At 35.4% G+C, this 71,023-nt stretch overlaps 1 protein-coding gene across 1 annotated transcript; it reads right to left on the bottom strand.

Moving 5' to 3' along the window:
* Positions 1–16,389: 16,389 nt before the first annotated feature.
* LOC113556650 lies at positions 16,390–67,759 on the bottom strand. The gene is made up of 15 exons (XM_026961734.1): positions 66,861–67,759; positions 55,606–56,106; positions 41,648–41,696; positions 38,697–38,954; positions 38,514–38,574; positions 35,054–35,187; positions 29,410–29,751; positions 26,600–26,722; positions 25,906–26,217; positions 24,162–24,373; positions 23,489–23,894; positions 21,093–21,352; positions 19,847–20,587; positions 18,660–18,996; positions 16,390–17,675 (listed from the first exon to the last, which is right to left on the bottom strand). Exons 1-15 carry the CDS (start codon positions 67,128–67,130, stop codon positions 16,564–16,566), a joined length of 5,118 nt encoding a protein of 1,705 aa, XP_026817535.1. The 5' UTR covers positions 67,131–67,759; the 3' UTR covers positions 16,390–16,563.
* Between the last annotated feature and the right edge of the window lie 3,264 nt (positions 67,760–71,023).

Here is a 71,023-nt window from a genome sequence, read left to right as displayed (position 1 = left end):
ACGGGTAACGGTCACAGGTCGAAATGCACGCGTATACCGTGTACAGCTGCCGCCGCCGCCGTCGTCGTCGTCGTCGTCGCTACACTGCTATGCACTGCGCCGCGCCAATACGACTACCGCCGTAGCGTTAACGCTAAATAACATTATCGTATATTGTTGTGCGGTCGGTCGCTAATCCGTGTGCGAGTTCGACGCGGTGTGGGATGGGGCGGGGGGGGGGGGGTCCTCCGCGCCGCGGCGACGGTTCAACGGGAGCGCGAGGAGGCTGGAACACGACGCGAAGCCGTGACCCCGCCCATCCCGGCGGCGGCCGGCGACGAAAACTCTGTTGCCACGGCCAATCGTCTTCGTCGTCGTCGTCGTCACCGCCGACACCTTCACCACCGCCGCCGCCGCCCGTGCGAGTGCACCGCTCTGCACGAAATCCACCCGACGCCGGCAGACCCCCGCCCCTTCCCACTACGTATGTGTCGTACGTAGGTATATATATATACGCAAAGTGGAGGGCGGGTTGTTTTTTTAGATTTTTATCATACGCCTACAGTGTATAAATATGTACGTAAAAATACATATTATTATTATTTTATAAACGTTCGCGTGGAAAGATGCGTATATGAGTATACAGTATAGTCATCGGTTTATATTTATTTCGACCGGTGTCAAAACTTCCATAAATCCGGTCCATTGCAAACATTGCGGTATTATATAGGTACTGCAAGAACTCGAGTTCACGATTTCAGCGGAAATTTTTATGTTAACGAACCATATATACCCATAACAATCTATGATTATATATTCTTGTATAAAAACTATGCGATCGCGCGATCAGCATCACATAACAGACACACGCGAAAATAATCTCGAGAACATTGCAGCAGTGACGGTGATGATGTGCAGCATTACAACTGCAGTTCTCAAAGTAACTAAATGAGGTTCTTATACATACCTGACGTATGCTAATACTTATACGCACACGAACCGAGTCGCACGTAAACTCAGTGTTATATTCAACGGTACGGCACAGTGATCAACTGTGCATGGATTTTCACTGAAAACGCTTATAGTGAATTAGTAACACTATATAGACAATGAATCTCAGCGTTCGCAGCTCATACAAAAAAATACCGAATAAGCGCCGAGCGACGGTTTCCGTTCATCTCATATGGTTTGATTTGTACACCGGTACGATGACTTATATAATTACGCGTCAACGCGTTCGAATTGTTCAGCTTTTTATACAACTTTTCTACACTCAAACGATTTCGCAACATTACAAAACTATAACTATATCCGTTTAGAAGACTTTCGAGTTTCAATTAGACTCTCTCAAAGTCTCAAATGTCAATTTATAGATATAACAACATGGATATCTGAACGTGTGTCCATGCGTTTCCAAACACGGGAACTCGCACTTATTGCATCGCGATTATCTACCAACAGTTAGTGATCTAGCTAGTACATCTATCTCATATTCTCATTTGAAAACACATATACGACGCAATATTCCGAGTGAACAGTCACACATCATATACGAAAATAACCTCGAGAACAATATAAAGCAGTAGCTTCAGCAGTGTGCAGCATTATAATGATTCCCGAAATACGCACGACAAGTCTGCACTGTGCGCGTGTCACTCACACAACACACACATACACACACATACACACACATATATATATATATATATATATATGTACAATATAAATAGCGGCGATAAATCACCGGTGGCGATGGACGGCCGAGTATAATATATTATATTATGGCGTATACGCGGAGTATCATAATAATATCACGTATGTAATAGGTAGGTATAGAGAGACGTACAGGCGATGCGGTCCATGTACGCGCGCGCCATATATCGGCCGCGGTTTTACACGGCCCGTTTACCGCACGCCCGCGCTCGATGGACGATTGCACTCGCGTGTAAATACCGTCTCTGACGGGTTTAACGCCCCCGCCGCGGTGTTGTCGTCGCGCGAAGCAGTAGTCCGGCCGTGTGTGTACGACTGTATGCCTGCGAAATAGATGTACGGACACAATAAAGTGCCATAATCCGATAATCTGCAATGTTTATGTGTGTGTGTATGTAAGTGATCCACGATCACACTCACGTGGTTTTAAAATTCGGTACACGGATAATAGTGGTAGTACTACGTACGCGAAGAATGAGGATGTGCACCCCGAAACCGATTTTTAAATTTTGAATTTTAAAAAGAGGCTAACTGGGTTGCTGCAGTGGCTCATGAAAAACGAATATTCTATTGTCCGTAAAGCGTTGCCATTTGCAGATTATACGAACAATATAAAATATTCATTACCTACATATGATTGGATATGATTTTAGACCTGCGTATTTTATACCTACTTGATCGAAACAACTCAAATAAGTACACGTGTACCTATTGAAAATGTGTGTGGTTACCCGAGTGTATTAAAGTATACAATAGAGCAGTGGTTTTCAACCTGTGCGTCGCGGCTCCCGGAGGCGTCGCCGGTTATTATCAAGGGAGCCGCGTTCGCAATAGTAACTAAAAAATTCTGCGCACCAATACATATTACATGTTGCGCGTGTGAGACAGATCGACCGTCGATAACCGTGTTTGCGATATCGAGTAATAGCATATTTCGATTATTATTTACATTTATTTGATGATATAATGCAACAAAAACAAGCACAGCCATCCCATTAAAAATAAAGTTAGATTAAAATTATTATAAATAATGTAAATTTGTTTATTTTAAATGTTCGTATGGGAGCCGTATATTTTATTTCAAAATCAAATGGAGCCGTGGACCCAAAAAGGTTGACAACCACTGCTATAGAGTATATAGTATACAGGTATGATCGTATGTGAGTCTAATGTATATTATATACTCAAGAAACGGATAACTACTGTTTTATTTTATTAGCCGTTTAGGGGAAAGTGTTTAAAAGCTGCATACATGAAAGTTATTTATATAAATCGCACACAAAGCTGTTCGTGAACGTCACGAACCCCAACAATGATATAACACGTTTTTTAATTTTACCATATCTACTTACATTTCAATAATACTTAGGTCACTTTCAAGAAACATTTCGATTACTTACATGTTTAAAAACATTTATAATAACGAAAAATTTAGTATCAGCTGCTATTTGTTAATAGTATAAATTTAGTAAATTTACATACAAGTATAAAAATGTATATATATATATATATTTATATATGCATTTTTTAATAAAATTTTTAAAATAACGTTATGCTTTTCCTTGGGGTTAATCAAAGTATAGGTATCTATCCACGTCTGGGTGTATTTTAAACTAAAAAAATTTTTAAATATGTAAAAGGTTGTAAATAATAAATAATAAATAATAAAAAATATTTAACACAGTCGACGTATATTAAAAATAAATAAAACTAAACAATATATCATTCATAATTGTATCAGTATCAAAATACTGCAACGTATTATAATAATTAATGTTTAAAAAATAAAATTATGCTAAGTATAATATTAAATTATTATTTTCAATAATTCAATTATTGTTATTTTTTTTCCTCTATTCGTGTTAATTAATTGTCTCTATTTAACCAAAAACCAACCTACAGTTATGTTATATATTAATATACCTTTATGAAATGGCCGAAATGGCACAAGATTAATGTTATATATTATTATAAATAAGTTCATCGCAGTTGGCCGTAATAATAAATAATAAAATAATAGCACACGTACCAAAATGTATGTTAATCACTTTATACTCGTTTCGCTCACCAAGAATGTTTTGTATTCTTTTATTTATAATATGACACATTGACCGCAGAATATAAATGATATAATATAGTAGTGGTATCTACATCATATTATTCAAACATACGAGTACATCGTAAATTATAATATTATGTATGGGTATCTGCATCGCCGTTTCTCTACCAATTGAGAACCATGTACGATATTTAAATTTGAGACTTGTGTTATATTCAATATATAACAGTACAATATTATATTAAGTGTATTCAGTTAATTGAGATTTGTACAACAGTGCCATGTATAAAGTACACATGCTACAAATTATAATACATTTTACTTATCATAATTTTAAAGAGCGGATGTTTTAGATTTTATATTTCTATAGTCATTCGTATAATTTATAAATAAATAAACAGTGAAAAAAAAAATATTTCAAATTATTTAATGGTAACTGGTGAGCAAATAACTTAAAAATTAGGTAATAGAGTATTTTTATTTTTTTTTTTGCTTTTAATTTTGAGTTAATACTGTAGTATGTAAAAGTGTGAGGTGGCATAAAAAAATATTTCGAGGGCACGTGAGAAATTAAAATATTTTTATAAGCCAAATATCAACTAATAATTGGCATCAACTATCAAGTATTAAACTATAGAAAATTACATTGAATCACATTAAGAAAATAAATAATTAACAAAGTAATGTTGTTATATTTCCCTAAACTAACCTATACTATAGTAATACATTAATTATACAATAAAATTACAATCATTTTTTTCTTACAATATTGAATATAATATTTTTCAAGCATTCTCGAAAATAAAGTTATTTTTGGCACGTAGCGTTCAAATGATTTGCCACCCCTATTATAATTATTATGGTTGATAGTTGATTCAATGAAGTTAGGACAATTTGTATTACTCATGTATAAAACTACTAATAAGCTAAGTTTTGAGGTTATTTCACAGGAATACACAGATTATAAAAATATCAGTGGTAAGCATAATACATTTTTGTCTTAAGATTTATTTATCTACATTTTGTATAGATATATATAGTTATGTTTTAAAAAAACACATTTTAAATGTGTCAATAAGAAACATCTTAAGGACAAAATGAAGTCTTCAAATTTTTATCATTGTATATTATGTTATTAATAGATTTTATATCTACAAATTTCTCTTTGAGGTTTAGTAATAACTAATGTTGTATCTATAGACTATTATAATATTATAAAACTATAAAATTGGTTACTTTATTATTATTTTTAGTATAGTAACTGTGAACCGACTAACACTAACAACAACATCAAAGAGCTTGAAAATCGTTTTAAAGAAACATAAATGGTACTTGCCACATTTTACATGCGTATATTAATATTAAATACCTAAATCACACATTTACCACAGATTTAAATTTATATAAATCAGCAATGTGAGCAAATTATGTGCTATGACCATGATTAAAAACTAACATTCTTGAAAATAAATATAAAATCTATAAAAACAAGTTATTTCCGAATAAATCGAGACATAATGGTTAAATTAAAAGTTTCCCAAAATAATAATTGTTTTTCTAGAAAAAAAATGAAAAATATTCAATTTAAATAATGCAGAAAAATAATTAAGAATTATGAATTATGAATTATGGTGCATACAGAATTAATATAAAATACATAGGTAGTTCTCACTGTAACCAAATATTTTAGTTTTTCTCTTCTGAGGAAAACATAAGATTATTAATATGTGTCTTATAGCAAGCTAAAACTTCTTAGCTACAAAAGTACAAACAAACAATTGTATTTATTTTTAACAAATATATTTTTCATTTGTGTTAAAACTTATTACTTAGCAATCTTGAGAAACAGCAGTTTACATCTACTGAAAGAAATAAAATAGAATAAATTTCACTTCCTAAATTATAATTTAGACTATTATGGGAAGCTACGATTCGAATTTCAAGTTCCTTGTACCACTAGAAAATAGAAATGAACCAAAAACTGCAAAGGAATAAAGTATTTTATGTTAGCATAAAATTTTTCAAATTTAATTTAAAAAAACTATAAGTAGAATAAAATCCGTTTTATTTCTCAATAATATATTTTATTATAAGGTAAGTTATAACAATAGTCAACACATGTAGGTAGTACTTGAAGCTTTCAAGTTCAATAAATAAAAATAACTTGCAGACATCTTGACTTTTGAAATTACAAATGTATTTATAAATCTTATACGAACACAATATAACAAACATCGCAACAAATAATCGATTAACTATAAGTTATCGTGTTGATGTGAATAAACCGACAACTGGAAACTGTATACTGTAAATCATTTATAGTTAGAGAGATAAAATATAGGTAATTATCTTTTTGAAGATGGTTCATAAAACTACTAACTAGTCTTTATAATTCTAAATTTAATTATTTTTAGAACAATAAAATTCATTTTGTATTAAAAATTAGAGTATCGTTAAACGAATAAATATTGAATTAATTCTAAGCCAATTAAAATATATTGTACTTTTTAAAAGAAATTATTTGTATTATACGTCTTATGGTGGTAGTAAGAGTGTAAGATTAAGCATGTATACGCAGTAACTGTTTACTTATAATATCCATTCTAATAAATACTTTTTATTATTACGTGTTATAGACGTGATAAAAGAATAATAAAAATATTTGAATTATCTTTAATTTATATTTTCTCCCTACAATGTTCAATTATATATATTATTTGAATACTAGTTATTATACTTTTATATTAAAAATGTTTAAGTTATAATATTTTAATTTCATATCAATAACAGAAATGTATGAACAGGGTAAGTGTAATACTGGAACGAACATTAGGCGAATATGACTACAAAACTTGTAGGTAATCATAGTAAATGGTATGGGAGTAAAATATTAATGTATATTACTTGATAAGTGGTTAACAGTTTAATCGTTTAATAATTTGTAATTTTTCACTGCAAAATGATATGCACAAAGTGTATAAATCTTTATATTTATATTATATATATATATATACGTTTATAATCTACGAATAATGGTTAATGGATACACCTATGTACATACATTAGGTATATAATTAATGAAACTTTTGTGATTTGTTAAGTAATAAATTATTTATTAACAATTAACTTTGGTATTATACTAATTGGACTTTATACCTAATACAAATGCTGAATTCAGTAATATTCAAATAATTATAAATAGGTTTAGCCATCGACATGTGATAATTATTGTTGTGATAGCAACATTATAATGTTTAAACAATTAATTAATCATTTTAGATTAACCTTCTGAATTTTCTTGAATAAATATTTATATTTATTATGGGTCAATATTTATTTTTAAAAGCATAGTTACAGTAGGTAACTTATATATCTTAAAGCACCAATAATATTACAATAAGGATCTCCATTGGAAAATTAATACTTTTAAGTTCCAGAGATAACTGTAGAATCATTTCATTTTAATGACAATAATTACAGAAATATTAATTTTGTAATATTTTAGATTTTAAACGGAGCGATTAATATATTGATTTTACTGTAATGTATGTTTTTATTTCTTTTCCTGGCTTTCTATTATAAGTCATTATCTTTTGGGGCTTGGATTGGAAGTAGTTTTTGGTAAAAAATTGAATATAGTTAATACTATATGGGGTTAAAATAAAAAACTTCTAGTACATTTCTTAATAATCAGAAAAGAAAAATGAGAATATTTATAATACACTAATCTTCAACATAATTGATTTCTTTAATTTATGATTGAAAAACGAATAACCGAAATTTGAAATTTTCACCAAATGTTTATATTATATTATTTTTAACACAAAGTATAATTTTCTAAATAGTTTGACTCCTTTTGAGGTATTGAAGATATTTAAGATTTAAAATTTCTGTTGAATTTTTTTTTCTAATGATAGGACATATTAAATATTTAACACAAGATTTCGCATAAGTTTCTTACATTTATATAAAAATTAAATAAATTCATAAGTACGCATTTTTTTATACGCATTTAAAAGTGTTTACAACATTTGTCAAATTCCCGAACAATTGCAATCAGCTAAAATTCTTTTAGTTAACAACTAATAAAATCTTCATTTTTATAACTTATGTTTGAAAATATAATTTAATATAATGTTAGTAATTCTGACTAGAAAATACAATTTTAAATAAATACGAGAACAATTATTTTTTTATAGACATTTGTAGTTTAAATTTTCACGAAATCACGTATTTTAACGATGAACAACAATGATGAATGTTTATTATTTTGTTATAATTCAAAAACATTATTCGTGAAACTTAGAACTTTTACGTATACTATGAATTTTACCGTACGCAATTTCATTTTAAAAATGGTAATTATATAAATTCATTTTATTGTTATTATTATATATTTTTATTACGAACCTAATCACACTATTTTACGGTATTTACAGTAAGTAAGGCATAGTATTAGTTCAAAAGTTAAGAATAACAATGAAACATGGTATAGTCCGACAGTGGAAGCTATTTATTTGGAACACAAATAATCGATACAATCGGAGTTTTAAAACAATATGATTCAAGGTATACTACAATAATATAATACAAAGTAAAATACTATATGTCTATACTACTATACTCGTATAATACTTCATTTCACTCGTCTAATTATTTTGTATTTATTTTTACTGTTATCAATCGCAAGTATACAGTACGAATGAAAAAGGCTTTGAGCAATATTATTTTTATGAAAGCATGGTTATTAATAAGTTACTCGACGCAAAAAAACAGACATAGATAGATACATATCTTACATAACATATAAAATAATTAATTTTCTTTTCATAATAAATAAAACCAATCGTTTATTTGAAAAATATCGTATAATTGACGAATTTCATCTTGATCTAAAAGTGTTCTTAATAAGCAGATTCTACTTTACTAATAAATAATTAAATAATAAATGCAATGCATTTGGAAAAAAATTAAATCAACCTACCGTAATACTAGAGTTAAAATAAATGGTTATATAACAATTGCTTAAATATAAATTACGACTGTCTGCACTCAAAACAAATTTTCTCTTACAATGCTTTATAATATATATCATTGAATTAAAACTGAATACACCCATTACACGTAACTACTCGACACTTACCGTACTGCAGTGTGCTACTCACTAATCTAACCTAAGATAAGCAATCTTTTAAAAAAAAGTAATAATCTTAAAAATTATTGAAATTATGAGTAATGAAATTGCAGTGTTGTTTTTAAAGTTTATAATTCTCTTAAAAATGTATGATATTATCAGCTATATATATATACGTAATTCGATTATAACGCAAACAATTTCATACAGACCATACAGTTTGCTAAAAATGTCTATCTATCTCTTAGTAGAGATTCAAGAAAAAATTACAAATTAATCAAAATTAAAATAGTTACTTCATAAAATTTAATTAACTCCTGTGATTAACAAAAACTATGACTTAGTAAAATAAAGATAGAGAAAATTTCAAAAATTAAGTTGAAAAAAGGTGATATTAAAATTATATATTTGTTATTTTTAATTGTAAAACATCGTAATAACCCAATCCATATTTGTTGTACAACTATTTCATGTACCCAAAATAGACATCTAATATACGCGTTATATTAACATTTTATAGGAGAATGATTGAAAACAGTGTATCGTGTAACTGACTGTGCTTTTTCTCTAATTTACGGTAAGTTTTAAAAAAGTTTAAAAAATACTATTGAGTTTTGAAATTACTAAAAAAATATTAAATAAATTTAAAAAGAAAATTAGCACTCCACATTATGAATCAACTGCAGATTTATCTATTGGGGAGGGAGGGGGGTAATTAATTTTAAATATACTTCAATAATGACATGTTTAAATTTTTTAATTTAAGTTTCTTAATTCTTACATATTTGAAAATCTATACAAAATATAAAAGATAATGAAATAGATAGATATTAAAGTTTAAATTATTTTATTCAATATTATATTTTATCATAGTTGAAAAAAAAAAATATTATTGTAAAACTATCCCAGCGAAAGACATTAATTATTAATACTATGCAATTAGATAAACCATATTACTTATAATCATAATTAATTAACATAATCCTTGGCATAGTAAAGGTCATATAAATGCACGTCATTATTTCAACTTGTAACTAATGATTACATTAAATCTTCATCAGTCGACACTATTCACCAGAGCTAACATTTACAGTAACTATTATAAGATGATTTTAATAAATCATAACTATATAAATTAGTGCTGCAACTGAAAGTCTTGTTTTAAAACTGATGATCTCAGATTCTCACAATGTTTGTAATTTTTTTATTTAAGAACAAAATAATATGAATAATCTAATCATAATAATACTTGTTACTCCAGACATTACTTAAATCCTCATTTATTTAGTATAATACTTTTATATTCTTTCATCGGATATTTTATAAAACTGGATAATTATTATGTTTACGTAGATTCCATACACTTATACTAAAGTCTAGCTGCCATTCTAGCTGGTTATGATTTTTACAAGTAAATCGTATTGTCGAGTCACCAGATTAGTCATAACTCATAATATATAATAATAAGAATTAAACTTAAATGAATATAAAAATAAAATAACTAACAGTATAATCTATTATTATAATAAAATGTCGAAATGAAACCGGCAAAATACGTATATAAAAAAAACTATCAAAAATAATTAAAAATAATTTCTAATTATTTTTAAATTTTTTTCATTGTTCATTTCGACTGTTTGCCTATCTAAGGGAAGGAAAAACTATATCGTTGCTCCCTCTAAAAATCTAACCTTACCTCCTACAGTAATATCACTGAAAATGATATAAATCAGATGATATATATTTTTTTATAATTTATGATTAAAAATTTTACTATACCTACGAGTATTATACAACATTTTGTGACTATGATTAATTTTAGATTTTTACTTGAAGATTCTCGCCAACAATTTAATTGAAATCGTTATTATTTTAGCAGGTCACAAGAGGTAGAAACAAATGTATTTTTATAATTAAACAACTATAATTGTATAGCCAAAAATATAAATTTAAAATTTATATAAATATAATGTTGAAAACTTGATTAAAAAATAAGAATAAGATGCCTGTAATGTAGATAGTTATAAGATATGACATATGCCATTGATGTTTAAAACATATATTACTTTATACAACTATGATTTATATAAAATATATTAAAACTAAAATAATTCAAACGAGTAAAAATAATATTATGGATATATATATTTATATTTGGTAATTTTATAATTTAATGGACAAATTATGATAATCCGGACAAAAGTTAAGCCAGTTTTTAAATTTTTAAATGTATACAATTCGCTTATTAATTTAATTGATCAATCTTAAATTGCATAAAACATATTTTAAAATAAAAAACTATTTGCTTATTACTTATTGGTAATTTTTAAATTATTCTCAAATTTATTATTTTTCATAAATTACTATGATTTACTCAATAATGTGTTACATTTGACAACTATACGTTTAGCAGAACAATTAAAAATTGCCCATCTTTTTTATATAATATGAATTATGCATTACACAATTTATAGTATAATAAATACTTTGATTTTCAATTTCAATATATTTTCTGGTAAGAATATGAATCTAATTAGTAGTTTTAAAAATCGGAATTAAAAGTTCCCAGTATTTTCAAAATAATGAGGAAAAGGAAAAATCGGATTTTTGGCAAAATTTCTTTGTAATTAAAAAATCAAATAACCGTATGTATTTTAAATGTTCATTAAAGGCTTATACTAATATTTTATATACATGGTGTAATTTTCAATATATTTCAACTATTTAAGTAATTTGATATTTTTTTTATCGAGATTAATTATCTCGATAAAAAAAATTCACTGAGTCATAAAATTTGAAAATTTAATAAAACTTCCTTATAAGTTTTTATAGTTGATTTTTTATTTATATATTAAAAATACCACTTATAATATTGTTTTATATTTCAAATATACATATTAAAAAATTCAGTATATAACATTTCAATTATTCAATCTCGACTAATTCATTTTAATTAGTTTTACAATTTCAAATAAAGAAGTTGGTTAAGTAAAATACTTACTGATAATTTTATATGACGTGTTAATATTATCAGTAAGTATTTTACTATTTATAACATCTATCGTATTAGTATGTTTAATAAATATGAATTGCTGTTTATGCCTTCCAGAACTGTATTTTAGTACACGTAAATATATTCATCTATGGTACCATACTACCGTGCCTAAATAGATAAATATTATTAAAAAAAAAATGTATTTATGACGGCGTAGTGTATAGGCAATCAAGGTACAATGGGTAAAATGTAAATATTTTATATGAAACGGATTACGATAAATTAATACGGTCGTTGTTTGTCGTTATCTGATCAAAATTAGTGTTGTTTAAGAAGCGATGGACACCAAATTCAAAGTTGAATGTACATTGTTTATTCTACTTTTCTTAGAACGAAATACTAATATGAATAATTATACTTCGTCACTAGGAATGTTTGATGGCTAATCTTGATTCTTGGCAGGCCGTCACGTGGTAGTCATCATCGTCACGGAAACAGTTATTGTCATAGAACGTCACCAATGTAAATCGGAGCCTTTGCTATCAGGCCGTATATCTAGCCTGCTGAGACGTTCGTCCCTAGTCCTTGGCTAATCGGGTAAGGCGAAAAATTAACGGAATCGTACAGTTTATACTGCTTGTAGCCTGAGGTTGCGGTTAATAGGAACAAACATCAGTGTTATGCTGCAATAATGCCTGTACTTTGTACTTGCGAATGTTGTGAACTACGTCAATATAAACAAAATTATAAAATAAGATAAGTATACAAGTATATGTTTTTACATATAACATAATTGTTATTTTAAACCGGAAACTAGCAACGAAGCCACTCGTTTAATATAAGAACATACTGGTTCGTCCACTTCGTTATGCCCCAAAAATCAAGTTAGAACTTAAAATATCTATTTATATGAAAAAAATAGTGTTTATGTAATTTCAATGTATTTAAAAATATTCCGAATATTTTAAAAATTGTGTTATATACAAAAAACGATAATATGTTAATATAGAATATTTCAAGTGTCTACAACCAATATATTTGTAATTATAACAAAATAAAAACAAAATTCTTTTGATAAAATTAAATTAAGGCCTCCTAAAGTTCTAAACAAATTTAAAATGGAGTACTTTCAGTTAACTCTTTATAATTTATAAATCTAAACAAAGCAATAAAATCCCGATCATTTATTAATGACAAACAATATTTTAACTAATTGTAAATAATATAAGATCTTATGCAAATATATTTCCAAACTAGCCTGTATGAATCTTAGAACAATCGTTATTATCACGTAAAGATAAAACTCTTAATTGCCGAATAAATAAATAAAACTTTTTAATTTTTTACAGATATTATGGCATGGATCTATTGTAAATGTGTCTTTCTTCGATCCCGCAACAGCCCTACAATCAATTGACAGTCGTCTTCGGCCGGTGATCTATGATTCGTAGGTAGATTACTAAGATTGCTTTGAATTGTGTTAAGTTGCAGTGCATAACCAACTCTGGCGCAGTTTCCACTACCGTAAACAAACAATTTCGTAATTATTATATCAATACTATATTAAGTCTAGGATATTATAGAAAAAGTTTTATTTTTGAACTTAAAGGAATACATATATATATATATAATCATGTACAATAATTCACAAATTAAGTTTTCTTTTGAAATACTAATTTTACTTATTCTGTATTTTATTATTATATGATGGTAAATATTTATTTTACAGGAATGTATCACTAATTAAATTTAAGAACACTCGTCTCATACAGTTTATTGTTTTTCTTTTTATGTACATCTAACTATCTTTATTTAGTTAAAATATTGTAAAATAAATATAACATTTAAAATTACTAAAAAAAAAAAAAACAAATATAGTGGAGTTATCAAAAAAATAACGTTTACAAAATATTTTAACTTTAAACTGTATTAATTCATAATGTAATTTATATTAGTGGTCAAAATCGATAACTTCTAATATTTTTCAAAATAATCGGAGAAAAAAAGCGAGAATTTTTACCCGAAACCTGTAATTATTAATAAAATTGATTTTATTATATTTTATAAACACAATTCAATTTTATTTTATCGTCTTTAGAATTTAGAATTCTTAGATTATACCATTTACATGTAAAGAAAAATAAATAACTAATAATTAATAACAATATATTTATATGATCATAGTCTGACAAAAAGTCTCCGTTCAGAATATTTTTGCGTATGCAGTTATTTATCATTGAATTCAAATTAAACGTATCCATTATGATGACTTACTAATGACTAAAAACTACTTAAATTCAAATCCTGCTAAATACACTAGAGCTATTTTTCTTAATTTCCCCCTTTTTGTTTTGAATCTTGCAACATTCCAGTTATGCTTCTATAAAAAAATAATAGGCACATTTTTCTTTTTTAAATCTAAATTCTGAAAATCTAAAATAAACAATAAAATATTCCAAATGCAATATTTTATTTTTTCATTCTAAAACTATCGCAGTTGAATGATAGATATTGACTATTGAGTAACTTTATTGTAGTAATTATAATAAAGTAACAATAGATTCTGGGTCATTGCAACTTTTATTAAATTAAAATTACTTATATGACTACCTACTTAATTACATACTTAAATATATTTTTATATACGGCGTTTTCGCATAACATTTCCATGTTCTACCTAAGTTATGGCGTTATTATCTAACATTTCGACTTTTTTTCTGATGTAACAAGAATATATTATATTAATAATTTCCAAATTGCTATCTTCAACATTATTTGGAAAGTTTATGATTTTATTATTATTATCTTATCAATATATTAAGATAAAATGATAGTAATGTGACTATTTTTCGGATTATTATTTGTCGTCAGTGTTATATGCACGGTTGTCGTGAATACGTACTTTATTTTATTACGACGTTAGTGTACTTTTATTTAAAAAAATTTTAAAATTAAATTAATTATGGATTCACAAGAAGAGTTTATTTAAGACCCGGAACTCAATGTGATACCTTCCACACCTGGTAAGAAAATTAATAGAAAATATTCAACTATATATTTATAAAATAGAAATAATAATATAATTAAATATATGTTATAAGGATTCAACGGGAATATTCGACGAAGAGAAAGAGAGTTTTCTACAACAAGGTAATACAACTTACAATATATAATAGTTTAAATAGTTTCGGAGTTTATAATAAATTATAAATTATTATTACAAAATTATATCATTTTCCAAACAGTTGAAATAAAAAGGGTATAGATTTTTATTTCATTAATTATTTGAATCTACAAAATTTTTGATTTCAAATTTTTAGACTATTTGGTGCATACAGATACATTAGATATTAATTATTATAATAATATAATATAAAATGTATTGTTAATTAAATAATATACAACAATTAATAATACTAAAATAAAATTAATTGACGCTGATAAGTTGTGTACTGTAGGTATTTTTTTATATATATATAGTATATAGACATACAATTTTGAACGACATCCATTTCGTTCAATTAACAATTAGACTTATATAGTTGTACGTACATAATTATAGTTTTTATCTAGTATATACTATTGGAACAATAATTACCTTAATCTTGTACTGATGAAGTCATCGGTTAAACCAAAAATACAAATAAAGTAATAGTATATACTATTGTATTGAATAATTCAATTTTCAATGTTAAATGAAATTATAATATTGCAGATTTGTTTTTAACATGGCGTAATGTATAGGCAAAATAGGTACACAATCACGCCGACAAGTAAATAAAAATATTGTTTGGTTTAACGTACAACATTCTTTGTGGCCTACAATATCATTGTATTTTCTTATATTTGTACACACCTTCATACGGTATGAGTTAATTATATGATGTGTGTCTATGTCACACTATAGTATTAAATAGAGCAGCGGAGGAATACACGGATCTGGTAAATACTTGACGACAATAATGTAATAACGCACTTGTCGTCCAACGAATAGAATATATTTGTTGCAAATCTTACAGTTTAATTGATACAAACACGCGACGCACGTGCACAGCGAGGCGTACAATATATATATATACAAATATGAACTGATGTTCGGAGAAAAAAATCGTTATTATCATCCCTGTAGATAATAATACAAATTAAAAAAAAAAAATGTATATTAATAATAATAATAATAATAAAAAATAATAATAATTAATAATAATAATAATCAGTAAAAAATATAATAAACGTGGTTTAATAGTCCACGTACAATATATAGTTAGGCTCGCGTCTTGGGTAGGATTGAGAGAGAGAGAGAGAGAGAGAGAGGTCCAAACACACACGCTTGCAGGCTAACATACATGACGCGACGTATACGTATATAGTAAATGGCAAGCGTACCGCCGGTAGTTATTAAAAAAAAAAAAAAAAAAAAATATATATGAAATTAAACATACTAATAATGATGATAATAATAATGATTATAATAGTAATAATAATAATAATAATAATAATAAAAAAATAAAAAAAATTAGTATACCTATACGAGTATTACACATCATATAATAATAAATATATATTATACGTAATGACTACAGGTAATTTTCGATGATTCGTAAACATAAAAAAACATTTCTTTTTAACATTTTTTACTTTTACAAAAGTCGGGTTTTTTTAATCAAGAGTCGATCTATAATCTTACACTAGAACGGTCAGCGACGGCGAAGCCGCTCCGTCGTTACCACCACCCTCCGAGCCGTGGTTGTTGTTGTTGCCGTTATTGTTGTTCGTAGTCGAGTGCAATAATGACGCCGTATAATGTTGTTGCTGCTGTTGGTTGTGGTACTGCTGTTGGTTAGGTAGTACGTGTTGACTGTGAACGTCTCCGCGATTGCGTCGGTTGTACTGTTGCGCCGCCACTTGCTGTTGCTGCAGATGTTGTTGTTGGTGTACCGGCAATTGGTGTTGTTGTTGCTGTTGTGGCGGTTGCTGGTGTATCGGTGGTTGTTGTTGCCGTTGTTGTTGCATCTGCAGTTGCAGTTGTCTTCGTTGTTCGTTGTCAACATTCAATGTCTTTTTACATAACAATAACGGCTGCGGGGCTGCTACAGCCAACGGCCGTAGTTGTTGCTGTTGCTGTTGTTGTTGTTGTTGTTGTTGTTGTTGTTGTTGTTGTTGTTGTTGTTGTTGCTGCTGCTGCTGCTGCTGTTGTTGTTGCTGTTGCTGCTGCTGCTGCTGCTGCTGTTGTTGTTGCTGTTGTCGGGGGGCGGCTACAGCGACAGACCTGACGGCAGCTACCGGCGGCAATGCTACGTTTGTTTTCTCTCCGCTCTTTTCGTCGTCAACGTTCATTCCGTCGGCGTCGCCGCCACCATTCATGTGCTGTTTGCCGTGCAAATCCAGCGAAGATCCGTCGTCGGCCGTGGTGACGTTGCATAACGGGTGAACGATGCTGACACGCGAACAACTCAGCGACGAACCCGCCGACAAGTTGTTGCGTCCGCAGCCACCGCCGCCGCCGTAGTCACCGCCGGCGGCCGTCACGGCGATCCGGTTGCCGCCGGTCACCAACCGCTTGAGGTTTTCCTCGTTTTGCCGCCGCACCAGCGACAACATCAGACTGTCGCCACCGGCCGCCGAAGGGTCCACCACAGCTGACGACGAATCCGACGGCGCTTGTCCGCCGTTCGATTTCCTCCTGGCGCTGCTCCGGAAACGTAGCAACAGGAACGCCGCGACCGCCAACACGGTGGCCAACGCTCCGCAGGCTACGCCGACCGTCCAATAGTAGTAGTAGTAATGCCGGTAATCTGCGAAAGCACAATAAATTCCGGTATTAGTGTTATTGTTGAGCTGCGCCTGCGAGTGGAAATAACCACCGGTCTGCAGTTGCGACGACATTTGACGACACGTTTTGACGGGCGTAAATTGTATACATATAATATCTGAGGAACCTCGTAATAATGACCGAAAACACTGCAATCGTAGACCGACAAACTGACGGTCAGCGCTTTCCACCTGACCCTACTATCAACACACGGTGACCGAGTAAACGAGAGAAAAAACACAAAGTACTCAATCATACTAATTCTGTAATACTTGGATTAACCGCGCGTCAGTCTCTGTTATGCCATATAGGAACACGAGAGAAGGCAAATGCAATGCATGTCTTGCTTCTCCGCGTAAAAGACGGAATATTGTCGATCAAAAAACGCGAGTCTCGAAGACACATAGAAATTTGTGGTTATGGATTAGCCTGTTTTTGTAATCATAACACATACGTAGGAAAAAGGTTGTAAAATGTCTGGTAACCCTATGGTGGTAGTCCTGGTGCGGATGACGATGACCGTTAATAGAACTTTTTCTGCAGTACTTAAGTTCCCTCATTACATTTCTGTTTTCAACAATAATCATATATCTACATGGGTTTATGTTATCAACATTACTCGCAAATACAATTGATTTTATAATAACATATTTTTTCATTCACCCATCATACACACACTATATTTTACAACTTTGTCACTATTCTCTTTCACTCCGTTTCGTCCCCTAACTTCTTTACGCGCTGTACATTGATTCAAATGTATATGCACTTAACAGTGTCAATTATTAAATTGTTGCCGTTTCATGATATGTAACAACCCGATGGTCGCTAAGTGCATTTTATGCATTAAATATCGTACAAACGATATATTTGTAAATAATGCACACAAAAATGGTTACTCGAAATTGCAACGACAAAACACGTCTCACGGCCGATATCTTGAATATCGTTCAACTCGAACACTTACCGTCGTTCGAAGCACCAGATGAATTTGCCGGAACGGGCGTCGAATGCGATTCAGCCGTCGTGCCGCCGCCGAGTGTGACGTCGACTACAGCGGCCGTCAAGAACGCCAGCGCCGCAGCGTCGTCGTATTCGTCGACTCCGCTGTTCAACGCAGGACGAATACGGTGACCGACCGATTGGACCTTTTTCGTTGAAGCCGCTGTCGATCCACCAACAGTGCCGCCATTGAGTCGTTTGTAAAGCGTTTGGACGGCCCGTCCTACAACGGTTGCAACGTCGACGTCGTCGTCCTCTATCCCGGTTGCCGTGATCCGTCGCTGCTTGTCCGACACGACCGCCTATAATGAGCACACACAATGAATAAATAATTCTGATTTCGGGTGCTGAATATATTCGGATGTCCAAACACGGGAAACGGAAATTTAAGCTACTATTTGGGCGCTCATAACCGTTGTTATTGGGGATAATAAAACTATACCTGTACCTATTTAGTTTACTGACGCCCACAATGTTATTATAATACTATAATATGAGTATATGAAAATATATTGCTATACATTATCATCATTATAACTTAGAAAATTAGATATATATTACATCATTTAAGTCTAGACCAAAAACGTTAAACCTGTTTGCGTATAATATTATGCCGGCCTATAATTATATAAAAGTCTACTTAATTGAAAATTATTTTACAGTTTAAACATAATTTTTTTATTAATTCAATGATTTATATTTTTCGATTTTAAAAATGAATTAAAAGAGTATAAAATATAGTATATTTTCAAATTTGTAAAAACGTAACTTATGAGGATCGTTTTATTAAACTGTCGAGGTTATTTCAAAAAAAAAATACACTAAATTCGGTTAAAAAAAAACTATCAGTATAAATCGAAATTTTAAATGGCAATATAAATATCATGAAAAAAGTTGAAATACTTTTAAAGTCTTCTAAAAATATACTAGTATAAATATTTCGTGAACGTTTCATATCTAATAAGGTTATTCTTTTTTGTATTACATAAAACAACAAAAACAATTTAATCGAAAACCGGTGTTCTTTATATATACCCTGTCGTTTTTATATTTATTTTTTCCACTCATTTTGAAAGGTACTGTGAATTTTCTATTTTGGATTTCGACAACAGTAATGCAAAGCCCTAGTATGTCGTTTAAAATAATACGTACCACCGACACTCGAATCGTAACGCGGCGCCGTCGTCGTCGGCGGCGAGAGTTGCCGCTATTTCCGGCACCAGCACCACCGCTTCGGTCTTCGTCGTTGTTGTCTCGCTGATCCTCTGCCGCCTCGCACATGACGTACACTCGATTTCGTCTGTATTCGATGTCGTCCTCTTGGCTTAAGCCGTCGTCGTCGCCGCCGCGCACCCATTCCCTGGCCAACAGTCGACGGAGACTGTGGCACACAGCCGACACCCGAGTGCCACGCCGCAGACGCGCCGGGTCCAGTGTGACGCGCAGCCGACCGCAAGCGTCACCGCGCCGACGGCGGTGCTGCTGGTGCGGTAGACGTTTGTCACCGGCCACGCCGTTGGGCAGACAATGTTGAACCGCTGACGGCCACACCGTCGTGGGCGCACCGTCTTCGTCGTCATCGTCGTCGTCCATGTCGCCGTCGTCCACCACCGCGGTCGCACACTGGCCCCGGCGACGACGCCTCGGCCACGAACCGACGGCCACATAAGCGCTGTGGTCGTCTTGACTGCCGTCGTCGTCGTAACCGTACCGCAACCGAACGTCGTCCCTGTCGCGATCGGCGTCCACGCCACCACACGGCGGGCGCAAACACTGACGCCACAGGAGAATATTGTCCACCGCAGCGGTTGTTCCTTCGGCGTCTCCTCGTTTGTCCAGTTCGTCATCGAGTAATTCTTCATCGTCCATGTCGTCTACGATCGGTACGCACACCTGTAAGGAACACATTACGTATTATAATATCGCATGTCTTGCTAGTAACCAACAAATCCCCCCCCGCGCTACTATACTCCTGTGAGATCCGTTTTTATTAAATCTCTTGACCATATCAATTAAAACTATTCGAGATCAAATATATTTTTTATTTCTAACTTTTCAAATATTTTTAACTTTAATCAGATAACAAAATGGTTTTAAAATTGTAAAAATGCATTAAGGTCATACTGGAAATACAAAGAGTAAAAATAAAATTCAAGGGTATTCAAGGATACCTAACTTAGTTTTTCTTAAACTGTTTGTAGTATTTGAGTATTAGAGTACCTATCAACTTCAAACTGTTGTTCGAATACTTCGAAATTCGCGTGGACATGAGCGGAAAGTTCGAGATCCTATATCTAAATAATTATTAATGCAGACGGTGCGTCGATGCTCGATTGTATTGACTGCAAATGCATATTATTATAAGACGTGTTATAATGAAAACCGTGGTGAAAGTTACCTGGTTGGTGCCGGTGCAAGGCATAACGCCGCTCAGACAGTCGAAAGTCGCGGGTCCACACCACATGTTGGTGCACGACATCACAGCTGACTTGTCATCGACGTTGTCAACCGCTGACGATTTTGTGTTGCACTTGCACTCGTTGCAACCGTCATCGGCAATCCAATGCTTGCGCCGATGGCGGCCGCCTCCGCACATCGCTGTGGCGCTGCCGCCGTCGTCGTCGTTCTGCTGTTGATCCGCGTTAGCTACTGTTGACGCTGTATCGACACAAAACAAACAGACGTTGATAAAAAAAAAATAATCCACTCGTTACAAATTATGATAATAATATTATGTGCGCGAACGCGACGTGACAACGAGGCATAAATTTGTATTTAGACGGCGATAACTGCAGAAAACGTCGATGAAATATTAAATTATTTAAAAACCGCGGGTGAGTGGGTGGGTGGGCGGATCGGAGGGGTGATAGTGGACGATCCAGTATAATATTTCAGTTTATAGGTGGAAGCAGGCGATGAAGTGCGTTCTTTTCGTACCAAAAACTCAAAACTCGGCGCACATATATTACAATAAATATACATATATATATATATAAATACGTGCGCGCGTGCATAACTATATGTGTATTAATAACACGACGCGCGCGCCCGCGCTTGTAAAACGACGGCGCGCGATAGTCGCGGCCGCGTCCAGTCAGCGGGGCGCCGATCTGACGGAGCTTACACGCCGCCGCCGCCGATTGTTTTTCAGCTCTCGCGGGACGAGAAGACCGGCGCGCACGACGGACGACGACGTTTTCCCATTAGACCCCCGCGGACGCCGTAACGACGGCCGCGCAGCAGCACGCCGTCGATGAGAAACCACCGCCGTCGTAGTTTACGACGGTCGCCGCCGCCGTGCTGCACCGCGCGCACGCACACGCCCGCGATTGCGGACGCACACGTTTTCACAAACGGATCGGCCGCGAGACGGCGGTCATTATTATTATAACGACGTGCGGTGCAGCTATTCGGCGGGTTAGGTGCCGCGGTGGATGCGGCGGAGAGCGGCGGGTTATTATTATTATCATTACTCGTCCGCCGTTATTTGTTGTTTGTAGGCGGCGGCGGTGGTTTCGGATTTATACATTATTCAAACATAAAATACGTACAAATATAATATTACGTATATATTATATTATGCACCGCCGACGCGGAGAGACGAACGACGGCCGATGACGTGCTGCACCGTGGCCACCGCCGCCGCTGACGGACGAGCGTTATTGCCGCCGCATAATATTATTTTACCGGACGATTCGGGCGCTCGCGCGCGCGCGCGCCCTCGAAACAGTACGCGGAGCGCGGTCTCAGCGTGACACCACCGCGTTTACCTGCTGGACACCACCACTGCACCGCGGCGTGCGCGCACATTTAATAACGAGATTTCGTTTAAGGTTATATTTTTTTAAGTATATATAATAAATTACGTAAAAAATCGATATATACGCACGCTGCGTATATACACTATATTATAATATTATGCTGCGAGACTGTGTATATATAATAATATAATATATGAATGACAGGAAGAAAAAAAACTGTACGTAAATTAGAAATACGTCGTCCGCGTGTTTTCACATAATCATCGACTACACGCGCTGGGGTCTCGGAGATCATGACAGTTGCGGGTGGGGTGATAGAGAGCACAAAACAATCCTTTCGTTTATGCGTGTATATACATGTATAGAAATAAATTATTTATGACAGATAAAGGTACATCACCCGAACGGGTATCTCCATATAGGTACGAGACGTGATCACGACTCAACGTTATTAAATACTGACGTGCAGTACAGTGTGTCGTTAACTATATTATTGGCACCACAAATCTTAGTAGATTTACGTCGAAATGCTCTATCGCGCGGTATTACCATGATATACAGTTGTGAATTGTTTATCAATTTTGTAAACTTTGTATCGCAAACTCTACGTAACCTATACCGGCCGCCTAACCCGTGCGGTGTCATCACTCATTTTTTAAGCTCCTCCGAATTCGTATTATTCGTTATAAATTACAAATTAAATAACTTGTTTCCCGTGTCCAATAAATTTAACGGGTAAATAATTTATTTAAATTAGAGGTATATGAAATACACTGAAATATTTTTATTCGATAATAATTTTTGGATTAAATAACACGATAATATTCACAAATATCATTGAAAATTAATAATACGCCATGTTTTACATATTATTACAATTCACTATCACTAAATTCGAATATTATCTGTTATTTTAAACAAACACTTTTGGTGACATCTATACTCCCTTCCTATATTATTTTAACCTTTATCGCGTGATTAAAAATGATATATAATAGTAATAAACCTTAATAGATAGTGCGAGAGCACTTACCTTTAGTGCTATCGTCGTCTCCGTCACCGTATGGCTTATGCTGCTGTCGCCACGTCATCGTCCCTGGTACGCCCGCACCCGGCCGACGGATAGTGGCCACCGGAGTGATTGCGGTGCTACGCTGCAGTGGTGGCGTCAACGGGGGTCTAGTACTGGTTGTCGTAGTCGTCGTCGGTACGGCCGTCGTGGTAGTTGTGGTTGTGGTTCTTGTGGTCATCAGCGTGGTCGTCGTGGCCGCAGCCGTCGACCTGGTGGCCCCGGCTCCGGCGGCATCGGCAGGAACGGTACAGTTCTTACCATGCCAGGACCAACCGTCCCCGCTGCACTGGCAATAATAATCGTCCGGCGTGTTCAGACACTGACCGCCGTTCCGACACGGGTTCGGCGTACAATGGTCCCTGTCAATCTGTCAACACGACAAGCCAAGGCGTAAAGTAAAGAAAAATAACAGACTTAGTAAATATAGGTACAAAGTTTTCATTAAAAAATGTCATTTAAATTCATATGGAATGGAGATGAAAATGTACAGTTTCTTATATATTGTATTAATGATACGACGTTAACATTTATACAGAGTTAAAATACTTTTAATTATAATAATATGTTTCTTAAATGATAGTATGACTTTTTAATTGGTTAACCCCCTTTCTTGAAATTCATTAAAGTCTCTTACCTCACAGTTTTCGCCTGAATATCCCAACGGGCATATGCAGGAATAAGTCTGCTGCTGCTGCTGCTGTTTGGCAGTCAATCCACTCGCTCCTCCACCACGCCAACGTCGCAATGGCACGCATTCGCCACCATTTTTGCAAGGATTCCCACTGCCGGTCACACCGGATTCGCTGTCTCCACCACACGGATCGATTTGAGTTCTACAGTTTCGACCTTTAAACGACCAAAATAAATATTAATAACTATATGATATCAATAAGCTGCAATATACACTTATTGGTTAATCTTAAGTTTGTTTTACATATTATAAATATATAAAATATTTTTACACGATTGACCTAATTTTTGTTCGATCGACCTCATATTTAATTTGATTTATTTAACGAATGAAGACCATTTTACAAAATGTATCAATTTTACAATATTTTTAGTATCTATGTGTGTTAATAGCTATTTTAATGGTAAACATAAAGAAATGCATTTAAAGAGAAATAGAAAATTAAACTAGAATATGATGATCCACAATATCGTTCATCATTAACCTTCTAAGCGGTTCGTTGGCATTGAATTTGTGGGGCATATTAAAAATATATATTAATATGATTGCTATGTGATAAAAATTTAAAATTAAACTATAAAATATTATATTTTTTTGAGATCGATTTGGTCCACTCGTATAAATTAATAATCATTTCCATAAATTACATGATGGTTACATTAATTTTGAATACCAACATGTAAAAGATTAATTTTACCACAGATTAGCTGTAGAAAAATCTTTTCACGTCTTTTCACTCGCTTTAGCCAATGATTTATTATTATTTTACTAGCTGAAAGGTACGGTGGATTATAAAGTTTATGGATTGCATTTAAAAAAATATAAATGTAATGAAAATAAACCAGTAACATACAATTATACATTATATATCAATAAATTATTATTTTCATAATTATAAATTTATAACTATCCAGATAATAACTAAAATCAATTTTTTCAACAGATTTCGTGGATTGTATTGTAAATTAATAAATTATATTGCTCTATAATAACAAGAATATAAGCTATGTCTTGTTAATGCCTAATTGATCTATGAGGCACTCTTTCTACCCGGCAAAGTGGTCACGCATATTACATAAACGAAAAACACGGCATATTGTGTAGTTATAATAGAAACTAAGAGTAATAAATTTTAACTGGTACAATAATTTGTACCCGCAACAATCTCTTGGTTTATGACATTATTATTGCAAAATTGTTTTTAACAATTTTCATCACACTGCGGTTTTATTTATTATTCGTATGCTGCTACTACTTAAGTTTGCGTGTGAACAAGTATTGGCTGTTTTATTGTTCAGGGTTACGTGTTAGATCCACGCCCTCGCGAATCACGCTACATACACACCAACAATTGATTGCTTTTACGCAAACCAGTGAACCGCCCAAACTGCATTGCAAAATAATTTGCCTATACGTGGCCCCTTAAAACCCATTATGACAAACAAACCTCCCTTTGACATTCTTATCACAATACTTTATTATAAAGCATTCTTATAGCACCTATTTTCTATATAACATAGGCATATTTATAAAATGTATTATTTTCATTCAGCACGGTGGGTGGAATTTTATGTATAATATAAACTATAAACTTAAATATTAATTTAATATCAAAATACTATAGTATTAAGGAATTTCAAACTCTAGTTACCTACTAACTTATTATTTATTATATTATATTACTAACCAGTAAAGCCGACCGGACACGCACACGCGTATCCCCCGATCAAGTCCAAGCAAGTTCCGCCATTGGCACATTTCACGTCTGGTCCGGCGCAATCGTCCACGTTCACAGTGCATGCCAAAGTACCATTGTGGCCATCCCTAGAACCCGTCATCGCCGCTGCCGTCGTCCAACCCCTTCGACATACACATTCTGTGGTCGCAGCGACGTTACTTCCGCCACCAGTCGTTTTGCATGGCACGGCATTCGGACCACACTGCTGCTCAATTACCGCAGTTTGCCGTTCTCTATGCTGTCGCTCACATTCGTCCACGTCTACGATACAAAAGTTTATGATGTTTTTAAGATCAACAAACGGTAAGCAAAGGCTCGGAATAGTTATCAATACTATTGTATACACAGTGATGCTGTGAAAAGGATTATCAAGAATCAATCACCTTTGTGGTTATTAATGGAAGGTGAGTGGGTGAATAATGAGCAAACAGTAATGGTTTAGTACTTTACTACTTGATTACTACTTATTATAACTAATATTTTACTATTTACTACAACAATTAGACACAAATATGACAGTAAATTCCTTTATCGGGTTTTGGGTAGGTGGATGGGTGGGATATTAGCCTCTGAAAACTTCCAAGTTTGTCACGCCACTTTGTACACCTTGTTAATGTCATAATATTATGATATATAAACATACCTATTTCGCATCGACGACCACGCCAACGATCGTCCGCACACGCGCAACGCCAGTCGGCCACCAGGTCAATGCACGATCCTCCGTTCAGACACCGGGGTGGTTGAGTGGCACACTCGTCGATTTCTGTGGAGGAACACATAATAAAAACTTTAATTGACTGCACATTTTCATATAAAAGAGTACAGATTATAAATTATAATATCGCGTTAATATTAATAACATGTCCATGAACCCGATACGACAAAGCTTTTTAGACTTTATACCCATAATATTATTATATAATATTTTCATCGTTCAAATTTACGGCACAGCACACGTGCCTGCTTGAGTCGTCGACCGCCTCTTAACCCCTTTTGGATCCACTTTCCCCGCCGAACTATTTACACCTACCTCCTATAGAACTGAGATAAAACAAAACGTCGAAACGTTTTTTTTTTTTTTATGTGTATATACATAATATTATTTTTCTCTGGTCATCATCATAGTGTACAGTCGTCGTAATTATAACACGATGCACATGTGACATACCGAAATGTCATCGTCGTCATCGTCCTGTCGCCGATGCCACCACCATAACTGCATATATATGGTTTAATAACGTGGGCGCGCGACGTACATATCACCGCTGCTGCCGCCGACGCTGTAATGACTTTGCGGATAAAATAGCGGTGGTACTCTTGGCCCCGCGTGTTTACCATAATAACAATAACGACGTCTCGGGACGACACACACGCAACAAACCAAACCAACCAACAAACAAACAAACAACAAATCGTCAACGACAAGTCCTTTCTCTTTGTGCGCGCGCGCGCGCGCATGTAATAACTTCAGAATTGGAATTTTGAATAATAATATCACGCGTGATTTAAATAATAATTCGTCATCGTCGTGCAGTGGCGGCAAGAACCCCTCGCCGCCCACCGGACCACTATCCGTAAGTATACGCGCATACACGTCGGACGACGACAAAAATCGTAGACGAGTACCCACTCGAAGATAGCACCTCCTTACCTCCTCACTCATAACTACGTAGCATCCGACAGCTCATCGGGCACTCGTCGTTAAAGTCTCTCGACTACTGCCGAGGCGTTTTCTAAAGATATTCGCACACGTCGTATAATCACAGCGATTACTTAAGATAACACATTATACAAACACACTGATGTTTTGTTCTAACGCATCTCGTCTCGATCACATCGTTACATGCAGTAGAACCAGAACTACAATACTGTATATTTTATATGATTAATATATTAGGTATATATTAGAGTTAATTGACCTGTTATAAAATTTAAATATGACGAGAACATATTTTATCTGTGATCAGTTTTTAGTTTTTTCCTATATACATATTTTAAGTAAGTTAATTGCTTATTTTAATAAACTAATATCCTATTAGAATTGGAAATACCTCGTTTTAAAATTAAAATATCAAAAAAAAAAAAAAAAAAATGAACGAAAGATTATCTTTCTCAGATAATATTCTCATTATTAAATCCGATAATTGAGGGTCAATTAACTCTAATAAATATTATATTAAATTTATTACTCATGTTAAATATACATATTTACTAATTTAAATCAATAGTAGATATTGCTCTTATTTTATCTAATGTCTATATAATAGGTACATACTGAGAAAACAAACCTGCAGTGTGTAGTATATCTGTGTACATAATAATATAAACAATAATAGACAATAGTGACATAGAAAACAACCAACTATATCAATACGGCGAACTAGTGTAGTATAGTACCTATCGTGTATATTTAGTATTTACACTTCTGCAGTGAATCAAACATTTAAATATATAAGTGTCTCATGCTACCATTTTCATATGGGTAAACATTAAAACACGCTATATACCTATTATATATTAATTACAAACAAATATAATTATATATACAGGAAGCTTCTAAAGTACATTTTTTTTCACTTAATAATTATAATAGATCCTTCCTTGGTCAGTTACCATAAAAATAAAAATAAACTCATTCTAACCTTAACTCAAAAATTGTACCCATTTATATCTAATCAAATAAATATAGATTATGGTAAAAATGCATAAATTAATTGCAAGTTACTAGAAATTATAGATCCAATTGATTACGTCGTTATTTAAGTATTTGCATATAAATAATCCTATATTTCTATTAGTGAGATTAGCATATTAAATGCATTTCATTAATACAAAATACAATTTATAATAACTTGTGTTCCAAAAAAACCATGTTTTACATTTTTCTAGCAAATATTTTTTGATTAAATTAAATTAAAAAGTTAAACCATAAAGTTGACATAATACGATATTATTAAATATTATAATATACCTAGTAAATAAATTCAAAATATTTATTACTTTTGTATGGCATATTAATATATTATACTATTGCTAATACATTGCCCGTGTAGACATTTTGAATTTTTTTATTATTTTATTATATGAAGTTACTTCGAAATTGAATAATATTTGAAGTGTTGTCTAAGTATAATATAACCTACAAAGATATCAAACATGTAATAATTTGTGTATTTTACTACGAGCAACTAAACAGAGATCACCGACCAATTATAAAAACTTAAAAATTCCCGAATAGAATTTTAAAAGGTTACCGAACCATAGCAATACGAAATATACAGAGTGATGTATCACAATGATCTGACACGTTAAAATGTAATTCTAATGTAAAATTATCAAATCTCCACGATACATCGTGTAGATCGGTTTAAATATAGATATGATGGTAGTAAATAAAATATTGTATAAAAGATGTGTATCGCGAAGGCGCGCGTGTTTTGTATGTTATACCTGTATTGCAGGTGCTGCCCATCCAGCCGGGCCGACAATCGCAATGGAACTGCTTGGGCACTAGCAGTGGCGCAGATTGAGCAGCAGAGCCGAATATCGGCGCACCGCCGGCCACAGGACCCGATCCGGCTCCACCGGCACCGCCGACGGACGCGGCGACCGCGTCCACGGTACTGCATTTTCCGCCGTTGGCACACGGCTCGGTGGCGCACGGGTTCAGCACCACATCGCAGTTGGCGCCCCCGAACCCTTCGGGACACGTGCACGTGTACCGGTCCGGGGCTGTGCTCTTGCACGTCCCTCCGTTCAGACACGGTTCGTGAGTGCCGCAGTAGTTCAAGTCTGAAACAGAAAATATAACGCGTTCAAGCAACGGCAGTGATAGGCAACAACGCATAAAATCGTATAGTATAACATTATCCGGTGTACGTGCAACAGGCGCGCGCGGGTTTTTCGGCTCGGCCGCTCGGCATGCTGCACCGCGACGTTCACCCGGAGCTCGGCGGCCGTGGCACGGTATAGCGGTATATGTAACTGCGGCGGTTGGGGTGTTGCCGGACACGACGGCGATAAGTAATAGAGGGACGGCTCGGCGCGTATAATCGGTAGGTAGGTAGGTAGGATGATATTATTATACGTTGTGCGGCACTAGACACGGTATTTTTCGGTGCGGTATATAATATATATATTACGAGAGTACGACGACGACGACGACTACGACTATACACATATCGACAACGACGATTCAGATTATTGTAATTACAACGATATCACGGCGGGTGCGTGCAGGTAGTTGTTGTTGTTGTTGTTTCGGTGCGCGGTAGTGGGGTGGTGGTGTAGTGGCCGTGTGGTAGTGGTGACGGTGGCGGGGCGGAAGCAGGGCGGGTTAGTGTTTCTTTTTTTTAATATGTATATATATACACACACATACGCTATCCGCTATGTCCGTGTGATCAATTCGTCGACGAGTAATAATTTAATATACTCAGTTGCAGAGCGGTGTAATAATAACCATACCTATAGATAATGCGCGGCTCGCGCGCGACCGTTCGCCGGGTCTCTCCGATCGCTAAGCCGCTGCCGCCGATGAAAACGAGTTTTCTAAAACCATGAGGCGGTGGCGGCGTGCGACTCTGCTCCCCGCCGCCGTTGTGCAACGACGACGACGACGACGACGACGACGACGTAGAATCGTGATCTGACCGTCCCAGAATACGATTACGCGCGCGCGTGATTATTACCCGCGAAGCGGCGCGGTGCGAGCAAATACGGCTTATACATACCTAACTATAATATTATTATACATACGCGTACACATGCAAGTAGGTGGACCGACATATATATATATATATATATAATATTATGTGCTTATACGCGCCGTGTATGGGATAGGTGGACCCGTGTGCGAGCAAGTCGAAAAACCTAACCGTCGCGCGTCTTGCGTATTAATAATAATAATAATAATATTATAATGTGTGTTGCGCGGCAGTCACTGTTATTATTATATTACACGGCACTGTCGTTTTGATTAATGCGCGGCGGCAGTGGCGAGCGCGACCGACTGACGGATTTTTACGCGCGCGCGCGCGCGCTCGCGGGTCCTATCGGAATTCGCGGTGTGCGCGTACACACGCGACGGCCGTGCACGATAATCGACACGGCCGCGCGACGCCGCCGTCGAAAGCGACAGTGTTGCTGTTGGCCCGCGGGACAACGGCACAAATAATAATATTAATATAGTATTATTACGTACGATAACGTATATTATTATTTCATTAGCGTATGCTATAAAACATTGTCTTCCACTGATAATCGACTATTTAGATAGTATATAATTAAAATTAAAAAGCAGTTTTGGTGTTTTAGCGTACGACGGAAACGGAAATGTAATTATACATTTATAACAAATTATGGTAAACACTATACTATCGCGCGGAACAACGACACCGCCGCGACGGAACAATAATATTATCATAACGAATATTTTAACACATCGTTGCATCAATAATAATATATACTATGATACTAAAAAATGGTGAAACACGCTCCTAAACATAAATAAAACCTAAACCTTTTTTCTTCAAAATGTGTAAGGAAATAAATAAATAATTAATTAAATCAAATGTTTTTTTTTTGTACAATACAATTGTTTATTTTTACTATTTTTTGTATACTTTATATCATTATTTTAAATTAAATTACTGAAATAACCACGATAAAAAAAAAGAAATAAAGATAAAATACCCGATAAACACGATGTTCTGACTGCATAAGGAGGAATATAATACCGGAATGTTTTTTATCTATCGACAATGGTAAATACGTATATAGTCACACGGCAATAATTTTTTCCCTCCAAGTATTTTTTTTTTTTATTATTATTATATATAATACATTATTATTGTTATACCGTGTTTCATCATAATATCATATGCATTGTAAATTAAAAAGAACTATTATAATGAAAACTAATTAATTAGTAGAATAAAGAAGCAAAATAATTATTATATATCCTAAAAAATGTAATAAATACCTATATACACTCTAAAGTTTCTAAATTTGTTTAAATCGTTTTAAAATAATATTTAATAAATAATAATTTAAAAAATATACTTTACTCCGATAAACTATTTCTTGCACGAAACACATATACGTGAAAAGTACTATACATATATTATAAGTTCTGTAGTAATATTATAGGTATATAATTATACCGAGACCATGAAGCACTTTATTATTATTATTGTTATACTTTGCACGATAGTTGGCGCCTATATCTTGACGTTGACCTTATTCATATTTCATTCTATCGAGAATTCGCGACTAAAAAGGTCTGAGTTGTCTTCTATATTTATTTATATACTCGTATATGTAATAATTATAATAATATATAATATATAATATAGATATATAGTAAATATATTTACTATACACTATTATAATTATATATAACAGCGTAACAACTGACGTCACAACAACGTAATATCAAACTAGATATCTATCCTTAATTTTATTTACGATTTATCGTATATATTATCATAATGATAGAATGTGTTCACATTGTACAATAAATATTAATTATTCAAAATGTTATCAGTGATTTGTATTTAGTAAATAGAGTACGATATTTATGAATGAAGAAATTAAGTTCTTCTACTAATCAAAATATAGTTGTCAAATTTTAGGACCACTTATACTATTACTTATACTTTTATTCTAATAGATCCTTTGTTTAGTATAATTAAAAAAAGAGAAAAACTTTTATCCCCGAAATAAGTTAAGTGTGTTTCCGACGATAAAACGTGTGCCTATAATGTATGTTTTATATTGCAATATACCATACATTAGCATTTGAAATACCATCATGTTTTAAAAATATGTTTACCTATCATAAAAAACTAACATTTCAAATGAACAATTACTTTTTAATTATAAAAAATATTATAAATTATTATTTATTAAGCCTCTAAATTACAAATTAATAATGGTCGAGATATAAAAATATTATTTTGCTTTGGATTGATTGTGTGATGATAATACTTTAATAGTTACGTAATAATAAATTAATTTTAAATATTAGGTATAGTATAATAAAATTAATAATATAATTTAAAAAAATATAATATTTATATAATTTCATAGTATACGGCAATAATCGAATAATAATTTAGCGATGGCAATAAAATACGCGACGACACGATGTCGATTGATCGATGATCGCAAATTATGTGATCAATATAATAATAATAATAATAATAACAATGGTTATTAACAGCAATAACTATAACTCGCTCCCTCCTCATCTACCATACCAAACGACTACTAAAAAAAATAATAAAAAACTTTCAAACATCATTATAGATATATAAATGTGTATGAATAATATATTATGTACGATACATATGTATATTATTTTTATTGTGAAAAGTCAATCGTGCGGTACCACCACCGTCATGTACACTGCGAGTACTATAATACATTAATATTATATTATAATATACGAGTTATATTATGTATTATATTGTTAATAAAATATGTGCTATAGCTATATATATTTTTTTAAATATATAACACAAATTTTATACGGTGCATTATAAACGAATAATGGGAAACGAAAAAAAAATATTTATGATTATATTATTATACTATTAAATGTGATAATTTTATGAGTTTTTTGAATATTGCTACATTAATTTAAGGGTATGTAAAATAATTATTGGTAAGTAAAGAAATTAAATGTTGCTTGCAGATACTACATTTCTAAATATATGTTTTTTTTCTGAAGCAGCGGTGCGCGATTATTACATGAGCCCACCAATACTACTCGATAGTTAAAAATGCCCATAAAAAAAATCCAACGTTTATAATACGAAACGCGCGTAACGAAAAATGACGACGAGGACAACAATCGTCGCGCGGAACCGATTATAATTTTTATGAGCTCGAGGCGTCCCCAAACCCTCCCAGCATCGCCACAACCATCACCGCCGTTTTATTATTATTATTCCATCTGACTTTTATATATACATTTAGACTATAGGTATACACTTTTTTTATCGAACCAAGCTGTCGATTGAAAACCATCGATATTGCCGCCGCGCGGTGGGTGATTCGATATGCACCACTAATCATTAAAAAAAAAATCGTCACAATCGGCGAATGGACTAAATATACATATATACTATCTATCTGCTGTAATATAATAGTCACCGCCTTGAAATCGATTTCAATAAAAACAATAATAATCAGGGCTGTGAATGTTAAAAAGCATTAATAAAAAAAAAATAAAATCAAAAGTGTACACACCTATATCTTTATATATTCGATAGAAAATGCACTAAAAAATATGCAGTTTAATAGATTTACGATATAATAAAAAAATCATCAATACGTAACGCAAAAATAATTCCATGTTAAAAATACGAAGCATGCGAGATAAAATGTCTTGTACACATTCTTTTAATTAAATGAATGGGTAAAAATAATCCAAATACCGCACTATGACTCACAATCGACAAAGAAGATACTATATATATAGGTATGTATAGAAGTACAGGTATATAATATCATCGTTGGGAGTTGGGACTAACGTTTGTATTGATTTCTTGGTCATGATTTTGATTTCTGAATAAGAAGCGAAAATATTTATGCCCGCGCGGTGACAGATATATAGATTAAGATATTATAAGGTCCAGTCAAGCGTTTCCTTTGGCGCCAATAATTTACCTTTCATAAAATGATAATATCCAAAGTATAAAATATTCGTACTAAGTATAATAGCCGAACCCTAATAAAGGATTAATGGCGAACAGGTTGTTAGCGTCACGGCGTCGCGCATAGCCCAATACCTATATAAATCATAATGGCCAACCCCCAGCACGGCAGCACCGTTTGAATGTCAAAATATCAGAATTCTTAGAACTATATAGTATTTATGTTTATCAACAATACTATCTTACAGCGACATAACATTGGACACAGTTTTCAAAATTAAACTGAATAATATAATATTTCATATAAATGATAATATTGAATTGCTTTATGATAATGGTAACAAACATAATATGTCTTAAATATACATACGAATACGGTATAATGTTACATGCATTTTCTCTTCATAAAATATTAATTTCGAAACACTTACCTTGATCGCATAAAATGCCTCCCCAGTTTACATCGCATATGCACTGCCAAGAAGTTCCGTTACAATATCCGTGCTTGCATCCAGGATATGTCATACACTGATCGCACAACTCACCCTGCCAACCTTTCCGGCACCTATTTTTTTTTTTTAAACAAAAATATTTGTATAAATACATAAATTTACAAATTTGACATTTGTAATTAATAGTAAATATTATAACGATAACCAACAACTAGGATGTACCATCGTGTTTGGAAGTATAAACAAAAATATAACATCCAATTGATGAATCGTGATAGTTGTGTGCTAGTCACGAGTTTTACATTACCTATTAACTAATTAGAGCAATCGATTTTAATTTCTATAAATTACAAAAGATTATTCAAGTATGAGAATTTTTTTAAACTAACATTTATTCACACTAACCTATTACAGTTTTATTTATGTACGAAATATAAAATATACCTAGTATAAGTACCTATAACTAATTTAACACGTATATTTTCAAACAACAATTTATAATTGTTATAATTTATAATAATACAAAAATGAATAGGATTACAATGTATATAAGTTGTATGAAGTTAATATAGAAGAATGACATGAAAAAAATTGTTCTCTTCTCAATAATTTCCATGTAAATTAAAATAAATAAATAAACCAATTATTAATATACCTATGATATAACCATATTCTTCGACTTTTCAATATTTAATATTTTTGTTACATTTGTTTATTTAAAAATCAAATTAAAAAGGTACACAAAATGTTTCGTAACGGAAAAAAATGAGTTCATTTAATTATTAGTTGTTGACGTGATTAAAAAGGAGAAGGTCACTCACGATTCGACCATACAATTATAATTGTCATACATAATCATATAAAATGCTCTAGGCTTGAATTTGATTATGAAAACTATTACAACTGAATTTATTGCAAACTATATCAAAATCTTATAAAAAATAGCTATTCAAACCGTTCAACTTTACTTTAATTTTTTTTATTAAACATGTTATTGTTGTTAAGTTAAATACTACATATTATATTGTTCCAACTTAAATTAATTTCTTAATTTTAACGTATTTATATAGAAGCAGAGAAACAATTATTTTAAGATTTCAATGATGTATATTATGTATTCAAGGTAATTATTTTTTCAATACCCCTAAACCAAAAAATATAAGGGATTTTTATATCTTTTTAGCGTTTAAGATTATATTTATTAACAATTTATTTTGATTTTGGATAATATATATGGATTTGTTCTTAAAATAAAAATAGCTATTTCACAATAAAATAAACATCTACACCAAAAGAATTGCGTTCAGCCAACATTTTTTCCTTTTTCATAATAATACAGACATCATATTGTTATTATCGTACTTCTATAAGCTATAAAAGTAATATGGTAGATGATAAACTTATTATTATGTACCATACCGGACTTGATTTACGTAATCTTATAGGATTATGCGAATAAAATCCAAGTACCAATAATCTTTATCTACAGAACCTAAGCGAAAAACGAGGGCTTACGCACAATTTTTCAACGACGACTATTATTTTCAAAGATACTATACATATATAAAAAAAATATGACATTTATGATAATAATATTGGTGTTTTATCTTTATTATAGTCGACGCGCTGGGCTTGGCTGCAGTGTTTTATTGACGAATTTCGAATCAGCGGATTTGTGAGAAACACGCGACCATGCTGTCACGAGTAGGCATATTATAATAATAATATAAGAATATTATACAATATTATATTCGGAGAATGATATCGTATCGAATTAATTAATAAAAATAATATTATAGTCTCACGCGCAGCGCAGTGACCGCCGCCGCCTGCATCATCCATACCATACGTTATATGCACGCATTTCGTATTCATCGGACGCCGTTGTGTGAGAACTATACGGGGCTTGCAGACTACACGACGAAATTCCGCCGCCACCGATGTGTTTATTAAAATTCGGCCGGCGTACTCCCCCGCCGACGACCACGGCGAGGACGTCGACGACGGCGACGGCGAGCGACCGAGCCCGCTGCGATAACTCTCGAAAACTCGCCGTTGTTTCCCACGCCCCCGCCTCCCCGGACCCCCCGAACGAGCGAGGGTGGCGGGTCGCCGGACTGTGCGCTGGCCAGAGTCCAACGACGACGAAACCGTACCGCTGGTGACTGTACGGCGTCGTGTTTACGATATAACATTATATTATATATATGCCCACACGGTGTTTTTCATGATTCGAATACGCGATGATGAGTCCGGCGGCGGACAACAGATACGGCTTGCTGAAGAGGAAGGGGCTTGAGAGGTGCCCCGAATTCGTTTTGGACATACCTATACGAATGTCGAATTTGATAAATTTGTTTTTAGCCTCATGTGTTATGTCTTGTCGATGGGGTAACTGCAGGATTTAAACCACCCACTTCCTATACACGCAGGTATAGTTTTGTTACGCAAACACCAATGTGGATCTACGCGCCGCAACAATACAGCGGCTTTTATTTATAGTGTGTTAGGTACAGATAATTTTATATAATAATAAGGGTTAACGCCAAAGGTCAATGCCGAAGCGAACAAATAATGTTTTTCTGGAATTCCATTAAAAGTACTTATATTGATTTATGCGAATATAACGAATAACGTTCCACTTCACGAAATCATGAATGGTTTTCTAACCCGTTACACGTCCATATACGGAAAAGCATTCCATACGTTTTAGCCGAGATGGTACTATAATATAGTGCGGCACTGATTGTCAATGGTTACCCATTATACTAAGGGTGGTCTTTATTGTCATCTCATCGTTTACGTGCATGTACGCAACAGTGAGGAGCCTGTGGTGCGGCAATAAATTACAAGATTTGTATATAAGCTTTATTCTTCAGGTAGCTATACTACAGTGTTCACGATGAAGAATCTTACAAAAATGACTGTCCAATTTTACCGACAAAATGTTTGAAATACTGAAGTTTTACGATATATAGCGATCGGTATAAATATAGATTTGATATATCCTTTTATAATATATAAACATATAGGTACACATACTATGATAGCGATAACCCTAACGGGAAGAGGATATACGCTACAGGATTCATTTCGGCGATCACTCTGTCACATATCTAGTTGCGCAACCTTTGTATTTTAAGTCGGTGGCCGAACAGCTATTGCCGGTGAACCGCTTTATATCCTCTTTCCATATTGTATTATCGCCAACGCCTCATTATCGACCATAATATAACTGTTATCATTAACGGCAACGCATTGACGGCAACACACCGAACATCGAGGTCGTCGTCATCGTCAACATCGCCGTATATTATGTATAGTAATATATTATATTTAATAACCACGCGTAGGTTTTTTTCGATATAATTTTAAGTGTATATGTATAACGATTAACGACTACTGTATAACTACAATACGTATATAATAATATACTTACTCGCAATCTCCGGGAGACTCGCACTTTCCGTGTGCGGGATGGCATCCGGTCTTGCACACGGCTGTAAATAAATATTTTTAAAAAAATGTGATTATTATTATTAAATTAACACTAAATAGTGAATCGTTCATAAATAATATGAACGTGGTGAGGAAGTAAATATAAGTAAATCAAAGCACTTACCTATATCGCACGTATCTCCCTGCCAGCCGGGTATACACTCTTTCCGACCGTCCGTGTCACCGCACGTATAATGACCGAACCTGTCATCGCGGGGCTTACAGAGTTTTGTGCAATTTTGTCCGTAGTAGTTGCGATCGCACCTAACGCGAACCCGGTACGCCATGCGAGCGGTATGGCCCAGGTACGACAAAGCTTTCCACTCATTTCCGGGCAACAGGATACCGGAATACGTGGCCTCTTCGATAACGGACGTCAAGCCTGCAGGAATACATATCATTAAACTATGAGTTACAACTTGATAATAAAAGTGTTTCAATAGGTTTAACTTGTTTTGTATGTTTATTATTTCACGACTATAGTAATTATTTTATAGTTCACGACGTTCTAAATTTACATAAAATTTGTGCAGACTATTTAATAAATCTTTTGGAGGATATCTGGATATCCGAGAGCACGACTGGAGACTTTGATTTATTTTAAACTAGATAAAAGTATAAAGATAAAAAGAGTATATAAGGGTTTAGTTTTTTATGTTTCTTAAATGTTTAAGTATAGTTCTTGTCATGTATTGGTATACCTAATATATAGTTAGGTACTTACACTCAAGTAAACATATTTTATCGTTTATTTCATAGATAGGAAAATACTTTCGGTAATACACCACCATTACTAAAACGAAAGTATTATAAATATTTGAACAAGCATAATAATATTACGTATATTAATACCGCGACGTCTGATCAATTAATTGTATCTACGTCAAGACCGTCAACCGGATAAAATCTTTCGCATAAATTTATTCACACGGAGAAAAAAATAGTTAGCAACGTTTAGTAAAACACTATATATATACACATAAATATGTTATATATAATATTATAGAAGAACGATTATTTTTTATACTAAGTGAGATTATTAGAATGTAATTAAATGATTATGATTTTATAGTAAACACCTATTTAATAGGTTGTCCGAATTATTGTTATATTATGTCTGTGATGCTTACATAATATGTGTATATTATTATATATATATTTTATATTATGTTTATTAATTATTTTAATCGGTCAAATTAAGTTAATAACGTGGTTGCCGGTTAGTTTCTAATCGGAATTACTCTATAATCATTTGACTAAATAACGATGTTTTCGTAAACCGGCAAAAGATATAAATTGTATAGCTGTTACGAACAGTAATAATTATACAATTATGGTTAATCCTATTATTTCTGTGTTACGGAATCGACTGTTTTTTTTTTTTTATTATTATTATTTTTCCGTGTCGCGGACGATTTCAACTCGGCCGCTGCGGCCACCGGACGAAAAGCCGGTACCGCGCCGCCGATTCGTTTCGGTACCTGCCGCTCTCAGCTGTATGTTGTATATTATTATTATTATTATTATTATTATTATGTTGTACCTATATAATAATAATAATATAATATATAATAGTTGCAGCGGCCAACACACACACACGCACGCGCCTGCACTCAACAATAGTATAACAACGACGCGCGTGGAATTGATTGAGACGATTTTTTATTTCTTCTTCTATTCTCCTCTGTCCGTTTCTTAGGCGTTTCGCCTTGGCTACCCTTTTTTTTCCTCCGTTCCGTTGTTCACGCGCGTTTATCTCTCCGCCGTAGGTAGGTGTACAACAATAGGCGTCGTCGTCACAATCACACACACACACACACACATACACACATACGTACAGATGGACGGACGAACGATATACATCACATTATATTATTATTATATAAATGTGTGTGAAAACAAAAAGAATATACTACGACAAATCTTCAATAGTCGTACCTATATAGATGATCGAGGCACTGCAGTAGTGTAATATAGTAATAATAACAAGACAACAACAACAATAGTAATAAAACCGTCCCGCCGCCGCCGCATTCCTACACGGAATTGGAAATTGGAATCGTATCGAACACTGTCTTATTATATATATTATTATTACTATTATAGCTATAAGTAATAATAGTAATATAATATAAATATATATATATATAGGGTGTATAATAATGATAATAATATCATATTGTATTGTATAAGTACTACGAGTAGTAGAAGAAGTAGTAGTAGTAGTTGTATCATGAGTACCTGATGATGATGGTAATATTATACGACAATATCATCTCGTCGCCGTCGTCGGGCTGTATACGCGGCCGCGGCACAGCGCGTATGTGGCCCCAGCGGAATGGGACGTGACGCCGCCGCAGTACCATACCGCGACGAAACGACTGCTACGACGATTGTTGTAGTTGTGATGCGCTTACCCACCGCAGTCCCGATATCAATAATGCGTACAATATAGGATATGATATATACACACACACACATAATCCGACAACCGGACAACATCGACAACAACAACAACAACAACAACAACAACAACAACTATAACAATATAATAATATATAGTATATTATACGTCTTCGATCGCCTCATCCCATATGATATTACGCTATATGTGCGCGCGAGTAGTATTGACGAGGGTCGGACGACGAATACACCGAACTCGTTCGCATTGTGCGTATATGTATATATGCTGCGCGTTGTGCGTGGGCGTATCGTGTGTACTGTGTATATTATATTAGCCGGTCACGTCGAGCCAGATGTATATATATATATATATACATACAATGACGACAACGACGACGACGACGACAATAATAATATATTAATAATAACGATATATTTATACATTTTATATTATTATTATTATATGTGACATTATATCGTTTTATGTCTCGCGCGCTCGCGACATACCGCGATCGTTCGATATATATTATATACCTGTATAATACGATTATTATTATTGCCGTATGTGTGTACGAGTATATAATAATAATATAGACTATAATAATATAATAATGTGGTAGTTTCTAATTATTATTGTTATTGCTTATTATTAATATTATAACGGCCGCTTACCCGTGTAATTGTTGTAGTCCATCGCTTGCAATACCAACGTAAACGATCTCTGAAACAGAAAAAAAAACAATTCCAATAAAACCACCATTATATGACGACATAAAATACGCATATATTATACTATAATATAATAATAATAATAATAACAACATTCTCGGTACGACAATAGTATATTACTATATAATGCTCTCGCAGAGGTTATAATATGTGTTTACAATTAACAAACGACGATCATCGTATTGTTAGGGTCGTCGGCGGACGGCGTTACAATTATTGCCTCGCCTATATAATATGAAGATTTTCGAAATCATCTCCTGAGCTCGATATGACCGGACGCCGATATACGACCCCGGCGCAGCGAGAACCGCGATAAATAACGTATTTTATATATTTTATTATTATCGTCGTCGGCGACGTTGTTGCTGCAGTTATGTTTTACGCAGTGGACACGCGCACGCGCACGAACGAAATGTCCGCTGAGTACGCTCATTTTTACATTCTTTCTCCGTTTGTGTGTGTGTGTGTGCATATACAATAATATACAATATACATACAAGTGTGCACTGCTGCACGTACGTACATTCGCGTACGATGTATTTGCACCCCCACTCGTCACCCACCCCCTCGCCGTAGACCGCCGCTGAAACCATGTACGATATTTGTCGTCGTCGAGACGACGATGGTCGCCGCAGAGTGGAGCGAGCGCGCGCGCGCGCGCTTGCCCGACGATAAATCATCATCGCGGACGGCGCGACCAGAGAAACCGCAACCAGAGGAGTATATACGCGCGTACTGGTATATACCTATAAACACACGAGATATTATAACAACACTGCGACATACACACATACACCTATATAGGTATATTATATTATTATAATATTGTGTACGCCATAAAAAAAAAGTACGACGACCGACTCCTACGCGAACCACTGCACCGCTGTCACGGCAGACACGATTTCTACCTATATATAATATTATAAACGGTCCGCGCACAATTTGCTGCACCGCGGTAACCACCGCGTACATGTTATACCGCGGGCGGTATATAGGGTCCACCGCGACTCCGGAACGTGTATACATCGTAACGTCGTTACGAGTAACAACGATCGATGTATAGGTACTTGCATCATGCAGCGACTGCAGATGACGCAGATCGTAACCGTTTTTCTTTTTCTAGTTCCTATGTATAGTTCTAAGTTGCAGTCACAACTCTACAGCAAAGTGTGGCGAGGAGACGTAATGTTTCGGATTATGTACAGCATCTTAGAAATATATTCATCATATTATAATCGTAGTGATAACGATTTGTGGATCTAATATTATACGGTAACTTTAAACTTGGAAGTTTTATTTATAGAAACCGGTAATTTTAAATTTCAAACTTATTTCATTTCTGTATATTATTAATTGTTATTTCAATTGAATTTATGTTTATAAAGGTCACATTTGTCGTACTATATAATACTACACATCTCTATATCGGCATCGGTTGAAAAAGACCGGAGAATTATATTGATTGAAACTCGTATATATTCTATAATGCGTATACACGCCGTAGTCGGTTTATATGAGGCGAAAGACTTTCAACCGACAACATATACCATAGCAAATTTGCATCTAAAATAATATATCATAGGTAAAATATAATATGATGGGCATAGTGTACGCATCCTTAGTTTTCCACCGAGCACGTATAAGGACTGGTTGACAAAAAATGCCGATTACGGGCGTACGGCGCGCTGCTGCAGTTTACGAGCCCATACATATACCGTCGCCGGCCGAAAAGAAACCGTCACGTCATCACAATCACATACTTCGGCGGTTTCGGCTAAATAAGCCATAACTCGTCCGCCGCCGCCGTTTTTCCGCCGCGTCACCGGCGCGTAGGACGCGTGCGTGCCCGACCGGTCACCGCAGCGGTGCTGCAACAATCATAATAATAATAATAATAATAATAATAATAAAGCCGCGACGGCGGCGTTTTTCCGCTACGTCACGCCACCGCTCTACGCGGTACACGCATATACTACGCTAACGACTGCGGTACACGCCGCGGACTAATTGCCCGGTTGCAGACGACTGTATTATATTATATTGTGTGCGCGCGCGGCGGGTGCTGCAGCGCGCGGCCAGACCGTCCGGCGAACGAGCACACCGCGCGCACGGCCACGGTGGGACCTAATATCCATTATTATTATTATTATATCGTCTGAGCTGGCGGCGGCAGTTTAACGACGCCAAGATATGATAAACGACGACTCGCGAGTAATCACCGCGGAGCGGCCCGTTCGCGCGCAACGAGGAAATTAAGAGATCCGACGACGGCGGCGGCGGCTGGCGAACTCACTAACGAGATTGTAAATACATAAGGCTATCCGGCTCAACACGGCAGCGGGCGCTTCCGCTTTGCACGACGGTATTGCCGAAATAAGTCATCATCCGTCGCATGCGACGACCGCACGTGCGTTCGTGTGAAGAAACCGAAATTATCGGTTTGTATACGATTCGCAGACGACCGCGGTACATATTATGCATAAGTTAAGTTACCCCCCCCCCTTATCACTTGAGACGTCCACAACTACGGTCTGTGACTCTTGTACCCCACGAATTCACGTGTTTTTCACTGATGCAGTATTGGATGATGACGATTTTCAGTTTCATCGAGTATAAATGCAGAATATATGGTAACAATTTTTCGATATTCACAATGAAAAACTCAGTTTCCGCTCGCTTTTCGTCCACGATTCCATTCTTTATATGACCAAACAGGTTATGTTTTTACTCCTTGCAGGGCAAAGTATAATAATTGTCGTATGGCGACTGGGTGAGTTCTATACATGTATAATTCAACTAATCAACTCTATAGGGTGTTGGAATATAACAAGTTTTTGTCGACTACGGTGGCTCACGTACATACTTATATATATATATGTATACATAATTAATAATTATGAATGATCCCAGGAGGGTCGGAAAACAAGGGTCCGAAAACTTTTTTCGACGCTATAATATATACATATATATGGACGACAAATATATAAGATAAACAATTCTTGTTCGAAGGATTTTATTGAATACGAAATAACTGAATATCATTGACTAATGACTATACTATCTGAAAGACTTAAGTCTTTTACGCGCATACCTGTAATAATATAGAGGAAATATTTGGTCAAAACGGGACTCGGTATCTTCTAGAAGCCGAACACAAAGCGTTCCGTTTAAAATTTGTCAAGCCAAGACTATATGATGTTCTAAAAAAGACAATGCTACTTCAAACGATGCGTATGATCACCCTAAATACTATATAATAAATGGACATCCTAAATTGTATAAATGCCGCACGAGTCTACAATATGTCTATAAATTATTGTTACTATAGTATAAAATGATCATTGTTATATTTTGTGCGAATGTCGAATGTTTTCGTCGGTCTTGTACCAGAATTTTATGAAACGATTTGGATAATATTTGTTTTGAGCTGCCATCACGTACGTTCATAAAGATACAATAATTATCAAGACAATTAAACTCCTCGTTACACAGCGAAAACTACCAAATAAAAGCTATATTATGATATTTTGAATAGGTATACATTATATTAAATACATATTGTAATATATATGTTATATTATATATTATACGCCACGGTTGATCATCATTCTATTACAATATTATGAATACTTGTTATTATCTGTGGTCGTTTATTTCTTCGCCGTCATCGATATTCATTATTATACAGACAAATTTATATATATAACTGTTTTTAATGTTTAAGATTATATTTATTAACAAATTATTTTGATTTTGGATAATATTTGTTCTTAAAATAAAAATATCTAATTCACAATAAAATAATCATCTACTATAATACAACTATACTACTAGGCAAAGTAGCATAATAACGTAATTAATAATATTTTAATATTAATCTATAGCCCAATTTATGTTTTTTTTTTCATTTCGATTATAATATTTTTTTCTGAAATCATAAAATACCATATAACTTTGAAACCAGACTAATTAATTTAACTTCCTCCTCACAGTGTTCCACCGGGTAACCACCTGCCGTTTACTTAATTAATATATTTTATACAAGCGATCAACCCCGTGAGATTAAACACTTTTAAATTTTATTCCACGCAGATGGTCCTATAAACAGTTTAGAATAATTGAAAATAAAAACAAATTATATTATTGAGCTAATTTAGTTGTACAAATTAACTGTATTGTGGTTAATGATAATATGTTATTGAGCATCATATGAAAATGTGATGTCAATTATACACTTACGTGATTCAAAATAGGGCAATTATACTTTTCAATTATAAATTCCAAATGTATACGACGTATAAAATCATTTAATCGTTTTATTTCAAATATTGATCTTTTATATTAACATTATACTTTAATTATTTAACTGGTCTACAATACAGGTGTTTTATTTCCTTTAAACAAGTTTCCCTCTGCAGTACTGTCGAATATCAATTAACTATCACACTAGATCAGTCACAACTCTCAAGCGTATATAAGAATTTAAAAACATATTTATAATTCATTGGACGTAGGTATATAAACTTCGATAAATATGTTTTGTTTTTAGTATGTGTAGTTTGGTTTTGTTAATCCAGACGTGCATATTATATCTAATCGCAATTCTATACTAGTGTCGATTTTTTTTTTGATTTTTAATTGTATCGTACGTACTTTTGTTGTTATTTACATTGTTTATAAATAATCGTATATTAAAATTTCACACTGGTTAATGATTGACGATTGATGGTTTAATATTGACGGCGTGTATTCTACGTTAACTATAACGCCCATATCTGTAATCAAAAGTATACACGACGCGTCTGATGTCGACGATGAAAATAAGTAAATGATGCCGTTTATAATATATATATACTCCACCGCATGGTGTGATGAGTGGTCTCTAAGACGACGGAGTGTCATCGAAATCTTTGATGCCCGCAAACCGGGTATACCAATTATTGTATATTATACCTAATAACAATAATACGATGGTATACATATACACGATCTCGTTGTTGATAACGTCCGAAGTAACGCGTCCGGCACGTCTTCGGCGGCCAAGTTTCGTATCGACGACTATGATAAAATGAAATATCATATACTGACGTACCTATGCGTACATATACTATAAATCGATCGCAGAATTCAACAACACTGTTTCAAGTACATAAAACGTAATAGTATATATACGGTTTTAGTGGTATATAGTGCTCGCGCGCGCTCGCGTTACTCAGCTAACGCGGTGGAACGGTAATTACGGCAATGGAATATAATATAATAACAAGAAGAATAAGAATAATAATAGCTGCCACGGAACGACGGCAGAAAGACAACGACTACGACAACGACGCTAACGTGTGCGTAGGAGGAGATCGCGGTGCAGTACCACCGCCGGAGGGGTTATCCAGCAATCACGCTGCCGCCGCCGTCCCGGTTTTGATTGATTTATTACGCGAGCGCGCGCGCGCGCGCGCGTATATTCGTTACCGGGAATATATTGTGTACGACGACGGTACAATACGCGCGACGGCCACGTCCGAGTACGTAACGGCGGCCGCAGTCGGTACCGCGTGCGTGCGCGCACGTAGCGTACCGAGAAAAAAAGTGCAGCGGTGGCGGTGGCGGCGGGTCCGGCGTGCGGTGGTGGCGCCACCACCACTACCACCACGCCACCATCACCATCGCCGTCACCACTAAGACGACGACGATGACGACGACGACGACGACGACGAGTGTCTGTCGGCCGTCGTGGTCGTCGTACGGCCTATGAATAAAAGAAACGCGGTCACCTCACCCAACCCCGCCGCGGTAAAAAAAAATGAGCGGAAAAAAATCCGCCGCCGCCGTCCGTATATTGTTGTATATTATCCCGCACCGTATATTTATTCTGTCGACGACGATTCAATCGACCGCCGCGGGGTCAAATGTTGTTTCTAATACTCGTGGTAATGTATACGCTTTACTTATAATAGCCGTTCAGGTCTCATATAGCTCGACAGTCGTCGTAATATGGTTAAGTGGCGACAGCGGCGTACGTGCCGCCGGACGACGACACGGTGGCGCCGCCGTCCGTGCGACGACGACGAATCCGGAGCCCGCGGAGACGCCACCGTCTCATCTGCAGCGTGTCGGGCTTTTGTTGACGCGAACTGCGTCGGCGGCGGCGGCGGCAAAACGCCGAACGGGCGGACGCGCGGGAGCGGTGCGTCAGCGGAGGCATCGCGACACACGGATGCTGCACGCGGCATACGTCACTCTCGGCAAGGGGCCGCAGCCGAAACGACGACGACGTAAAAAATTAAAAGAAAAAACGATTTTGTTTTTTTTTTGTTTCGTTTTTTTACGAACGGTTAAAAAAACCTATAGACAAAAGTATCGACCTCGCGCGCGCGCTCTCATTATGTCATTGGACATTATATTATGTGACAACACACACTGCACACACGTTAGCACCCGCGCAACGTTTATATTAATATGTAATATATGTATATATGTGTATATAAATATGCATGAAGATAATATGACGCATGTTGTAATTTATTATAATATATTATTATTATTATGTATAATATCTTGATATTATTATATAGAACGTATGACAAAATGTGTTCAGCGGTGGTGAAAAAAAAAACAATGATAATTATTGAGGCGGCGGGACAGTCGTCACACGTGCGCGTTCGTACACGTCGTGCAGTGTTATTATTATTATATATTATTATAATATGTGTAGAATAATATAATATATAGTGTTGTTTGCGGTTAGTGTGATACAGCAGCAGCTGTTGGCGGTATGGATTAACAGTGGAAAAAAATCCAACCGACAGATGACCGAGGGACGAGATCGACGAAATTATCGCTGTATTGTTTCGCGCGCCATTCATATATATTATATAACATATATAATATAATATAATATAATGCAACGTGTACGACGTCGTCGACTATACGCGCGGTGCCATCCCTGAGCGAGGGACGACAATAGTCGAAAAAAACTGCTGCGCAAAGTGCGGCGCGTCGATAGTCAAGTGCGCCGGTCATCATCGTGTACGCGCATTATAACTGTATATATTATAATGTATATTATATGTCTGTATACATATATATACTGCCGCGGGGGAGTCGTAAAAAGAAAAAATCTACAAAACAATATATAGTCGAACGATAATCCCGCGGGGTCGCTCGCGTCATTAACCAACGTATTATTATATATATACATATATGCCCTTCTGACCCCCTTTCCCGCGGCCGACGCAGCCGTCGCACATGTCGCGTGCAAAAAAAAAATCTGCGGTCACCGATGCAAGGGCGGTGGAGTGGCACGCGCTGTGTGTTATAATACGCATGTATTTTAATACACTGCGGTGGTGTACGACGCACTTTACATCACACACGCGTAGTGGAAAACCACTAACCCTTTGCAGTGTGCGCTATAGATCTATACGTTGTTACACATCATATATTATTATTTATTATATATAATATATAGGTTTATTATATATATATATATATGTACCTATACTGAAGATATATATATGTTTTTATATGGAACTGCTACAAACGGAAATTATAATGAAAATAACGAGTAGGTTACATACAGGTATATACAATAATATACCTTTTTATAATGACTACTACACTATACGACCGTGTGAGGGGGTTAAACACTGACCGACAGCACACGCTTAAAAAGCGGCGTTGGCCGTTAGACGCGCGGCGAAAAGCCGACGAGAGTTGGTCGTCGTACTACCGTCGTTGCGGTATTCACTAATTAATCGGAAAATACTGCAGTGGTTTTTTACCGCGCACCACCACCACCACCGGCGGAATTCCGACTGCCCGCCACATTATTATTATAACCTGCACAACACCGCATCACCAACGGCGGAACAGGTATGCAGCGCGGCGGTGTCGTCTCGTCTCTCATGCGTTGCCGTTGCTGTTGCGCTGCCCGCAGCCGCCTAGCGCACGCGCGCGCGAGAAAAAACCCAATTAACGGCGGCAGTGCGGCATGCGTGGACGTCGGCGGCGGCGGCGACAAAAATATTTGTATCCATCATCATCACGGCCACTGCCGCCAGTAAAAACAACAACCAGACAATGACGCGTAAACGCGACTATATACGCGTTCCAGGTCATTAAAACTTAATGTTTTTAATTCGGGGCGGCTGCGGCGGCGGTCGTATTGACCCGACAACCTTCACCGCCGTATAAACGACAAAAATTGGATAATTTTATTATTATTACTCTACCTCTATCTGTATTCATTATATTATTTATACGGTCGTCGTCGCAGGTGACTCTCTCCTGCACGCCCCACCACCCGCACCGCGATCGGTGACCGGCGTGCACCGGACACACGTGACAGGCCTCCTATAGGTCGAGGAGACGTTTCAGCGGGATCGTGTTTTTCGTTTTTTTTAATTAAGGGTGGGCTTTTAATCGACTGCTGCTGCTGCTGCTGCCGTACGACTGCGACCACGGTGGTATTACCCCGCCGTATATCGTCGCCGCCTGCACCAGCGTATGTGTATATAAATTAAAAACGGCTAGACCGCGGCGGTCAGATAGTGTACGTACGAGGGAGAGAGAGAGAGAGAGAGAGAGAGAGAGAGAGAGAGAGAGAGAGTGATTGAGAGAGTGAACGAGAAACGGTAAGAGCGACAAGGAGAGAGACCGCGAACGGAAGAGAGGACGACGGCGGCAACCGGTCTGCCAGCTCGTTTCGCCGCCGCCGACGACTAACGCGCGCGGCATGAGACCCGAGCCAATTAACGAAAAATATAATCGGAAGAAATACCTCGGCGGCGACCAAGACGACGAGTATTATTAAAAAATAAAAAAAAACGAGACGAGAAATACCGAAATCGAATCGAATCGTACGATAAATCGTTGTCGTCGTATAGTCGTCGTCGCCGGCATTGTAGTGGCGGCGACAGGTGTGTACAGGCGGTCATTGAAAATAAAATAAAAAACCGAAATAAATATATACATTTTTTAGAAATGCTGCGTTTGTTATTAGGTACGTCGTGGTTGTATACACACACACACACACACACACACACACACACACACACACATACACGTACACGTACACGCGTACACATACGAGCGTTATTTATACAAATTCGAATGGGTACTATGATATTATATATTATAATATTATTATTATGTATTCGATATGTATAAATTCCAATAGTATTATATACTATTATAGGACATTTGAATATTCAAATCACGCGCGAGCGAGCGCAGTCACATCGGCAGCGGAACAGCAGCGGGGTATACCTAACTTGCAGCAGCTCAACACACACAGACACACGTATAATACGTATAATATCATTGACACGAAAATATCGTAGTCGTAATATATTATATTATTATAATATATTGACGGTTCTCGGAAAGTTCTTCATGCGCGCCACGTGTGTTTATGTGTCAAACCGTCCGCCGCCGGTTAAAACAATTCGCCGCAGTCGGTCGACTACGGTCCACGATATTATTTCACTATAATAAAATAAATTGTACACAATATTATGTATTTTATATTTATATACTAGGTATTATGTACGGTACACGACGGGCTATTATTATTATTGTTATTATTTATTACAATTTATTGTTATAATCGTCATCGTGGTCGTCGTCGTCATGGTCGTTATCGTATCGATCGAGATGTATCGATCGTCGTTGGTCAATAAATGAGCGTCCGGTCGTGGCGAGGGGATTACGCGCGGCGGTGGCAGCTTTATAAATGGACGTATAAGTATATAATATAATAATATAATAAATACAAAGATCGTGACCCCGGCTTTTTCTCTCAGTCACTCGCGGATCTACGAGTTATCGGGGCGCGTTTTAGACACGAAAACTCTGATACCCCTCTGCGCAAACGATGTACTTATACATATACTTGTATACCGCACGAGCCGTGCATGGTATAAAGTACGGTGCGCGCCGGTGGCCCCCGACGGTGCCGGAAGTGAAAATTTCGATAGGAAAAAATAATATATTACTACTATGTACTCACTACTCGCCACGCGTTGTGTACGACGACGACAATGACAACGACACGACAAACGTTGTACGTAGAAAAAGATCTATACAATTAACGGCCACAACAAAAGTACTTTACCTACCTATATATATATGCTATATGAGACAGAGGAAAAAAACTACGACATAGGTCGCGAAAACTTAGCGACTGCACAGTGCACACACGCGACATCGACGGTCGTGCTCGATTTTTTTTTTAATTAAAAACGCAGAAAACGCACGCGACGGTGGCAGTAGAGTAAAAGGTAAAAACCACGATCGGGTAAACGACGCTTTCGTGTATAACGGTGACGGCTGTTGTCGATAATGTAATGCGTGTACGAGATTATGTACTATTTTACGCTGCTGTTTAATAAGTATCCTCCAAAAATGCATATTACAAAACCACAATATTGGCTTGTATAAGAGTAAAATGATATTGTTCAAAATTAGATTTAATAAAATAATATTATAACTCAATACCGAAGACTAAATTGAATAAACCTCTGTAGTTGTTAAGGGCTAAGAAAAGTTAAACCCTCCAAAATCATCCATGTATATATTATTAGGAATTTATATTTACGCCGAATTTATAGGACTTTCGTTTCCATCAAATGAATCAAATCAAGAACATTTCGTCCTTTGTAAAGATTAAGACAGGATATTTGGTCTTCGGCGTATGTTTATTATAATATATAATAGGAATTTCGTCAACGGGTTTTTTAAATCGTTATTTTTATTTACTTATATTTAGTTCTCGAGTAATAAAATAATTTAAAGCTTACAAATTAATTCAATATTACTTTATTATTTCTCAGTTGAGTTAGATTTTTTTTCAAATAAAATATTACCTAATTAAATAAAGATTTGAGGTGATCAAGTGTAAACATGCATGTGAGCTAGATGATTCGATCACAGATTACATTAAATTCCGAAGTTAGGCGGTATAACACTGTGTCAAAACCAAACGGACCAAACGCGCTATGGCTATATAATAATAATCGTCGAACACCAAACATTAACGTCCTATCTCCGACTCCGCGTTTGCCGGGGACGAAACGTTCGTAAACGGTGTGAATTCGATTTCTGACCGGGTCGGACCCCGTCCGTTTACCGTCATACTACTAGCCTGTGCAGCTCGGCACATATAATATTACTATACATAATAATACACCTATTACAATATAATATATTATTATAACGTGCGGCTGACGATTCGCGGCGGCGGCGATGACCGAGTTAAACGCGCGGCGAAGAAGACGTATATTATAATATTATATACGTATTATATACGCGTAAACGACGATGAATAATTATAATTCGTTTTCTTGAAAACCCGCCCGTGTGCACGGACGAACGAAAATATATTATTCCGTATAGGTACGATAATATGATATTATATACGTAATATATAGGTATTTATAATATACGTGGTAGTGCGGCGGGGGGGGCGGGCGAGGGGTTAAAAAACGAGAAACGGTACGCCGGTTAGATATATATGAACGTCGACGAGATGGACGGCGCGGCGGCTCGGCGATGGGTCGTCGGGTGGCAGTGCGCGCGCGCGGGGTGCAGCGAGGGGAACGTCGGGTATATAACGTACATACATACATACATACATACATACATACATACATTCATACACACATACATACATAGATAAGTTTATTATATATATTTAAATGCGTTCCGGGAATTAAACGAGTTTTGTGGACGGTGGTCTTGTCGATCCCGCCGCCGCCGCCGCCGCCGACTCTGCCGTTTTACTTGCGCGTGTACTTGCGTGCGCGTGTGCGTGTGCGGTGCGTGCACAAGCTCGGACGATCCGTTCGAAGGACCAGCACCGCAACGGTGGCGGCCGCGCGGTCATCATAATAGATCGGCGCGAACGCCGCCGCCGCAACAGCAGCAGTTTAGTTTTAGTAGTGGTAATAATATCGTTTGTGTGAGTGTGGAGCATAATATGCGCCACGGCCGAATATAAAATAATAAAAAAAACTAAAAAAAAAACGTTTTGCCGTCGTTATTGCTGGCGCGTCTATACAGTGAAAAATAACATATAAATAATATATAACGCGCTTATAATATCAATACGACGATATTATTATTATTATAATTTAATAACACCGCACACGCTATAATATAATAATAATATGAAAATTATCGGGAACGATGTAGGTATATATTATTATTGTATAATATTATTACGATGCCCGGAAGCGAGTTGCGAACATATAATAATATTATAATATTATGTATTTTATATAGGCATCGGTAGTTCGGTAGTGGTTCCGTGATATATATTATTATAATATTATTATCCGCACACAATAATACCATACGACGTTATATATGCTCGTATAATATATGTCTCCGCGTATTATAATAATACCGAGTACCGCGGCCGCCTGCACGCGACGGACTACACTGCTGCAGTATTATTGTACAACAAGTCGACAGTTATGTCCATTAGATCCCGAATGTCCGATATAATGCGCAGGGTGCCTGCCGCCTGGCTATATATTATATTGTTGGCGTAGTGCCAAATAGAAGTTTTACAATCGGCCATTATTGCAGTATATTATAACATTACAGTCTCGGGACTTAAATGGGGCACATAATAATATTATCTCCTGTGTACAATAAGTCGATGATTAAACATACGGGGTGGCCAGTGCGCACAGGAAATACATTGTAATAACATTTCTGTATTATCATAGTGTGTACAATACGTGCGAATTTACGTACTTCTACTGTGTACCATATCCATGAAAACTGAAAAGGCTTTAATCCGCTCGTTAAGAAGTGACTTCGCGACATGTATAGAAATAATACCACCGATGCCGCACTATACAACAATATACCTATATAATATGTTACAAGAATAAAACCTTTATAGTTGTGAGGTATAGGATATCGATTTCTCCGCCTACAAAACTCGAGTATTTACCGGAAACGCCGGCTGTCTGTATATTTAGTGAATAGTTTAGTACCTACGTATAGTACGTATAAAAACCAATTAATATTAATGCGTTTCTATTCGCGAGCTTCAAAAAAAATGTATATTATATGCCGGTATGGTTAATAGATACACAACGTATCATTACGACCACATTAAACGGATCCACATCTTTGATAAGTGTACCAATACATTATTATAGCATGCTAATATAAAAATATAGTATCGAAATAATATTCTGATTTAACTGTACTAGCGTTACCAAAGTGTATAAACTACAAAGTGATTTTTATTATCGAAGAATACTGGGTATTTCAAAAGCTATTATCATTTAAAAAAAATATAGGTAATACTTTTTAATTTCATATTCTAAATCAAAATATTATTTTGGATAATTAAATTCAGACAAAATTAAGTAATTAATAAGTTGATAGCTAGGGTAATAAAATTAGTATTGAATATTTTTTATTACAAAAATCTTGTTTTATAACATCATAAAAGATTATAAAAAAAATATATGTAAAAAAAATATTTTCAAAAAAGTGAAAAGCTTATGAAACAATGGATGTTCTTTAATAAAAAGATAATCTACACACAGTATTTATATATCAATGAGCTGATGAATTAATGAACTAATTGAAATACGAAAGAAGCACTTTAAATTCTTAGCATGTACTTTTTCACTTTTTTTCAAATCTAATAAATTTATTAAAAGTCCTAAAACTAAAAAATAACAGTTCGATATATAATGTAAAAATATGCACAATAAAATTTCATAAATTCAACAGTGCAGTATACTTTGGAAACACTATCACCTCTCATTAAAAGGGCTTGGCAAGATTATCACGGAAAAGCACACACGAGCTTACGAGCCCGGAAAATATTAATAATAATAATAATAATATGATAAAAAAAAAATAATACTAACCGTCCAACTGAACGTAAACTGTAATGCCAGGTTGCCGCCGGCTGCACCTCGATTGTTGAAGTCCGCGGGCGAATTGGTATCCGACGATGCCGCTGCGGCGTCACCGCCCAACGTAAACGAATTTCCGCCGAGGACGGGACTGGTGACGTTGCCAAAGGAGCAGTGGTGCAGATGAGAGTTGGGGGTTTGGTGGTGATTGGAACCCATGACCGAAGAATCGTCGTCACCGATCACCACTCTGCTGCCGGCTAACGAGGACGAGGACGATCCACCCGACGGCTGTTGCTGTTGTCGGCTCTGGTATTCGCGCAAGCACACCTGAAATAGTGTGTTGCATTGCGGTGCGCCGGTACATTGCAGTGTGTTGCGCTGTGCTGAAGACGACTGCTGTTGGGCGGACGACGAGGAATCGCTGCCACAACACTCGCCCGTGGCCAATTGGCCACGGTAATTTTCGATCTCCAATATTTGCAGCTCGAAGAATCCCAATGCCCGGACGTCCTGTATGCGTGCAAAACGTTAAGAAAAATCGATCATTTACCATATGATAATATGTAAAAATATATTAGTATGATACGTGAATACAATATACGTTATATAACAACAACAATAACTATACACATAGAGGATCACATGGGGACATACACCGACAACGAACTCACCAATCAGTTCGCTCTATCAGCCGTCATAGGCCCCTAAAAGTATAGGTGGTAATGATGTAGAAAAAAAAATACCACGTTTATACGACTATAACAATATATATTGTTATCAGTGTTATGACCATCAAACGTCATATTTTTAATCCGTTCTACGTTCTACACCCGTATAACAATAAAAGTCGTATCAGAGTGGCCAGTTATGTATAATATTCATTATTCAGCCGATCGTATCACTTTGATGACAATTGTATCATGTGGGAGGCGAGTATGAGATCGACTTTCTAACAAATATTACAAAATTCTATATGGCATGCACGAAAACAACGAAAATATAATATAAGTTTATAATTTATGTATTTTATGTGTTATATAAATAAATACGGTCGAATAGTACAAAATTATAATGAAAACAAAAAGCGTAATACGAATGAAATATTATAGCGAAAATGTATTATGAGTAAAACCAGGTTAGGTTATAGATGTTATCGTATCGTATCGTATCGTATCGTATCCAAAAGCTGATCAGCTCTGCTAGCACTGTATATTTCACAGTAGATAATGGTTAGTAAATTGTAATATGAGTGCAACGGCCAATCAACAAAAGACACACGACAGACAACGTAGTTGCATAGTGAACGAATTTGCTCAATGAAAAGCGTTTGTATACAGATCGAAAAACAGAGATATCTAAACATTTAGAATTGCGAGCGTTTTAGAACATGTTATATTGTTATACGCAATATGGTGCACGCACATAATTAACCTGCACCTTGCTTCGGACTTTAAAATCTCATCTCGTCTCGATGATGGTAACGGCCACTAACAGGTGGGGGTGATATAATTATATCGTTTCTGCCGCTATACCCGCGGGCATTAAATCCGTTAGCCCGTCAGGGCGGCGACTCCGATTATTCGAATAATCGGCGTTTCGCCACCGCGCATATAGTCTCATGTACGTGTGAGCAATACAACACGAAGCAGTGATTAATAATGCTCTGTATGACGGCGGCGGCGGCGCCGAAATAGTTTCTCATGAAACTTCATATTGTTACGCTAATGACGAAGTAGGTGGTGCAGTATTACCTTTTTATAGCAGACGGCAGTTAGGTAAATTGTTAATTAAGATTTTATATTTTGTGTTTTTATTATGTTTACTTCTTACACATTCACACGGGTTAATCGTTAATATGTAGGGGGTTAAGGAATTAACTTACTGATTTAAAAATAATCAAAATTTAGAGATGACGCCAGTTATTTACTACAATTTAGATACATAACTAGATTTAACTATATACGTACTGGTCGTACTGTATGTGTACTAATAGAAATATTTAACTCTACAACAGTTTAAACTCTGTGATGACTAATACCTAATTTAATACAAAATATCGCGTTAAATGGTGAAATGTCTGGAGTATAAGTCGTTTGAGAATATATGTTTGCGATCAATATTATATTATACACTTTCAATAGAATTCGTATATCCGTCTTTGCGAAATGTTAATATAAGTGTACCATTTTAATTGCCCACAAAACGACTTCATATACAATTAAATACATTAACAATATCACATACAGTACTTTACCTTTATTAAGTCCCTTTGTGTATAGTTGGAAATAAGTTTATTTAAAGCGACTATAATACTTTTCCGGCCTTTAGACATCCGTCTCTACTATTATGCTATTATCGTATTTATACTATAGGTACCCATTTAAATTCTGTAGATATAAAACAGATTTCCTGTCCCTTTTATACAAAAAAAAACCATGTAAATTTTCTTAGTAAACAATTGGTAAATTGATCAGTAGGATGTAGGTGATCAAAAACACATTAATTTCCCAATAGGAATACCGTCTTCGAAGCTATTATAATATTGATCAATAGATTACTATTTAAACGATACAACAATAACTTATTATCACAATACTTCTAATACTATAATAGTCAGTATAGTGGTCTTATACTTGGGTCCTTTCATGATGTTTATTTATCCGGGAATTATTCTAAGTGGTGGACGAGTAAGTAACACTATAGGTACATTCCTCGGTATCTAGTCCCAGCTACTACATATATTATACAGGTAGTTACTTATTTAAACTGTGCATAAAACGAACTCAATACAACACCGTTACAATATAATATAACTAATTATCGCATAGATGGTCGTTCGACACTACCTGCAGGCTCTTCTATATACATTATAAGCGATGAAGCGCGCGCGCGAACACAATAACTGAGTGCTTGTCCATTGTCAGATACTTTATTTCGGGTCATCGGTGGCAGGACGCAGACCGGGGAGCACGAAAACGATTGTTATACGTGACGACGCGATGGACGAGCACACGCACACACAATTACACATACACTCACACGCGATAATAATGAAAATTAAAATGATAAATGATCGAGTGATTTGTCTCGTCGTTGTCGATCGCCGACGCACGCTAAACGGACCGACATCGTCATCATCATCAACGTCATGCATATAATATGTATAGTGTGTGCGATGGACTGGCCATTTGTTATACGTAAATTCTCACACTTGTGACGAAGAAAGGGGTAGGGTGGCAACGAAAAAAATATCGGTCAACCCGCACGATCAGATCTCTCATCATACGAATGTACCTACTTGGACCGCGCGTGTCTATCTTTATGCGGGACATCACACGCGATCCATTTAACTGCTGTACGACATTTGCGCGGCGTGACGACAACGGCGATGGCGTTTTCGAAAAGGGAAAAATATTTGCCGCCGTAACACGTCATCCCGTTTTTTGTAGTTAAAATATTTGTATATAAAACACGGGTAATGCAATAATAGTAATACATTTAATAAATCTATGCACATTACGCACTGGGTATCAACTGCGGGTAATATAAAACGTCTGCGTGTGCGCGATTATATAAAGTATACAATACATTTTCCGCCGACGATCGCGTGAACCTCTACTTCGCCGTCGTTCAAACAATCATCCTAGCCTACGAACACGCACGCTAGACCGGCGTATTAATCGCGTTGTTATTATTATTATTACAAGACGCGGTTTTGCGTCTTGTAAAGGAAAAAAAATTTACGTCGTCGTGCGGGGTTTTGTGTATAAAGTCGTGTATGTATATGTGTGCGCGCTTGGTGTATCTGGTGTTGGCGCACGAAGACATGGCCTACACGACGACGACGACGACGACAACGGGTTGCGTGCCGGCCGGTCAGCGGCGTTGCGGCGGCTGCCACGCGGTCCGGGCGTGCGTGCCACCACGTCCGCCGCCCACGTAACGCGTGTATACGCGCGCGCGCGCTCGCGCTTGTATAGGTATATTCACAAGCTCTCGCTCGACAATCCATCTCTCCGCCGCTGCCGCTGCTGCTGCTGCTGCGTACACCTCCTCTTCTTCCTAACCATCGCGCCGTCCCCCGCGCAACTCGTATATTATTATTCGTCACGACTCGGCGGGAAACTTGCGCGCACATCACAACGATGCAATATAATATATTATTATACCGTGTTATTATATTTTGTATGTATTATATAGAAAACGACGTCGTCGTCGTACCTATTATATATACACGACGTTTAACCGAATTTCGTTGCGCTTGCGAGAGGACGTCGTCGTAGGAATGCGGCGTATATCATATAGGAGCGATGATTCGCGTTCGCGATATCATTATATTATATATATATATATATATATATATAACATGTAATATGTACCTATATACCGCCGTTGCCGTCTTGCAGGTACACTCCACAGTACGTATAATACATATTATACATATACATTATTAGTAAGTGCACGCGCGTGCAGTAGCGAGTATTACGAATGATTTTCGAGGACGGCGGTGGACCGTGGAAAATCGGAGAATATAACTATGCGTGTCCGTCCAAAGTATAATGTAAAAAGCGGCAAACCGAACGGCGGGAGCGATGGTCGGGCCGCGTGAGTGGGGTTGTATAAGGATACGGGCGAAATGCAATGACGTGTGTAATAGGCGAGACGAATATAATACGCCGCCCGCCCCACCCCACGCTCGCTCGCCGCTTCTGAGTCGACGACGTGAGAATAGAACAGAAAAATAAATGGAATACATTTTTTTATAGAATAATAGAAGGTGTATATATAATAATAATAGTAATAATAATAATAATAATAATAATAATGTGATATATAAACGCGCGCTGCAGTATATACACACGGCGACTGCGCGACGGAGGTAAGAGGGCCGGGCTTACACCGCAGCGGTACACAAACATTTCCACGGTACCACCGCGTCTGGGCGGGGCTTGGGCGGCGTGACGATGCGCGTATACCGCGGACGCGGCCTGGCGAAAAGTTACGGCGGTGGCCGCGCGAGACGCAACCGAACGAAAGTCACTCCCCCCGCAACAGCTTCGGTGGCGGCGGCGGCCGTTGACAGCGGACGGCGGGCGTGCGTCATCCCACCCTGTTATAGGCGACCCCGTTCGTCGGCAAAGCTCGCGGCGAGCTCGTGAAGAGTGTTTCGACTTTATCGCGTCGGTTTTCAAACGTCGCGGTTTATATTTTTATTCCAAACGCGCAGTACATATAATATGTACTCAATATATTATATTAAAGTACCAACGTAACGCGTGATCGAATTTTACAAAAATTAAATTTTTGCTGAAATTAAATTGCGATACAGACGAGTAAAAAACAGCAGTCGTCGTCAACGATATTATATTATACCGTATAATATTTTATATTATATTGTAGTGGTTGTATATCAGTACAGTGGGCGCCGAAATCGTATGCCGACTGTTGCAGCCTAGGAGGGTCTTCGTCGTTCCCCTGCCGTGATATATTATATTTACACGTGTCCGAACGAAACAACGCGCGGCTGTACCAGTGCTGTAACACAATAGTACATTTAGGGTGGAACGAGTGCACGACTTGTGCTGGCATGACGCTTTTACGGGGGTCCGAAGACCTATAGGGCCCAACCGCAAGATCCGCTGTTAACTTTTTTTGTTTATTTTTTACAACTCTCCATTCGATACGTTGCAATAATATTATTGTTGGTTGAAACACTTGTAACAATAATTCACGTGTAACATACGGGTATTTTATACGTATAGGGAAATATACTATACGAATTATACGTTTCGGTTTTACGTTGAGTATATTCGCGGTAGTATTATCATGTACGCGGATAATGTTATAATAAACTTATATATAATATACATATATACATAAATATATATGAACGGGTTATTTAAGAAATCTCTTTGGTGTATCTTTCACGACGATCGTGTCGCGACGGTCGGCACACGCAGAGATAACATCCATCGCAGCAGCTCGCTGCAATGTAACTAATCCATATAAATTTATGCGTCTGTATCTGTACACATATCTTTACCGCGAACACAATAGTGTCCTAATAGAGTACTCTAATGTCCATGATCCATATACGCTAACAGGATAACTTTTTATACTTCGCGGCGGTGATCGATAGTGATTGGGGGGGGGGGGGAGAAGGGCGCATCTAAATGTTTATCCATCATGGATATAGGTATATATATCAACGTCTAGTTACGCCATCGGTGAGTGCGCTACCACTTTAGCCATTGGGTACACACGTATAGGTAGGTAGGTACGCTGTTTGTTATAAAATATAAATTTATTCACTCTACATTGTTATAACGAGCGAACGAGGACTAGAAAGAAACCTAGTTTGCGGGAACCGCTGTCGCCGATGATGATGCTGCTATGGGTACCTATTATTATACAGCAAGAGAAGGTACGTGGTCGACGGTTGTATAGAAATTTATTAAACGATCGCGGGAAAATACTGCCACCCGACTGAACCGGTACGCAAGTACGGTTAAACGTGTGTGAAATGCAAATGTGTGTGTGTCTGTAAACGTTTTATCGACCGAAATAATAATTATTATTATACACACGAATTTGTTCCGCGCAAAAACAACACGCACAGGCAGTGCGCGTAATTATATACAGCGGCTGTTCGGGATGAAATTCACGCGATATATAGGTACACTGTTTTGCGTATCAAACCGCTATCGTCTTGTGCGTGTGTAATAATAACCGAAACTTTTCAAGAAAAAAAACTCAGGCATCGGAGGCAGCGACATAATTAAATAAGTATAAATTAATAATATACCTACGAATGGATCGACTATGTTAAGTGACGCAGCCAACACGATTAATGCTACGGTATATTATACAGTCTTCCAGACGATATTTAAAAAAAATTCTGATGGATTCCACGACACAAATTTTAACAAAAAGGTACACCAAACAAACATCATGCATGTCCGACGAGGAGTGATAATATAATACATTGTACCTACCTATATAGAAAAATTATAATACCAGTGGCGGCCTGAATTTTTTTAAAAAACATAAGTATTAAGTACCCACCCACAAATTGTTGCAGTGTTGATTTGCAAGGCTAACCTACACACAACTCCAATTCATAAAAGTACATAAATTGTTTGTAGTGTACATGTAACAAAGCTGGGATCGTTCTAAACCACCCAACTTCATTTTTACATAAAACGATTGCTTCATTAAATACTTATTTACGCCACTACTGTATAGTATATACTATTATATAAGTTAAATGTATTTCGTCAACGGGCTTCTAGATTTAAAAGACTTTTCAAATTACAGTGATTCTGAATATGTCTTAAAAATACTGTGGATTAGCTTATGTTAATTTTATAGAACAATTAAAATTTGATCAGTCGGCATTTATTACACTGACTCGAAAAACAATATATTATTTACTGTTTTTATAAATAAATCTAATCGTACTCATTAATATTTCCATCAAAAAATGCACACTAAAATTCTAAAACATATGGAAGTAGACATTAAAAGCAAGTACTTAAAATATAAGTACATGATTATTACTTTAATGTATTACCTAACAATTATTTAATTTTTCTTCAACTTTCAAATAAAACGAGAAAAAATAATAAACATCACTAATCTCTTTATATACGTGAGAAAAAGTAAAGTATAAAGTATACCTAACTGGCTAACTAAAACAAAAACGCTTATTTAACAACAACAATTATTCGTTACACAAGAATACAATCTCCATTTTAAATATTATATAAAAAATGTATAAATATAAATGCTAGTCTATAATATTATTACGGTCTACGGAACTCTTATTTAAACTATATAGTTGTTTTCTAATTTCAATAATCAGATTATTATTCATCAGAAAATTGACGAAAATGAATATAAAATTATAAACCTAACTAATCGTATAAATATATTGTACGCTGCTTCAATGAACAGTAAAATCCTTAAACGTGATTACCTATGGCCCGAGTTTAAGTGGTATCAATATAGCTGACAGATAACATAAAATGAGATTAAAAATGCATTTTAATTAAATAATAAAATCACTTGGTAAATATTTTAATAATATACAGTACCTACTCCCGATATTGAATTAATAAAAATGATAAAACTACATTAAAAATCAATATTTATTTAAATTAGGAATGAGCTTTTTACATATTTGTCATTATAATATTCAGGCACTTTGAAATTAACAGATTGCAAAAAATATTGTTTGTGATAAAAAAACATAGTTAATAACTGTTAAATAATATTGTTTGATAATTTTGATAAAAATTCCCGATTAAAATAATGAGTATATTCCGTACTTCGGTCCTATTGCATATAAATGATTTTCATTATTTTAGTATAACGGTTACGTACCCTTTAAATATCAAAAGAAATTAAAAATATTAAAATTCTTAAATTATATAAATTGTGATTAAAAAAGTTAGTCATTCAGAATAAATAAAAAAAACATTTGAAAAACACTTGAAAAAATTACAGAAATATATAAATTAATAGGCCAATATAACTCAATTTTACTATTTAGAATTTAGAATTTTATTATTTATATCAATAAAATATAATTCATTTATTTTTTTATTTCAACTACCAAAAATAGTACCTAAAGTTCTATTAAAATATTTAAAAATTTTCAAGTAAAGATTATTGATAATCAAACCAGTTAACTCATATAGACTTTTTTTGAGTGAGAAAAAATGTGGATATTGACATGGGTAAGAGGTAACTTATAAAAACAAATTAATTTTAAAAAAGTTTTCTAATTTTCCAAACGGGTTATATTCTTTGCCTTATTAGTTTATTAGTGACCCAAACAGGTTGTCATATGTCATTCAAACAAACTCTAAAAAAAAGTTTAATTCTACCCAAACATACATCCTCAAAAGCATACCTATTGAAACATCCATTGACAGTTTCCACTCAACCCCTTATTATTACTTAATAAATGTATTCATGTATATTTTTTATACGTATAATATATGGATAATATATATGTTATATGTATAATATATGTATTATGAAATGTATGGTATATATACATTTTTAAAATTTATAGATAAAAATTACGATCCAGTAGTTTTGCAATAATTTCAGACAGTACCAACGACGCGTAGCGTAAATGTGGTGCAGAATAGACTGTCAATAAAACTGTGATGAAAACAAATATTTATCACGTGCAGATAATATTTTGTGTAGGAAGACGATGTTTATATTATAATAATATACTTATCTATATACTTTTAAAAATGTTCACAATCGGCAATAGTTATTATTATATACCTATATTATGAATGAAAAATATAACGCCTGCACAATAATATTATTTGACGTACGAGTATCATAATCTACATACAGCCAACGGCGTTCAACATTATTTAATACACACACGCAAACAAAAAAATACCCGCCACATATATTATTATACTCATTCGGCTCCGGTAATGCAGGTGTCACACACCACAGATTACTTATACCATTGATTTTTAAAACAAACAGATAAGCCATGATATTAAAAAGAACTATTCGGCTTCCACGCCGCCCGTTTATCCCATGTTTCCATATTATGTACATCTATCCGCCACTCCCTGACAACTGCAAACCACCGCACCCGTCAAATTTCTATACTATGAAATAACGACAGGGTATACACGCGTAGTATATTTATACTACAATGTTGACAGTACCGAAAGAAATAATCTGTACATAGCCGTCGCGTTTTGTCACTGAGCCGCCTAATTGTGTATACAATAAACACCAATAATCATCGTTGATGTATTATAATAAATCGAATTTGAATAAAAAAAAAATCAAGCAACATATTGGAGATATGGAAAACAAGTGAAAACAGAATAATATACGAATATGATGTCTTTGTCATTTCTCTAACATCCAAAATCGCCATACATAGTGATTTTAGCCTATATGTAGGTGGTAAATATTATTTTATACATATATACATAAAATATAGTTATTACCGATTATCAATATTATTATTGTTGTTGTTATTATTTGTACGCACTATTATACTAATATATACATATTATATTATTATGTCTAACTACAAAGATAGCAGTAATTGATATTTACGACAAATATTAATTTAGTTTAATTTAAATACACACGGCTGGCGACAGTCGTGGGAACCCGTCGTCAAACGACCAGTGTATACGTATACTTGCCGTGCCCCCCACCTCATCGCCCCCATAAACACGATATATATTGCAATCGTGGATAGCGTCTGCAATTCGACGAGAACTATAAAAAAATAAGTTTTTTTATAAAATATATATATTATAGGTATAGGTACCGCGCGTGTAAATGCGTGCCACATAAACCGCGCACATATCGCGTACGTCATTTACACGGCGTCAAACACGTCACAAACGTCGCATAGGTATTACATACACGCGAGATTACCGTAGCAATAATAATAAAAAATGGAAATAAATATGTCGAAAAATAGTTGTCACGAGTAAAGTTCGTATCCGACGGACGTCGTCGTAAATGCATATACATCTGCGATAGTAAAATAATGTACAACCGTTATTGTTAAATTGCCGTGTACTTTTCTCCGTAAATTATATATATATATATATACGGTTAGTACATACTATGTATACTGTACAATATTATTAGTGTCTCCATACGGATTCACCACGACACGACATGTGTCGGGAAAATGACAATAATATTGTTTAGAAATAAATTACAGATGCGTAAAATTGACGGGGTAAAATTCGGAAACGGACTTGAAATGGAAAAATTGCAAGGGCTCACGTGGCAGAGGGCAAAGGGTACCATTGCTCCCTGGGATTTTGTTGACTGTATTATTGTTGTAGTAAAAAATGTATAATTTAACCATATATGACATATTATTATCGTATAGCTTATAAAATATTTCTGGAGAAAAAAGTTTTAATTATGATGTACCTAATATACTACAGTAAAAGAGATACTTGAGGTTTAAAAAAAAAAAAATAACAGAAACATATACTAATAATTTGCCCATCGAATTTTAAGGTTGTGCTACCGAGTGGAATTTTATTTCGCGGGAGCGCTTAAATATTTATTATTATTATTATTATTATTAATAATAAACTTTTTATATTTGAATTGAAATTTGGCTTATCGCAGTTCGCGTATAATTACCATTACGACGACAACTCCGCGGACCGTAGTGATATCGGTACAATATGAGTGCGACGAGAAAATATTTCTAGAAAACGACTATACGTTACCTCGACCACGGTGGTCAACATCATCAGCATAGTGACAATCGCAAGCGCGAACTTGGACGGCGCGAACGACGACTGTTGCTTTGCACGTCGGCGAACCGGCCTCGGTCGGCCGGCGGGTAGTTGGTCGACGGGCTCGCGGTCGTCGCGGACCTCCCGATGGCAGAACGTCGGACGACACCACGAAGTCGTCGTCAACTCGGTCCATCTTGGCCGCCATACCCATTTGCTGCTGCTGGCAGCGGTTATCGTGGTGGCAGTGGCGATGGTCATCTCGGCGGTAGCGGCGGCGTCTGCGTCTGGCGCCAGTGGTGCCCGACGGCGGTGCAGCGCGGGATAATCGGTGAGCGCGTCAACGGCAACGAAGAGATCGCCGTCCCGCCGGTGGGCTCCTCTGCGGCGGCCGCCGATTCCGCCGCATGTGTAACCTCCACATGCGGCGGCGGCAGCGGCGGCCGGCGGCGGAATGACGTTAATAATTAATATACCGCCGGAACGTTTTGTGACTTTTTAACGCGTATTTGTCCGAAGTCGTACGTTTCGCTCGGCACACTATACGCGTTTCGCGATTTCGCGGCGCACGGGAAATCGGACACCAAGAGAAAACTTCAAGAGTACACCGATGTGGACAAGCTGTACGTCGTCCGCAGGGACGGCGAAGTGAAAAATTATTGTTTCACTCGATTCGATAAAAACGATTAATAAAGATTAAAATCAATATATTACGATATACTTGACGGCGTGTTCGGGTTAGAAGCAAAAAAAAAAAAAAAAATTAACAACTCGCGAAAATAAAACCCGCGTCGGTACGCGAAGTCTGTGACACACGCGCGATCGAATAAACATGTACGCGCGACACACGACGACGACGACGATTGTGACAACTATGCACTATACGACTACCGCCTACTACTAGTGAAAAGTGGTGATACACTGCCGGGCAGGACGGCTCTTGCTAGAGGCACAGCGGCGGCGGCGGCAAACGTCTGACCACGGGCAAAAAGCGGCGGGAGTATATCGTGGCCCGGAGCGGCGCAGTGCTTCTGGTAGTAAGCAGTAGTGGTGGTGGTGACGGCGGCGGTGGCTGCGGCGGTAGTGGTGGCCGTTGGTGGTGGTGATGTTGCCGGCGGTGGTGGGAGTATAACGAGACCACGGTGCGCGGTTCGGTGGCGGTGCGGAGGGTAGCCTCGCGGCGACGATGCCGGTCACCGGCTCGCGGGCGCGCGTCGCGGTGGTCGTCGTCATCGGTTGCGGCGGCGAGGCAATGCCCGAGGCCGCCCGCTAGATCACGACGACGACGACGACGAATAATGTCTCGAAGCGGCGGCGGGGAAAGATTTAGTTTGCCGTGTAATAACGTACCGATCTATTTAGCCGTCCGTATACCGATATCGTACATGACGTATAATAATATAGTCTATACGGATACGTTTTAATTCATTAAATTGCGAATGTACATCATGGGGATAATATAACGATGACGCGCAATAAAGTCACATTTCTTAAATTAGCGACGTGCGGGTCGATCGAGGAGCAAACGTAAACACGTACATAATTTTTTGCCGGCGGGGTTCTTCGTCGTGTCTCGGGAGTACAGTTTCCGTTTTTCACACATTCCGCATACCTATGTATTATAATATTGTTATTAGACGCGTACCTACACACATACGTATATGTATAATACGTAATACATAAATAGTCAAATAGGTAATAGTTATGCGGGTCCCGAGTGTCGGCGGGACATCGACGGTACGGTGAGAAATTAATTACCTATACGTATTGGTGTATTACGATTAGTACATAGGTAACCTATGGCTATACCTATATAAAAATATATTAAAATACAATACCTACATATTTACACACGCAGTACTGCATCTCGTATAGTGTAATAATTATGCAGTACGCGCGTATAACCTATGCAATTGTCTTGTACTTATAATACGAACGCTGTGCGATTGAAATACCTACAATACTATATATATATATATATATTATATACATACAACTATATCTATTGTAATACGTATGACGATAGTAATTAGCAAATTGTCGATCTCTTTGATTTATTACGAATGTTTATTGTTTATGGTGTAGCTAGTGTACAATCGCACATGTATCCAAATTTGCAGTGATTTGTCTAAAATAACTATTTATTTTACGATTGATAGAAATTAAGCACAAACATTGACAATGCGTATTCGTCAATACTCGACAAAGGAACTATCATAAAATATCAGTACACGTCGGAGTACTGCTGATCATAATGTCGGGACTCTAGATAAAAAGCATAAAACACGGATTGAATTTATCTACATTGAAAACTGTTTGATTTACAAACTTTAAATTAAAAGTTTGATTAGTTATGTGAATTTAGTAAAATTCATAATTTATAGAAAGATATGTTTTAGTTTTTTTTCTGTTAATCGATCGTGTCATCAGATCGAAATTTAAAATATATTTATACACCGTAATAATTAATTAAATTCAAACGACTTTCGAATTTTAAATAAACTACATTACTACGCTACAATGATCAAAAATACTGATTAATTGTAATTTTTATTGAAAAGATAATCGACAACACACGTCGTGTCAAATAAAAGTGGTTTAAAAATTATGCATTCGTTTAAAGCATAATATTTTACGAAATGTATTAGGAACATGTCAATATAATATCGATAGTATTATAATTAAAATAATTTGTCAAATTTTCTAAAACGCAGAATAATAATTTCAAATGAACATAAATAACTGTGCACAACACTACGTATGCGTAATAAAATAAATATAGGATTAAATAATTTATTACAAGCAACCAAGCAACAATAACAATTTTATCATGGGAATTATTTATCGATACAGAAAATAGTATTTTTAATTTAATTTAACTATTTATATATAACCTACTCAACGAAATCAAATGTTTTATATTATATTTATTTTTTGTAATCGAATATTAGAAATTTACATAGAAAATGTTATCCATTCTAAAATTGGTTATTTTTATAAAGTATAACAATATATTAAATTAGCTATAAACAACAGATAGATGTATAGATATATATATTTATATTTTTTTTTTGTTTTTACCTTTTCGAGGTAATTCGGCAAGTCGCTTGTATTCAGTGATTTCTCTTCGATTTTAAGAATAAGTATATAGTGATCAATAACTTATTCCCGAGGTCACGATAAAAAATCGGCAAAAAAAAATGTATAATAATTGGATGTAGGTATAATATATATTTTATTTGAAACGAGTATCAAGTATAAATGCACGCGATGTAAGCCGACATTTTTACTTTCTCGTTTTTTTAAAAATCGAGTAACTATTTCCACGGTTACCTAACTTGATATTGAATCAAAAATAATTTTCACGATTGCCTAATTATTCGAAGTTGGAGTTGATAAATTACAATTTAAAATTCACTTCGCAAACTTTAAACTATCAGTATATAGTACTTCCCCAGACAGTCTAATATATAGAAAATTCGCAAGTATAAATTCAATGAAAAAATTCCAAGTTCCATTAGAAGTCAAAAGCATTACTATATTAAATTATTTTAATAACAATAAATAATTATAAGATTTACATTTAAATACTTTCAAAAACAAATGCCTATTATATTTCATTTTTACACTAACTAATTAAACACGCATTGCAATTTTTTCTTATCTTTTTCAAAATTATCGAAATACTTACAACTTTTTCTTTGTAGTTTATAGAATATATAAATGGAAGATAATGATTTTTTATAAAAATAAGAATATATGAACAAATATAACACAGACAATATCATCCTATTTCATAGTTATTGTTAATTAGTTGTGAAGTGTAATTAAAAATCAAATAATAAATAATTAGTGGCAATTTGTATGCCAATTTATAACTTAAATCTTTAATTTATTTATTTTTGAAGATATATATACAAATACTGTGTACGTCATCGATTAAACTCACAGTTAATTGACTCATTCGACTTTAGAACTAAAACTGTAGGCAGTGTAGGCTATGTATTAGTATATTGTATATATAAATACATTATCACAGAAAAATATTTGTTCATTGAATTCTCTACACCGGTTAAAATGTGGTTAATGTGAATTTTTAAGGGAATAATTTACAATTTTACGCATGTATTTTGATAATTAATACAATGTTTTTG

Source organism: Rhopalosiphum maidis, chromosome 3 (genome assembly GCF_003676215.2).
Source record: "Rhopalosiphum maidis isolate BTI-1 chromosome 3, ASM367621v3, whole genome shotgun sequence".
Classification (NCBI taxonomy): Eukaryota; Metazoa; Arthropoda; class Insecta; order Hemiptera; family Aphididae; genus Rhopalosiphum; species Rhopalosiphum maidis.
This window is presented reverse-complemented; position numbering and strand designations above follow the sequence as displayed.

What these genes read in the sequence shown, in the direction of transcription:
- LOC113556650 (XM_026961734.1), bottom strand. Translation starts at nt 67,130, where the DNA reads ATGACCATCGCCACTGCCACCACGATAACCGCTGCCAGCAGCAGCAAA. An exon ending in GGGAGATACGTGCGATATAG is followed by an intron (nt 38,575 to 38,696) that starts GTAAGTGCTTTG and finishes ATTTATTTACAG; the next exon opens with CCGTGTGCAAGACCGGATGC. An exon ending in ATTCAGGCGAAAACTGTGAG is followed by an intron (nt 23,895 to 24,161) that starts GTAAGAGACTTT and finishes TCGTGTTGACAG; the next exon opens with ATTGACAGGGACCATTGTAC.